Here is a 72,089-nt window from a genome sequence, read left to right as displayed (position 1 = left end):
TAATCCCTTCTTTAATTGAGCCATGCTAACTGTATGGATTTACACGTATCAATACTTGTCCTATTTGTATTTCAGCCAGGAGCCCAGGAATAGCTAAGTCTGGTCTAATCTAATGGCCTTGCATTAGATTACTTTTACTTAAATCCTATTCTTGGACCGTATTTGAATAAGATTTGTTTAGATTATTTTATTTTCTCTTTCTTTCTTTATTCTTTAGTATTCTCTTACTTAGAGTATTTTATCACTAACCCTAATGCATGCCTGGTACTCAAAACACCCATGTGTTTCTTTCTTTATGGTCCATCAAAACACACTATCCTATATATATATATATATATATATATATATATATATACATATACATAGCTCACAGGTCATATTGAGCATCACTTGTTGCATGCATGAGGGTGTATACATGCATGCATGTGTTTCATGTATGCCAATGTATTTAGATACATATGATATATACGGACCCTTGTCTCTTATTTGAGCTAAGTAGTTGTATCGAGTATATTGCTCGTGAGTGTGTTATGCATATAGATTGGCCCATTGTAAACGAGCATAGGATTGTATGCGAGCTTCATATATAGACAACTATCTTCATTGTAAGCGAAAGGTATGTATTCAAGTACCATGTATGCGACCTAGTCAAGATGAAAACATTGTAATAGAGGCACTTTTGTAATCGAATTAACCTTGTAATCGAGTCCCACATGTGTTGTATACGAGTTATTCTTCGTATGCGGTTAACCAGATTGCAAGCGACTAAAATGGTGTGATCAAGTTTTCACACATCAAATATGATTTTTCCAACCAACCAAAACTTGTGATTAAATTACCAAATAATTCACACATATTCTTTCAAGTATTAGGTATAACATATATTTTTCTTATAATTTTCCAATTCACACAAATATACAGAATATTCACACTCTACAACAACCTAATTTCAGTCTCTATTTTAACACAGCAGTACACAAATATTTTCCACAATTTTTATATTTGTCCAATTGATTCAAGACCAATTGTATTAGATTCCTACTTCAATTTATAACATTCCAGAAGTGGAATCACACCCATATCTATTTTCAATCTCAAGTTATACAATTTACAACACAACTTAGAAAATTTCTCTTTCAATCAGGATTGCAACCCGGTTTTGTAAATTAATAAAAACTAGTCAAACACAGTCCCAAAATTATGGTTTTTGACTTTTTGAAAACTAGATTCAAATTACTTAGTCATAGTATCAATAATCAATCAGAAACACCAATGTATCATCAAGTTATTCAATCTACAATCTAAAACACAGAATTTGTCAACAAGCAGATTCAAACCATAAGTCAAAAAAAATCATGATGCTTATATCCTTATGATCTTAAATCATCAAGGAAACATTTTCTATAATAAAATATCATGTATTTAATTATTTTACTTATTTATAAAATAATATTTATTTACAAAAGGTTTCCATATTTTCTTTTATGACAAGACACACAATTTCTTTTAAAAATCAACCTTGATTATTCTTAGTTTATTTTCACAAATTCGATTATTTGGATACTAGGTTTTCATGACCCAAAATCAAAATATGAATAATAATATGTACTAAATCATATTTACCTATTGCTTGGTCCAAGAACTCTACACCCTTGCTTCTAAGAATCACCAAGTTGTTTATGATATTTGAGAGAATTTTTAGAAAATACAAACTGTGTGCGTGTGTGTGAAATGGACGGCCAAATGAAGAAAAAGAGAAGTTTTAACCTTCATTGCTATTTACTCATCATTACACATTCATTTACACCCTCATTAAGTCATCATCAATTTGATTAAACTTTAGATAACTTTATTTAATTTAATTTGTGACATGTTACATTTTATTATAAACATTTTCTAGTAATCATATGTTATGCACTTCTCTTTTGTTACTTATCATGTAATATATTATATGTTATGTTATTTAATTGTTCAATCTCTTACAACATATAGGTATGCAATAACTAATCATGTAACGTCTTAAACATTTAACACAATTACATCTATCACATATAATACATGTAACATATCATATGTGACAAATTTATTATAACATATAGCATGTGTGATAAGTTTATTATTCCAGTTATCAATAACTAGTTACTCTCACTTAGGTCACCAACGACACCACTGACTCAATGTATGCATACATGAAACTATATGCATAGGAGTTCATTAACTTAGTTAACAGAAGTAATTGGTTTTACTGACATAGTCAACAAGATTTAACTAGGTTTAGTTAACGGAATTAACCTGAAAATGCCGGGTGTCACAACATTAAAAGATAGAATAAGGGATGGTGATGGGCCTTAGGTCCATGGGCTTAAGGGTATATAAACCCCTTAAACCTCCCTAAAATCCTAAAACACTCATTCTTATCCTCTAGCCTCCATACACTCTCAAAAACACACACAAACACCCTCCTTTATCTTGGGTCAAGACCCGATGGAAAGACCCGAGCTCATGGGTGTTAGAGCATATTGACAAGAAAGACATACATCGAGACTAGATTGTGTTCGTGAAACCGATTCGTCTAAGGTACGTTTTATAACGAAAAACTTGTTCGTTTATGCTCGGCTCGTTTAGTATTCCTAGATCTATATAAATGGTATAGACGAATAAAATGCAATGATTCTCGTTGAAATTAGTTAAAATTTGATAGGTTAATTAATAAAATAATGAACCATATATACATATAGATCAAATACACCATTAATACGAAATATTTAGGTATTTGGTTGATTGGGGCTCATAGGCGATGTGTATGCGAGCCTACTGATGCAAATTTTTTGTAGTTTCATCGTGTTTCATGGGTTAATTGCAAATCTGGTGTATGGTTGACCGTTTGAGTTATTGACAATTTTGACTTTGACAAATTGAGTCAAATGAGGATACTACTGATGCTTAATCGTTATGATAAGTGAATGGCTGGTCATTCGTTGAACCGTCATAACGAATAAGATACATTCGTGTGCACTTGTAACGAATGAACCCCTCATTCGTCTCATAGAAGTCACGAATGATCTTGCTCATTCGTTATTCATTCATTCTTCTTGATGAGACAGTGAATCAAACAATTCGTTATAAGATACACTCGTGTGCTCTTGTAATGAATGAACTTGCCATTCGTCTTATAGAAGTCACGAATGATCTTATTCATTCGTTATTCATTCATTCGCCTTGAAGAGACAGCGAACCAAACCATTCGTTATAACGACTGGAACAATTCGTCATAACATATGAGATAGTGAATGATGCTTAACTAGAAATAAATTAGCATTTTAAGTATTTAACAGAAATTTGGCTTTGATAAATTATCCGCCCATTGGACCCTGCTAGGGGCTGCTGCCCCTAGACCCCGCTGCCAGGGGCGTTGCCCCCGGACCCCCGTTCGTTGAGGGATATATTAAACTAGAAGTATGATATGGGTAGTGATAGTTAAATGATACGCGTAATTGTTATACAGTTATCCGCGTCCAATTAAGGAAAGGAGTTGCCATCAACTCTGAAAGGATCCGAGCTCAGGTGAGTATCTAGCCCTATTTCCTTGTTATGTCTTCAAGGCTGTGTGCATACTTGATTTGGTTAGTTAATACACTTACCTTAAGTGGTAAGTGTATGATATGTGATTGTTTCATGTATGATGTATGAATGATATATGAATGCTATTGGAATGATTGAGAGTAAGTATGAAAGTTTATAAATATAAATATAAAGAAAGGTATGATATGGTTGTATGGAAAAAAGAGAACCAGACCCTAATAATATCCGAGGCAGAAGGGAACCGGGCCCTAATAATACTCGAGGAAGAAGGGAACCATACCTAATAATATCCATGACAGAAAGGGAACCGGGCCCTAATAATTCCGAGGAAGTAGGGCATAATGATCTTTAAAATGTATAAGTATGTATGTAAAGTAAGATAAAATATGAAAGTATGAAAGTACGAAAGTATGGAAGTAAGAATGAAGGTATATACTTATGTATGTATGAACGAAAGTAAAGAAGGGTAAGTATGTGGTATATGAACGTATTGTATGTTGCCTGATTAACTAAAACTCACTCAACGTAGCTGACTTTTAGTATGCACACAAGTGAATAGGCCGAGGCAGCTGGTTTGATCGAAGACACATTGCATTGGAATGAAGAGGCTGGCATCTTTAGAAGAATGTTGTGATGTTTTAATATGACCTTTTTATATTATATTTAAAGACAAAAGTTTGTTTATTATGGAAGGATTTGAATGATATGTAATATATGGTTGAAGTTTTATATGCCGCGAAAAGTTTTAATTAACACTGATATTTAGAACTGTGTTTATGAGTAAATTCAACGCTAAAGTAGGGCACCGGGACCGGGGCCTTACATGACACGACTATTTAGTTTATATTATATGAGGGGGTATTAACTTATAAATGTAAATCTAATAAATTAATCTAATTTAGAAAAGACAAGTACATAATACAAAAGCCAATTTAATTCAACTAACTTAGATGATGTTGAAAAACCACCTAGACAAGTATCCCCTAAGTTTCAGTTATCAATTATTCAGAAAATACTTGTTATGGAACTGAGATCAAAAAATAGACACTTAAAAGAAAACCCAAACAGGACCCCCGACCTATCTCAAGTTTACACCTATGGGTATTTAATGAGTTTTAAGACACACCTGTTCTATATATTTGACTCCCTTAGGCTTATCTAAATAATTATGAACGAGTACCTTTATAATGAAATCTTACCTTACATCACGGAAATCAAAGCTAGTTTAATAAATTGAATTGACTCGAAACACAATGTTAACCAATCAAACCTAGATGGACTCCTTACGAAGAACTAAATATAGTAATCTTAATCAACAAAGATCTAACTAATAACCTATCACCTTACAACTCTTTAGGTTAACAACACACTTTTATTTGTTTAATTAATTACATTGTTCCTATGATCTTATTCGAATTCAATCATAAAATAGTAAAAAACACATAGTAAATGACCTAACAAAATCATATTCTATGAAACAATCGCCAATGATAATGTGGAACAACAAAACTTATCAATCAAAACCATACGAATCAATTAAATAAAATCAAATTGTTTACTGATTTATAAAACCATAACAAAGTAAATCAAAATAAAAATCAAACATTAACGAAGGTTCATCGATAGCCTTGGCAGTCTATAATAATTAGCCTAGAATCGGAAAATCAAACAAAAACATAATCATAAAGGAACACACGGTGAAAACCAGTAGAAACAAAAGATTAAAGGCGATAAAACTCGTAGTCTTCGATCTTGATCAAATAGCACTTCACCAAATGATTCCTTGCCTACAAAACTGCCAAATTCGGCTCTGGTTCGTAGGGTCTTCTTCAGGTTAAGGTTAAGGGTGTTTATTTATTGCAACTGGGCCTTAAACCTGACAAAAACAGGGAATAATCTGGAATTTTTGCCTCTTGGCGCAGCACGACCAGGATGGGAGGGTCTGGCTGCGCGGCGTGGCATACTCAAGGGGGCCGGACAATGGCCTGTCTGACCGGATATCTCTTTGGTTCCTTCCTGATTCATTTCTGCTTCTCGTATAAGCTTATTTTGACTTATTTTTCGCCCTTTTTAATCACGTTCAACTTCTGAAACCTATAAAACACAAATATGTTAGTAGTATACATATTCTAACAAAAAATGAACAAAAACTAATAAATATACAAGGGAAATATAGATAATTATCAGTATATCAGTCATGCTCACATTCTTCATCATATTGCTATCACGGTGGTCGTCACCACCAAGAGGCATGAGTCCCGAATCATTTAACCATATTTACCTTTTTAAGATTCATTTTTGAATTCTCGTTAACCATGAAGAAGCCGTTTGAAATTTGAATTTGCTTTGAAGAAAGTGAGGAATTATTCTATAAAGCATTTAGATAGAAAACTTGCAGGGGAAGCTTTGTAAGAGCATTCACATTTAATCTATCAAAACATGTGATTGAAGTTTTTATAATGTATGGAGTGGTTTAGGGTGTTGTGAGAGAGAAGAGAGAAATGTAGTGATTTTTATGTATATTTGAAAAGTTATTGTTCATGCCTTATAATCTACCTAAATAATAAATGAAGAACATTTTGGACACTCGTCACCATTTTTAGCCTACTTTCTTGCGTGTAAAGCATTGAGGCTGTCCATATCTCCTTTGCTGATGTGTCAAGCTTATACACATTCTCCTCAACCTACTCACTTTTTACCTAAGTTATGGCATTCTCATCCAAACCCATATCCCCAAATCTAAAATTATATTAAAAATCACTACATTTTCTCTCTTATTTACAATTAAATAATAATTTTTTATATCTTTATCTTTATCATTTCTCTTTCCTTCACGCAAAACCACTTTCAAAATATATTAAAAATTTAAAGAAGAGAAGTTAAAAGAAATGGTAATGATAAAAATAAAAAAAATATTGTTTAATTTAAAAGAAGAGAGAAAATGTAAGTGATTTTTAATGTAATTTTGGAATTAGGGATTAGATGGGAATGCTATAAAGTAGGTAAAAATGAGTAAGTTGAGGAGAATGTATGTAAGCTTGACACATCAGCAAAGGAGATGTGGTCAGCCTCAATGCTTGACACATAAGCAAGTAGGCTAATATGTTGACAAGTGTCCAAAATGTTCTTCATTTATTATAGGTAGATATATATATATGATTGATTTCTTTTGAGAAACGCTTTGAGTTTTAAGAAATCGAAAGAACTCAACTTAACAAATATTTTTTTTGAATTTTTTTTACACATGTGTAATATGTAAGTGTAAGTAATGTACAAAAAATTACAGTATTTTTTTACACACCGAATCGACTTATTACACATGTGTAACTAACATTTAAAATTGTGTAATCATCAAAAATACTTATTTTCTCTCATGATTAATTTTTTTAATCAGATTTATTTTCAGCCACATATTCCATACTCATTTAATTAAATGTGTGGTCCATATTGAGTTCTCAAAGTTCTAACAACTCAAGAGGTTCTCAAATTATCCCTCCCCTATATATATATATATATAGCTAGGATTGATTTCTTTTAAGAACCACTTTGAGTTTTAAGAACTCGAAAGAACTCAACGTAACAATTTTTTTTGAATTTGTACATACACATATGTAATATGTAAGTGTAAGTAACGTAAAAAAAATTACGGTATTTTTACATGCCGAATCGACATTTTACACATGCGTAACTAATATTTAAACTTGTGTAATCATAAAAAAATCTTTATTCTTTCTATTGACTCATTTTTTAATTAAATTTAACCTTAGCCACATATGTTATACTCATTTAATTAAATATGTGGTCTATATTGAGTTTTAAAAATTCTTACAACTTCTCAAATTATCAAAATATTCTTCCATGATATATATATATATATATATATGTGTGTGTGTATATATATATATGAGATCAGGATCATTTGAGAACCATGAGAACTATTTTGGACCACAAAAAACCCAAAAACGAAAAAAAAGTCATCAAACAGAAAAAAAAACGCAAAAATGAAAAAAGTAAAAAAACCAAAATTCTTATTTATCATCACGGTTTCGTAAAAAAACATCTCGGTTTAGCTAATTATACACATATGTATAATATGTACATATATGTACATGCATGTTTTTTTATACACATATGTACAATTTAAGGTAAATGATAATTTACATAAGTGTACATTAAGTAATCAGAGAGTAAATGAAATTATACACATATTTATAATACAAAGTTTTTTTTCCTTTTTTTTATGAAACCAGAATGATATATAAAAAGTTTGGTTTTTTTACTTTTTACAAATTTTTGTTTTATACTTTTTTAAAATATTTTTTTAGTGTTCCAAAATGGTTCTCAAAGTTCTCAATTTACAAATGGTTCTCTTAGGATCCTTACCCTACACACACACACACACATACACACACACATATATATATAGGCAGGTTCAAGAGGGAACTCAAAATAAGTGGGGAACTGAGAACAATACCCTTAATCGTCTTAATTATTCATGAACAGAAAAAGAGCAACTAAAATTTTAAATCTGCTAATTTTGAGGTTTAAGTCAAGTTGGGTGGTCCGGTAAAATCTGAAAATATGCGGCTCTTAATTGTGTAAACCACTTAGTAATATAATTGTTAGATCTTATTTGTCCCGGTAAAGATCAAGGCATGGGTTTAAGTGGATAACAGTATCGGTGATCGCGGTTTTTACGTTCTTCTGAAATTTTAAATTAATCTATATGTTTTTAATACTATAATTTCCGATTCTGATTCCATTGCATTAGACTTTTTCAGGGACGAAAAAAGAGTAAGTGTGGGGATATTTGATATAATGCTAACTATATATATTTCCCTTGTATATTTTATTTAATATCTAATTAGTTTTTATCTGTTTTTAGTTAAGATTTGAATACTACTAACATTATTGTGTTTTGTAGGTTCCGGAGGTTGATTGTGGTCGAAAAGGGTGAAAAACGAGTCAAAATAGCCAAAACGAGAAGCCGGAATGCATCAGGAATTACGCTGGAAGAAGAACCGGTCGGACCGGCCAGTCAGACTGGCTCCCCATATTGATAGCGCCGTGTGGCCAGGAGGCATACCTGGTCGCGGGTGGCGGCCACCATCAGATTCCAGGTAGTTTACTTGTTTTTGTTCAGTACTAGGCCCTGTTTTACTATATATACACCCTTAACCTTAACCTGAAAAATACCCTTCAACCACGAGACAAATTTGGAGTTTCTTTGTAACATCCCATTTCTGAATCTAAATAAAACATTTTAGTTAGTAAGCGAGTGTTTAATAAGATAAACTATCGTTTATGTTTTAATGTGTGTTTAAATAATCCATCATCATTAAAATGTGTAGAGGAATAGACAAAATAATTATTGTTAGCATGTATGTGTATTATTTTTAGGTACGATTAAATAGAGATTTTGTATATATAACAATAATATATATATATATATATATATATATATATATATATATATATATATATATATATATATATATAAAGAGAGAGAGTTAATATATATAAATATATATATATATATGTGTGTGTGTGTGTGTGTCTTGATATGTATCATATGAACGTAGAAATCAATAAGTTATTTTTAATTAATATAGTTATTTTTAGTAGTAAATCAAGATATGGATGAAATCAAATGTGTCTCAATAATTGCCACGTATTCTTGAGAAGAAAGCCACTAACCGGTTACAAATAACTGAGAATGACATCTCGCGGTTTATACCTCAAGTTACTGTGATGATGATCAATATTATGTTACATAATATATATATAGATAGTTATTCTTCAAGAAAGACATACTAGTATACATGCATATAAGTTTAGCAAACCTCTGCCACATAAAAAGAGAGTACCGTTACTCCTTTTAGTATAAAGTATCTTAGCAAATAACAAAAGAATTATACTGGGATAGATGAAAGAGGGCGGGAATGATCAACTATGGTGATGTTGAAGCATAATTACCAATGAACTAAGGCCACACTAATAATCGAATAGTTACAAGTCTTGCGTAGTCGAGTTAACAGTAGCTAAAGGAGATAAAAAGTTGACAAAGGAATCACCAGAGAAATTCTCTAGGCGTCCGGGTGAGTGCATACAACTCTCCATATATTTATATAATTTAGACATAAGATTATTTGTCTGATAAAGCTTGTGTAAACATGATTTTATTTGCATGAGTAATGATAAGTGATCTTACGATAATATACCTGAGAGTATAATTATTGCCACGGGTGTAATGTGATGGGAGTTAATCACCATAGTGTGATAATTATTTCCACGGGTGTAACGTGGTGGGGGTTAAATCACGATAGTGTAAGAAATATTGCCACATATGGAATGTGGTGGGAGTAAAATCACCATAGTGTGATAATTATTGTTACGAGTGTAACGTAGTGGGGGAATAAATCACAATTATGTTATAAGAGTAAATTCACAGTTTAAATACTAAATTGCCATGAGGGAATATGGTGGTGGACTAATGGTTATAATTGTGATGTGAAAAAAATTACTGTATTTCGATAAATGAACTCACTTAGCTTTGCTAATGTTTTCATAAATAATGTTTTTCAGGTAAATCATCGATGCATGAATAGAAAAGTTTGGTCGAGCCTCGGTACGCCGAAAGATCGAACATGATGTATATAAACCATGTTTGGATGTATAAATTATGTGTTAGTTAAATAAGTTTGATTATGTTACTTACTCAACGTATCAGATTTATATAATGTGAAATTTGAATATAGCTATTTTGTCACATTATTATATTATAATGCTTCCATTGTTCGAAAAATCTGGGACATGTTTGGAATATATTATTAAAAAATAATATAAAAAAAGACGTTTCAAAATAGGGTGTCACAAGTTGGTATCAGAGCAATGGTTTAAGTGAACAAAGTATTTAATAAGAATACTTAGACTTAAATTGTATGCTCTTGATATGTTGGGTAAGCAATGTTCAATCTGAGGCTCAGGGTGGGGATGGGAATTAATGTTTGATAAAATTTCCTAAACTACATGCATGTAAAAGGATGCATATTAAGTTGTGTACATACATGAGTGGTTGTTATTTGTACGTTAAGCTGTTAATTAGCATGAGCATGTGCTAAAATGATTATTTGAACCGAAATTTATGATTTATGGATAATATGGTAACGATAAAATTATATTCGTATAGTGTATGGACAATCACACCTAGCTAGTGATGATTGTAAATACATGGTACTAATGTGATCTTAGAGTGGTCATATGGCTGCCAAAATGAACAAAGAGTAGGTAAGGTGCATAAAGTATATAGGTGATAAGAAAGTTTTATGTATGCTTTTAGTGGGGCTAATAGGATATAAATATTATCCTAAATCTTCGTTGTCATTCCAGTAAAGAGAAATGACAAGTTCACGTCATGAGAAAGGAGTAAATGATGGTGATGGAAGTCACCCTCAACATTCGCATACTAGTGCAAGTAGTATTGAGAGACCGATAAGAAATAACTCTCCCCCTTCGCATGTAACGATACCATGGGTTCAAGATGATGAATTTCGAAAATATATTTATGAGGAGATAGCAAAAGCATTGCAAAATTGTAAGGCCCCGTTGCCGGTGCCTCACATCTGACGTTGGATTTACTCATCAACATAGTTCTATTCATCAGAGTTAAATAAAACTTTCGCGGAATAATAAAAACTGTCAACCATTCATTACAAATATTCATAACTTGTCTTTTCAAAACATAATTAAAACATAGTATCAAAACATCATGACAAATCTTCAGATGCCAGCCTCTTCAATCTTGCCATGTGTCCCGCTCAAACCAGCTATCTCAGTCTGTCAACCTGCGTGCATACTAAAAGTCAGCTACGCTGAGTGAGTTCTAGTTAATCAAACGACATACAATACAATAACATACTTACATATGCACCCGAAGGTACATACTTCCATATTTACTTACATACTTACATACACATATACTTTCATTCTTTCTTTCATACTTACATACATACTTTCATTCATACATATACGTTTAAAGAGCATTTCACCCTATAACCTTCGCCGATATTATTAGGGTCGGCTCCCTACGTTCGCCAACATTGTTAGGGCCGGTTCTCTGAATTCGCCGATATTATTAGGGTCGGTTCCCTACATTCGCCGACATTATTAGGAACGGTTCTCTATATTTAGTACATTGTACCATACCTGTCTTTACATACCTTTCTTAATATTACGTGCAATATCCGAAGATCTTTCACGTACCATCATCATAACATACATACATCATTTACATAGCACACACACACACACATATATATACAGTCATATCTTTGACTATCATCTTGCAGCACATGCAATATTCGAAGATCGTTCATGTACTATCATCATAACATACATACTTCTTTCACTTATCATATATATACACCAATCATTCCAATAACTATCACTTGACGGCATATGCAATATCCGAAGATCGTTCATGCATCGTCAAACAATTATCATACATCAATCATACAAGGCATACACTTACCACTTAAGGTAAGTGTATTAACTATCACATCGAGTATGCACACAGCCCTGAAAACATAACAAGGAATGGGGCTAGAAACTCACTTGAATTCAGTTACGCTTGCCGTTAATTGTTATTCCTTTCCTGAGCTGGGCACGACTAACTGTATAATCATACATATATTAAATACGGCTCTAGCTCTTCTTATCATATATTTAATAAATCTCACGTATCTAAATCGGTTTTACTTCATTGGATCATTACCGATTAGTAAATCGTTACTCGTTAACCTTTAAAGGAATCTTTCATACATCATCAAAGTCCAAGGGTTATTGTGTAATTATCTCATTTTTCTTTAAGTTCAAGGGCTGTTCTGTCATAAACTCAAACTTCTAGTTCGTTACTGGTTCATAACGAATTGGCTTATCTTAGCGAACTGGTTTCTGTAATGAATTGAACCCTTAACGAATTAGTTATTAAAAGAATTGGACCCCTTAACGAACTGATTCTTTTGACGAATTGGTCCATATAACGAATCAGTCGCGTAACGAATTGGTCCTTTTAATTCGTTATCTCCTTAAACGAACTGACTATCACGAATCAAGAATGATTCGTTATCTTATCCCCTTAACGAATTGAACACGAATCGTAGCTAGTTCGTTATGCTCCCTTAGACGAACCAGCTAGAGAATCCCCTTTAATTTGTTAAATTCCCGTTAGCGAATTACCTCTAATTCGTTAACTCCACATTAACGAATTAGGGTTAGGTCAGAGAATGTCAGAACATTCTCTAACATCCTTTAACCTCGTATTAACTTTTCCGGCGCTGTCGACCGTTTTTCGCCCCGTTCGATCCAGATCTGAGCTAGGGTGACCCTGTAAGGCCCCGAACCCGGTAGAGCTACTTTAACGTCGGGTTTACTCATAAATAAACATAATTCTTACAAATCCGAGTTAATTAAAACTTTCACGGAATATAACACCTTAACCATTTATTACAAGACATTTAATCTTTTCTTAAAACCATACCATAAACATCGTATTTAAAACATCATTTCTTCCATCTTCAGATGCCAACCGTTCAATCCATTCTATGTGTCATCCTCTTGCCCTCTCAATAAACATATATACCTGCGTACATACTAAAAGTCAGCTACGCTGAGTGAGTTCTAGTTAATCAGGCAGCATACATTACATGCACATATCATACGTACTTACATATCCGAAGATACATATCCATACTTATCCAGTTACCCTTTTATCGTACATACATACATACATACATACATACATACATACATACATACATACATACATACATACATACACTTACCTCAGTTCACCGAGTGTACGTTCATAGTCCACCGTTTATACCTATACTCAAGGTCGTGAACACGTAAAAGGTCTGCAGTCCTTACCTATGCTCACCATTTATGGTACGTGCAAGGTCCGCAGTCATTCCCTAAACCATCCTACATTAACAACACGTACGAGATCCACAGTCCTTCCCTATGTTGCAACCTAATTCTTAGCACGTACGAGGTCCACAGTCCACCCCTATGCTACCACAATGCAATTACAGCACGTGTAAGGTCCGCAGTCCTTTCCTATGTTGGCTCCTATCAGAAGTACGTATAAGGTCCACAGTCTTTAACTACGTTCTCATCTATCATCTATAACACGTATAAGTCCCACAATCCTTAACTACGCCATCACATGTCATGTCTATGTTCAATGAAAGTTAGAGGGATTTGCCATCCTTACTTACTACGTCAGAAGTAGAACTCACATACCATTCCTGTACCTACATACACTTACTTCGCATATACAATAAATACATCATAGCATAAGAACACTCTAGGCGTTCTTCACATCATTCATTTAACAATCATACTCCTTGTCGGTACGTGCAATATCGAAAGATCGTTCATGCCCCAACAAGTATTCATTCATAACGATCATACATCATCCATATATAAAATTCATATCTTTATTTACAACGTGACAGTACGCGCAATATCCAAAGATCGTTCGCGTACCGACAATCAATCATTCATATCTATCACCTATATCATATAAGGCATACACTTACCACTTAAGGTAAGTGTATTAACTAATCACATCGAGTATGCACACAGCCCCGAAAAACATAACAAGGAATGGGGCTAGAAAATCATCTGGATCCTGTTGCGTTCACCGCTAATAGTTATTCCCTTCTTTAACTGAGTCCGGCTAACTGCTAAATATATATATGTTAATTAACCGTGTAACTAATTAAGTTGGTATTTTAGTTAACCAACGTATTTTCTAAGTTGGGCTTGTTTGTTAAACTTAAGATAGTGGGCTAGTTGTTTAGATTAGATGTGGGCTTATCATCTTGTGGACTTAGTAGGTCAGGCCTAACTGTCCATTAAAGCATCTGGGCCAGCTGGTTCAGGCCCAAACCCAACAGAATGGGGTGGTCGAGAACTCCAAGCAGAGTACCCTCATGTTTGACCGAGAACTCGCGTTTTGACCGAGATCACAGGTTTGACCGAGATCCTATGCTTGACCGAAAACCCTCCCGTCACCGAGAACCCCTGGGAACTGGGAACTCTTCGTGACCGAGATCTCAGGTTCAGTGCTGCTAGTTCATATTTTTCTATCTTAGTTTCCTTACTCTGGCTCAGATAACTTTTAACACCCCATAACATGATTTTTAACCATCATTTCTACTCTTCATAACTATTTAATCATGCAATATCATCCCACTACCAAGATTTAACCCGTGCCTAGCATAAAGCTTAAACCTTTATTACTTTCAAAACCCGTTTTAGGTCTAAAGCTTAAAGTTTTATCGGTCTTAAACCCATTTTAGCTAGATCCTTATCTAATGAATAGATTAAGTCCACTTTTATCATCAAGTTTGCAACTTTATGAAACATCTAGACCCGATTTACTCTTGGGCTTAATTCCATGGCTAACCGTTCACAAAAACATAAGCTTTGAATATCAAGAACATACCTTTGAACGTTTTTAGGTCACGGTCTAGGTTAGTTATGAACTCGTAGCTTGTATATAGCTTGCACACCAAAGATCTATCAATAAAAGGCTTGATTTGATCTCGGATCTTCTTTCTCTCTTGCGGCCGCCACTAGAAGAAGGTGTGTGTGTGTTTTTTGGTGTAGGAAGGGTGTGTAATGGATGGAAATGGAAAGATTTAGGGTTTAAGGGGGTATATATACTCACTTAAGCCCATGGACCAAAAGCCCATCTTTCCTTTTTGGTCCATGATTAATCCATCTAATAGCCTACTTATCCTTCCTTCTTTATAATTCTATTCTTTTATTATTTCTCTAGTAATCCGAGTAACTACTACGCCATAAATAAATAATATATTTAAATATTATTCTTTGAAAATTTGGGATGTTAGAAGTCTTCCCTCTTTAAAGAGGTTTCTTCCCCGAAACCTAGCTTATTCCTTGTAAAAGGAACGCTTCCCGTACTCACGTACTCTCTTGGATTGTCCTTGCATTCTGGGTTATCCTTCTTACTCCTGACTTTGCAGTCACCGAGTGATGGTCATGTGTCTTAGGTATTTAAGGTAGCTTGTCCATGAGGCCCTCAATGTTTCAAGTCTCATCTCGTCTTTCCTAGGGACTTTGTTTCGTACTACTTAACACTATTGTCTAAAATGACAATTTATCATAACATAAGTAGTCATTCATTCAATATATTACACGTCATAACAAGCGTAAGCTTTAAACCTTAACACAAAACAAGTTCTTAAGCAAATGTAATTGAAACAAATAAAACTATTGCATAGGCAATTATTTCTTCATCAAGTGCTCCTCTCTGCAGTTTTCCTTAGTATTTACCCTTTCGCACCTCCCGCCTCTGATTCTTTGCAATCCCTAACCATGTGGTCAGCCTTACCGCATTTGAAGCATTCCGGGTGATCAGGGCATTCTCGAGAGTAATGCCCACTCTTTCCACACCTATAGCACTTGTCTGTCTTAGTCTTGCATTCTCCCTGGTGCACTTGCCCACACGTCTTACATGCATCCTTGTTTCCAACCTTAGCCTTCCTCTCATCAGTTTTTGTCACCATATCGCCAGACCGCTTAGCAGAGGTAACCCATTTCTCCTCCTTCTTTTCCTCCACCACCACATCATCCTCAGCCAGGTCATCATAAACCATCTCTGCTAACTCAACTGCAGATTCAAAGGTAGCAGGTTTGTTAGCCCTGACTAACATGCGGACCTTCTGGGGAAGTCCCCTGATGTAGCACTTGATCCGTTTCGCCTCAGTGTTCACCATGTCAGGCACCAGCCTAGACATGTGGTTGAATTCAGTGGTGTACTCGCGGTGTGTCATCTTGCCCGCCTTCAGATTCAGAAATTTCATCTCGGCCCTCTTAACCTCGGAATCAGCACAGAATCTTTTCATCACCAACTCCTTCAGGTCATCCCACCTCATTGCCTTAATCTCTTCTCGAGTCTTCCTTTGTTCCACAGTTTCCCACCAGTACATAGCCTCATCTTCAAATGACTGAGTGGCATAACCCACTGCTTGGTCGGGATGACACTCGCTAATTCGGATAATCTTGTCCATTGTGGTTATCCATTGGAGAGTAGCAATTGCGTCTCCGAAACCAGTTAGCTTCGCCGTATCACAACCTTTGAATGACTTGTAGTTGCACCCACCTCGGCCCCTTCTCCTATCATCAACCTTCACTGACCTTACCACACTCAAGGCCTCCCTCTCCCCTTCATCATTTTTCTTACCATTTCCTCCTGACCCATTAGCAGTTCTCCCATGACTTCTAGCAGATCTTTTAGGATTCTAGTTCTTCACAGCGGCGGCTACAGCTTGAACAATGGCTGCTTGAACCGCAGGGTCAAGTTGAACCCCCTCGTTGTTGCTCGGTTTTTCTTCCAGCTGCGCTTCCTTCGTTTCCGGTGTTGGAAGCGGCTTCTACCGAAAGTTGTCGGACAAGACGAGGCCTACCACAACGTTCAGTGCGACCTCCAGTTCCAGAAATTTCTCTAGCTCCGGCCATTCGTATTCTGGAAGAGGAAAACACAAACGTTATCACTCGAGGAATTATTTAGCACATGATTCATAAGGTAAGTAGTTAATGACATTGATCAAGTGTAATTAACTATTTGCATTACTCCTCAGGTCCTACACACTTCCATTATGATTTCACTTGTGCTAGTTTATACTTCTAAACAATTAATTAACCAAACAATCAATAAACCCTATCCCTATCGTTCACATGTTCTTTCTTTACAAGTAAGCTAACGTTATCATACACTATTTAATCGTACACTCAACCTTTACCGAGCTTGCTTGAGTGACACATGGCTATATTGAACTGGCATCTTCTTTCTTTTATTACTTAAATCCAATCCTCCGTTCGAGTCTAAGCATGTAGGATGCTTAAATCTCTCGAACTTTGCTCTGATAACAACTTGTAAAGCCCCGAACCCGGTAGCCCTACTTTAACGTCAGATTTACTCATAAACATAATTCTTACAAATCAGAGTTAATTAAAACTTTCACGGAATATAACACCTTAACCATTTATTACAAGACATTTAATCTTTCTTTAAAACCATAACATAAACATCGTATTTAAAACATCATTTCTTCCATCTTCAGATGCCAGCCATTCAATCCATGCCATGTGTCATCCTCATGCCCTCTCAATAAACATATATACCTACGTGCATACTAAAAGTCAGCTACACTGAGTGAGTTCTAGTTAATCAGGCAACATACATTACATGCACATATCATACGTACTTACAATATCCGAAGATACATATCCATACTTAACTAGTTACCCTTCTATCGTACATACATACATACATACATACATACATACATACATACATACATACATACATACATACATACATACATACATACATACATACATACATACATACATACATACATACATACATACATACTATCACTTACTCAGTCCACCGACAGTACGTTCATAGTCCGTCGTCTATACGTATACTCAAGGTCGTGAACATGTAAAAGGTCCGCAGTCCTTCCCTATACCATCCTACATTAACAACACGTACAAGGTCTACAGTCCTTCCCTATGTTGCAACCTAATTCTTAGCATGTCCGAGGTCCACAGTCCTCCCCTATGCTACCACAATGCAATTGCACCACGTGTAAGGTCCGCAGTCATTTCCTATGCTGGCTCCTATCTGAAGTACGTATAAGGTTCGCAGTCCTTAACTACGTTCTCATCTATCATCTATAACACGTATAAGTCCCACGGTCCTTAACCTGCATACACTTATGAACACTCTAGGCGTTCTTCACATCATTCATTTAACAATCATACTCCTTGTCGGTACGTGCAATATCCGAAGATCGTTCACGCACCGACAAGCATTCGTTCATAACGATCATACATCATCCATATATAAAATTCATATCTTTATTTACAACGTGACAATACGCGCAATATCCGAAGATCGTTCGCGTACCGACAATCAATCATTCATATCTATCAGCTATATCATATAAGGCATACACTTACCACTTAAGGTAAGTGTATTAACTAATCACATCGAGTATGCACACAGCCCCGAAAAACATAACAAGGAATGGGGCTAGAAACTCACCTGGATCCTGTTGCGTTCACCGTTAATAATTATTCCCTTCTTTAACTGAGCCCGGCTAACTGTTAATTATATATATGTTAATTAACCGTCTAACTAATTAAGTTGGTATTTTAGTTAACCAACGTATTTTCTAAGTTGGGCTTGTTTGTTAAACTTAAGATAATGGGCTAGTTGTTTTTATTAGATGTGGGCTTATCATCTTGTGGACTTAGTAGGTCAGGCCTAACTGTCCATTTAAGCATCTGGGCCAGCTGGTTCTGGCCCAAACACAACAGAATGGGGTGGCCGAGAACTCCTAGCAGAGTACCCTCATGTTTGAACGAGAACTCGCGTTTTGACCGAGATCCCATGCTTGACCGAAAACCCTCCCGTTACCGAGAACCCCTGGGAACCGGGAACTCTTCATGACCGAGATCCCAAGTTAGCCAAGAACTCAGGTTCAGTGCTGCTAGTTCATATTTTTCTATCTTATTTTCCTTTTTCTGGCTCAGGTAACTTTTAACACCCCATAACATGATTTTTAACCATCATTCCTACTCTCCATAACCGTTTAATTATGCAATATCATCCCACTACCAAGATTTAACCCGTGCCTAGCATAAAGCTTAAACCTTTATTACTTTCAAAACCCGTTTTAGGTCTAAAGCTTAAAGCTTTATCGGTTTTAAACCCATATTAGCTAGATCCTTAGCTAATGAATAGATTAAGTCCACTTTTATCATCAAGTTTGCAACTTTATGAAACATCTAGACCCGATCTACTCTTGGGCTTAATTCCATGGCTAACCGTGTAACGATTCCGACGAAACCAGTTATACCCTAACCGGTAGACAATAGTTACGTCATACCTAATGTCGGGTACATGAATTACCCCAGTAATTATACGAGAATACATGGTTCACTGTATTGATTGTACGTGAATATATAATTCATCGTATTGAATATGCGATCAATCGATCGATAGTTATTGAAACCCGAACGAATCGAGGGTTCAATTATAGACGATATCTATAATATTTAGTGATGTTTACGAAGTATTAAAGCTTCGGGATAAGTGAATTAAAGCACAGAAAAAGAATTTTCGATTTAATGTACGTCGGTACGTTAAACGAAACCTTTAATACCAAACCGAGCAAGAGACAATCGATCAAGCAGAAAAAGATGCGCAATTATTTATAATATGATGTTTTAAGTTAATAAATGTCATGGTTTAAGTTTTTAAAGTTCGTAAATCGGTTTTATATAAATTTCATTTTTAAGCCGAAAAACGACCGTTTTAGCCTCGTTTTAAGCCGAATTAAACATTTAACCGAAAAACAAACTGAACCAGATTATCCAAAACATTATCCGGATTACGAGAATCCAAATGTGTGGACAAGAATGGAGAGGTGGGTCCCACCCCACCCCCCACATAGACCGATCGGAATGGGGTGTTACCCCCTTGGCTTTCATTTCTTTTTTTTACATCAAAACACTCAAGATCATCAATTCTCTCCACTTCATCATCAAAAAACCCGAGTTTTTATCAAGAAAACCGAGGTAAAAACCGAGTTATTTACGTGTACATCTTCGTTTCTTGAGTTTATTTGCAAGAAAATGAGGTTTCAAAGATGAAAACCGATTCTTGCATGATCAAGTGATGTATACGGGTTATACAAGGGATCTTGGTCCAAGAAAGGAGTTAAACGGACCAAAAACGAATTTTTACGGTTCAAACTTTAGTTTTGAAACAATAACCGAAACTATAGTGTAAGAGGCTTGATCGTGAGTGTAACTTGCTTGGTATTGTGGTATGTTGGTTGTAGGTTCTGTATTTAGTGGTAGATATGGCGGAAAGACGAGTTTGTAGCTTGTAGTGGCGGAAAACGAAAGGTATATTCGGTTTATGTTCGGTTTTGGAGATTTGGACAGATTGTTGATGGTTTGGAGTTAGGTCATAAAATTTTACAGAGGTGTTAAATACATGAAAATATGAGTTCTGTGAATTTTTGGTAATTTTTGGACAAAGGATGAATATTTTGTGAATTTAATGCTCGGTTTTGGCCAAAAATGGTGAAAAATAGTTAAATATCATGAAAAATTCTGGAAAATTCCAGATAAACTTTTTATAACATGTATAAGTTACACACAAAAGTTTAGGTCCGTTGGAGAAGTCTAAGTAGGCTTTTCGGTTAAACGAGTTCTAGGTTTTTCTAGCACGGTTTTAGTGAAAATGGCATGTAAAAAAATGATTTTGGTTCTGTGAAAATTACAGGGGACTATGTGGATGTCAGGGGACATCCAGGAAAAATTTGGGAATTTTCTAAGATCGTTTGGTATTTACGACATATTTAGTGTTTAAATGGTGTTTAAAAATAGATAAATAAATTATAAATATAGAAATTAATTCTTGAAATATTTTTATAAAATTCCCCACTGTCAAAAAGTGATTTGTGCAAAATTTCAAGATCCGAGATTAAACGGATAATTATTTGTGCAAAAACAAACTTTTAAAGTTTAAAACGCGTAAACCGGTAAAGTTCGCTTAAGCGAGCTGACTGGTGTATAAAAACCCTAAAAATGAACTATTTTCATATAATTGAGTTAAACAAGTAAAAATAAATCATCCGAAAATAATTCGGATGATTTGGGTAATTTTAAACGATTTAACAGTTTCCGGTGCACTAAAGACGGAAACGGGTCCCGCGGCCAATCGGGGCGTCTAAACCGAGCTCTAATTTCACAACTTTAATTAAATTATCAGTCAACGACTATTTTCGGGTCGTGTGTGACCAAACTCAATTTTTGGAACGTAAAAACGGATAATCGTGCTAGGCACGCAAAACGGGGAAAAACAAACTAATAGTAATTGTTACCATGGAACTCTAAACGATATCACAATCTGAGTCCAGAGAATTGTTTCTGGGTTAACATTGCCCCCGGAATGGGTACAGTACTGGGTTAACAGTGTCCCCAGATGTTCCTAGATGTGTGTCTGGGTTAACATTGCCCCCGGAATGGGTACAGTACTGTGTTAACAGTGTCCCCAGATGTACCGGTTAACACGGTTAAAGCTATAAACAATAATTGTATAATAACGATCATAGGGATCATATTACAGATTGGACGTGTTAACTGATAATGAATGTTGTTACCTGCTTGCATGTGCTAAGGTGAGTTTCACGAGCCCCTTTTTCTGAATTGTTTTTAAATATTTTTCCGGGGCGGAAGCATGTTTCTACTGAAATGTTTAAGTACATACTAAACGCATGGATTTGCGTGGATTTATATATATTTTATTGTACGGGAATCGTACGGAAATGTACTAAGATGGTAATTGTCTGAGTTGCTAACATTCTAAGTGTAACGATTCCGACGAAACCAGGTATACCCTAACCGGTAGACGTTAGTTACGTCATATACAATGTCGGGTACACGGGTTACCATGGTAATTATACGAGAATACATGGTTTATTGTATTGATTGTACGTGAATATATAATTCACCGTATTGATTATGCGATCAAACGATCGATAGTTATTGAAATCCGAATGAATCGAGGGTTCAATTATAGACGAGATATATGATATTTAGTGATGTTACGAAGTATTAAAGCTTCGGGATAAGTGGATTATAGCGCAGAAAAAGGATTTTGATTTAATAGTACGTCGGTACGTTAAACGAAACCTTTAATACCAAACCGAGCAAGAGACGATCGATCAAGCCGAAAAAGATGCGTAATAACTAATAATATGACGTTTTAAGTTAATAAATGTCATGGTTTAAGTTTTTAAATCGGTTTTATATAAATTTTATTTTTAGCCGAAAAACAACCGTTTTGGCCTCGTTTTAAGCCGAATTAAACGTTTAACCGAGAAACGAACTGAACCAGATTATCCAAAACATTATCCAGATCATGGAAATCCAAATGAGTGGACTAGATTGAACAAGTGGGTCCCACCCCACCCATCCAAAAGTTCCGATCGGAACACACACACTCACAAACCAATTCATTTTCTTTTTTCTCATTCAACCAAGTCCAAATCCTCTCAACCTTTCAAACCTTCATACAAATACCCAAGTCTTTAATCAAGAAACCAAGGTAAAGATCGAGATATAATCATTTTCATAGTTCTTTCTTTCAAGAAAATGAGGTTTCAAATGAAAAATGGGTGGAAACCCGAGATGAAACCGATTCTTGCATGATCAAGTGATGTATACAAGTTATACAAGGGATCTTGGTCCAAGAAATGAGTTAAACGAGTCAAAAACGAATTTTTACGGTTAAATCTTTGTTTTTAGTATCATAACCGTAACCATGAAAGAAATGGCTTGATCGTGGGTGTAACTTGCTTGGTATTGTGGTATGTTGTTTGTAGATTCTGTATTTAGTGGTAGACAAGGCGGAAAGATGAGTTTGTAGCTTGTAGTGGCGGAAAACGAAAGGTATATTCTGTTATGTTCGGTTATGAGTTTTTGGGACAGATTGTTGATGGTTTAGAGTTGGGTCATGAAATTTTACAGGGATGTTCTACACATGAAAATAAGAGTTCTGTGAATTTTTGGTAATATTTGGATAAAGGATGAGTATTTGGTGAATTTAATGCTCGGTTTTGGCCAAAAATGGTGAAAAATAGCTAAACATCATGAACAATTCTGGAAAATTTAAGATAAGCTTTTTATATCATGTATAAGTCACACACAAAATTTGAGGTCCATTAGAGAAGTCTAAGTAGGCTTTTCGGTTAAACGAGTTCTAGGGATTTCTAGCTCGGTTTTGGTAAAAAGGGGATGTAAAAGAAGATTTTGGTTCTGGAAAAATTACAGGGGACTATGTGGATGTCAGGGGACATCCAGGTAAAATTTGGGATTTTTCTAAGATCGTTTGGTATTTACGACATATTTAGTGTTTAAATGGTGTTTAAAAATAGATAAATAAATTTTAAATATAAGAATTAATTCTGGAAATATTTTTATAAAATTACCCACTGTTAAAAAGTGATTTGGGCAAAATTTCAAGATCCGAGAATAAACGGATAGTTAATCGTGCTAATTATCAAACTTTTAAAGTTAAAACGCGTAAACCGGTAAAGTTCGCATAAGCGAGCTGACTGGTGTATAAAAACCTTAAAAATGGACTAATTTCATATAATTGAGTTAAACAAGTAAAAATGAATCATCCGAAAATAAGTCGGATGATTTGGGTATTTTTAACCGATTTTACGGTTGCCGGTACGCCAAAGACGGAAACGAGTCCCGCGGCCAATCGGGACGTCTAAACCGAGCTGTAATTACACATTTTAAATCAAATTATCAGACAACCACTATTTTCGGGTCGTGTGTGACCAAACTCATTTTTGAAACATAAAAACGGATAACAGTGCTAGGCACGCAAAACGAGAAAAACGACTAATAGTAGTTGTGACCTTGGAACTCTAAACGACATCACAATCTGAGTCCGGAGAAGTGTTTCTGGGTTAACCTTGCCCCCAGAACGGGTACACTGCTGGGTTGACAGTGTCCCCAGGTGTACCGATTGATAAGATTAAAGATTATATAAACATTAATTGTATAATAATGATCGTAGGGATCATATTACAGATTGGACGAGTTAACTGATATTGATTGTTGTTACCTACTTGCATGTGCTAAGGTGAGTTTTCACGAGCCCCTTTTACTGAACTGTTTTAAATATTTTCCCGGGGCGGAAAGCATGTTTTTATCAAAGTGTTTAAGTACATGCTGATCGCATGGAAATGAACGTATTTATATAATGTTTATTGTACGGGAATCGTACAGTAATGAATTAAGATGGTAATTGTCTGAGTTGCTAACAGTGTAAGGCCCGAAACAGTGTTCTGGGGTAACAGAGTTCCCAGAGGTTATTAAGTGTGTTTCTGGGGTAACAGAGTTCCCAGAGGTTATTAAGTGTGTTTCTGGGGTAACAGAGTTCCCAGAGGTTATTAAATGTGTTCCTGGGGTAACAGAGTTCCCAGAGGTTATTAAATGTGTTTCTGGGGTAACAGAGTTCCCAGAGGTTATTGGAAGTATTCTGGGGTAACAGAGTTCCCGGAGGTTAATCGATATGTTTTTGGGGTTAACAGAGTTTCCACTTGTAGGCTCAGCATAATTACATCGATAATAATATTATTTTATGATAATGATTTATCATGGTTTACTCGAATTGTGAAACTCACCAACTATTCGTAGTTGACCCGTTTTCTCACATGCTTTTCAGGTACAACTAAGATAAAGCGATTGATTACGTGCTAAGTGCTTGATGTGTGTAAGGTTTGCGTGCTGGACGTTAGGATTCATTATAGCAGATAGAATTGTGAACCGTATTGTATGATGTGTGTATCACCTAGACGGTAATGAAAGATGAGATAATGTAATTTTGAAGTATATTAATGCATTCGGTTTTCTTTATAAACAATGTGGTTGATATCAGAGGCGTCTGTTGCATCCCGTGTACGTTTCCGCTGCGGTTACGGGGTGTTACACTAAGGCCCCGGAACACGAGTGATTAACTGAAAGCCGGTAGAGTGTGGATAGTACTATTGGTCTGACAAACCCAACTGGTCCGGCATGGATTTGCTGATGTTTCCCAGCCAGTTGCACATGTCTATTTTATTGTTGATATATATTTTGCTATGCAATGTTAGGCATAGCGGTTTGGGGCAGGTCCGTGGGCAGGGGATATGCCACGGGGGTTGTGTGTGATAGTCAGAGGTTTCACTTGTGGGCTTAGCATAATTACATCGATAATAATATTATTTTATGATAATGATTTATCATGGTTTACTCGAATTGTGAAACTCACCAACTATTCGTAGTTGACCCGTTTTCTCACATGCTTTTCAGGTACAATTAAGATGAAGTGATTGCTTACGTGCTAAGTGCTTGATGTGTGTAAGATTTGCGTGCGGGATGTTAGGATACATTATAATAAATAGAATTATGTATCGTATTGTATGATGTGTGTATCACCTAGACGGTAATGAAATACAAGATAATGTAATTTGAAGTATATTAATGCATTCAGTTTTCTTTATATACAATGTGGTTGATATCAGAGGTGTCTGTTGCATCCCGTTTACGTTTCCGCTGCGGTTACGGGGTGTTACAGAAGTTGGTATCAGAGCCATTGGTTATAAAGAATTAGGATGTCTTTAAAAGATACCTAAAATATAACCAGTAGCTCAAGTATTATAGGATCTGAATATCAACTAATAATATATAGTGACGGGATCTGGATGAACTTGAATGGACAAGTGAGTTATTATGGTCCGGAACATAATAACAGACTAGTCTGCACGAGGGAATTCAGGGGAAGTCACTGGGTACATTAATAGGTAAAAATGGCAACATATGTGTAAAGTATATAATATTATTTATGCGTGCTAATGTGTATATATATATATGTACATATCTTGTGGGTACATGTATTGAGAAATAGGACCCGGATAAGGAACCGGGGGATGAAATAATAAAAGTACCGAGTATGCTGATATTTCTAGAGCATTGGTTGATGATAAGTCTGACTTATCGGGCCATAGTTATGATAGTACCAAGTTAGATCTTCTGTTTGACATTAACCAGAAATATCTGGTAACCGTCACTCCCAACCAAAATTGATAAATCCCTTACCCTACCAACACCGGTACCGTATATCTCAATAACCCCCTATGTTCACCCGAACCGCCGACCCTCACGTACAGACGGACCTGTACCTGAACCCATTCTTATTCCATTAAGGCAAATAAATAAATGAATAAATAAATAAAATAAAAATAATAATAATAATAATAAATTCGATAATAAATCAGCAGATAAAAATAATATATGGAAATATATATATATGTATTTCTCACTCTCAAACATACGACTCATACCACCTCCAGATCGAGAATCACCGATTTTAGCGAACCTAGAACGCCTGAGGACATTGACTGATCAAGTGATAGAGTTTCCCATAATAGTAATTGATAATATTTGAAGGAAACATGGGTCGCGCGATTACCTTGAACCTTACAACTCCCTATGTTAACCTTACATCCGTTAGATGCCTATACCCATGTATACTCGAATAGAATGATTACCCATACACAAAGAGGTGTTGGAATCATTATAGCATAGTTGGTTATTCGTTCGTAGGTGGTATACCGTGTATGCCAGATATACGAATAAACACGGATATTATAACTCCGTGGTACGTAATCGTTTGGTGCTCAAGGTGAGCATGTATCGGTTATGCTGACATGCAGAAGGATATTGAAATCAAGCATATTAAACATTAATCTTTGTTGAGAAAGGTCTATATGTCAGTTGGTGACAAGAGTTATGAAACATATTTAAACGTTAACCGACGTCAGGTTAAGTCCATATGTTATTATAATTGTGGGACATATATACTAGATACCGGTATGTGTAATATATATGATATTATTTGGTGTGTATGTGTACCTGCTGTTATGATTGAGCTGGTAATGAGTTATACGGTGAGATTAGTATTGATTACTGCGTACGGGATGAGTACGGCAGAATGACATAAAAAGAGTAACTCCAACGAAGGAGATTGATATGATTCAGTTGATTGCTCAAAGATAGCAGATGATGATACCGAATGTCGTATCACAGATCACTGCTAGTGTTGATGCAAATGTGATCGCAGAATTATAGATTGAGCAATCACATGAATATGAATATTTCAATTCTTAGTGGTATTAGTAAGAGTGATAATGTCCCACCGAATACTATTATGACTACAAGTATTAGTTATAAACTAAACATGAATAGTAGTCGTAATGAATTAGATCCGGTGTGAAGGATATTTTGTTGGTTGTGTTAAGGAAATTATTAATAGTTTACTGATGGTAAAGGGAGGAATAGATTAGCGAGTGGATAGAAAAGATCGAAATGGTTAAGGATGTTGGTAAGAGTCTAGAACATTGTGTAGTGAAATATGCTACAGATATGTTGGTAGATTATGTTGTATCGTGATGGAACACGATGGTACAAAAATTATAGTTAGAAAATTATTACTCAGATGATATGGTCGGAATTTAAAATTCTTGTGCTAGAGCACTTTTATTCGAGTAATTAAGTTCAGAGATTGGAAACTGAGCTATGAAAGATAGAAATGTTGGGTGCTGATCACTTAGAACACGCTAATCGTTTGAAAGAATTGTCATGTCTGGTAACATGGCTAATTACTCCTGAAACTAAGCGAAGTGAGCGCTATATTGGGGACTAACTCCATCGATAAGGAGTATAGTCAACCCTGTAAAATATACAACCTTTGGAAGGGTTGTGTCACAAGCCAGCGTTGATATATTTAACTCTATGGGAAGCGGACTGGAAGGACGTTAGGTGAGACGTCGAGTGTTAAAGAAGAGAAATGATAAAGGTATAGTGCAAGATAGGCTTTTGAATAAGTAGGTATGTCCTACAACCCAGAAATATACTAAGACTAGTTCTGGTGTGAAAACATGAACCGCATGAAGGGTCCTTCCCTAAATGTGGAAAATATGGTTATCGGCAGGAAGAAGAATGTCGAGTGACAGTAGGCCACAGGTGTGGTAAAGATGGACGTAATGCCCCGATTGTAGAACCAATTGAAGCCATGCGAACCGGCGACCGCAACCCATTCGTGTACAACCACCCCGAACCCAACAGCTTCAATAACAATCCATCCAAAGAAATCAAATTATGCCAAACAGTTGTACTTGCTATGAATGTGGCAGTACAGAACGTTTCAAGAGAAATTGCCCAAAGTTGAACCAAGGTGTCATTGGAAGACAAACCTCATGACAAGCATCAACCTCTGATCAAGCAAGGAGCCGAGAATTCGAATAAAGCACGTCATGATCCAAAGGTGGTATTAAGTGTGTTGTAGTTTTAAATCAATAGGCTTCAGTGGTATTTTTATGGTCGCCGATGGAAATTAGTTCATGTTAACCTCCTACCATTTAGAAAGATACCGATTAGTGAAACTATAGAACCCCATACTGTAGAATCGCTAACGGTAAATCCCTAATGGTTAACTAAATTGTTCGGAATTGTCCTATTATTCTGAACGATTAACCTTTCCTTATTGACCTACGACCCGTAAAGTTAAGAAGTTTTGACGTAATAGTTAACATGGAATGGTTAACTCAACATGAAGCTGAAATCAAATATGAAAAGAAGATGATTAGAAGCTCTCTTTCGGACAATGAAGCGATTAGATACAGAGAAAAGTGTACGGTATTATGTTACCACTCTAATCTCATCTTGAGATGTTATAATATTTACGACAAGAAAACGTGGTGTATTTAACAAGCGCGATTGCCAAAGTATTTAAAAGAAAACATATAGAAGATATCCCGATGGTATGCGAATTTCCACAACTTTTCCCAGAAGAACTTCCTGGATTACCGCCAACCGACAGGTCGAATTCAGAATCGATTTAATGCCTCAAGCTGGTCCTGTTGCTAAAGCACCCTACCGACTTGCACCGTCCGAGATGCAAGAATTATCCAATCAGTTGCAAGAATTATTGGATAAGGTTTTATACGACCTAGTTAGTCACCATGGGGTGCACCAGTGTTATTTGGGAAATGAAGGACTGAAGTGTTAGGATATGTATCGATTAGGGAGAATTGGATAAAGTGACGATCAAGAATAGGTATTCACTTCTTCGAAGTAAATGATCTGTTTAACCAACTGCAAGGGGCGATTTATTTTTAGAAAATTGATCTTAGATATAGTTATCACCAAATGAAAAATCCAAGAGGTGGACGTTGCAACAACAGTGTTTCGGACTCGTTACGGCCATTATGAATTCTTAGTTATGCCTTTTCGGCTAACAAATGCGCCGGCAGCATTCATGGAACTCATGAACCGAGTCTGTAAACTTTATTTTGACAAATTTGTCATAACATTCATTGATGATATTTTGATATATTCACAACGTAAAGAAGAGCACGAATGACGGTTAAGGAAAAATTGTGGAAATGTTAAAGCAAGAGTAGTTGTACGCGAAGTTTTCGAAATGTGATTTTGAATAAAGAAGGCATAATCCCTTGGTCATGTTGTAAAGCAACAAGGATTTCACATAGATCCAAATAAGATAGAAACCATTAAAATTGTGCCAAGTGCCGATTTTAAGTCTCCCCGATGGAGACGATGGTTTTGTCGCGTATTGTGACGCATCGCGTAGAGGGTTAGGATGCGTGTTGATGCAGAATAATAAGGTTATAGCCTGTGCTTCCCGACAGTTAAAAGTACACGAGAAAAATTACACTACTCATGACTTAGAACTGGGAGCGGTTATCTTCGCACTTGAAATCTGGAGACATTATCTCTACGGTACGAAGTGCACCATCTTCACCGATCATAAAGGTTTGCAGCACATATTTGATCAGAAGGAAATGAATATGAGGCAACGAAGATGGGTCGAGTTGTTAAACGATTATGACTGTGACATCCGTTATCACCCTGGCAAGGCTAACGTCGTAGCCGATGCCTTGAGTAGGAAAGATCGGGTTAAGCCATTGCGAGTGAAAGCGCTAGGGATGATAGTCCAGTCGAACCTTTCGGACCTGATTCGAGTCGCTCAACGTGAGGCGTAGAAAGAGGAACATTTGGAAAAGGAAGGACTTTACGGCAATGAGAAGAATTTCGAACAGCGCGTGGACGAAATTCTCTATTTCAAAAATTGGGTTTGGATCCCGACCCTCCATGACCTTCGTGAATTAATCATGGAAGAAACGCATAGATCGAAATATTCCATACATCCGGGATCGGATTAGACTATTGATGATACGAATATCTGAAAGGATTTTGTTAATGGCCGAGTTTGGAGAAAGATATGGTTACGTATGTTGGTGAATATTCAAGTTATGCAAGAGATAAGGCTGCATACCGAAAACCCTAGGGAATGCCACAACGACAGAAAATTCGCCAATGGTAGTGGGAATAAATTACAATGGATTTCGGGACGCCAATTCCCAAGATATATCAAAGGCATGAGGTAAATTGGGTAATCGCGGCGCATTTCATTCCAATCCATGACGATTACCCCAATAAATTCTCGCCCAAATTCATGATGGTGAAATGGTATCTCGTCGTGGAGTACCATTTTCAATTATCTCAGATCGAAATAGTCATCCTACATCCAATATTGGAAGGCGGGGAAGGAAACATCGAGAGCTTGAAGCTTTCTATGGGTGAAGTAATTATCACCAATTTGTTAAATTGAAAATGGGCGTCAATCAAGCCATAAGATTTGAATTGATTCGAGAAACAACCAATCGGATTTATAATATTTAAGATAAGTTGAAAGCAGCGCGAGATTGGCAAAGGATTTATGCCAACATTCATAGGAAACCATTGTCACTGGAAAGAGGTGACAAGGCATTTTTAAGGCATCACCTTAGAGAGGTGATATGAGGTTTGGCAAAACCGAAAATAGCTCCTTAATATATTGGACCTCATGAGACTATCTCCATGATTGATCATTTAGTTTATCGATTAAAGTACTCCAGGGGCTAAGTACTATACATGATGTTTTGCCATGTATACGGATTGAAAAGTACCTAAGCGACGAGGCAACGAAAGTACCAGTAATGGTGGTACTCATAGAAGACATGCCTGATATCATAAATAATTCCGTAGAGATAGTAGACGGGAAAACTAAACAGTTTGGACACACCAAGCTTTATTGATTAAGATTAAGTGGAATTCACAGGGAGGACCAGATTATACCGGGTAACGCGAGGGTGAATTCTGAAGGAAAACCCCCCCACCTTTCTCTCGGAAGGGGATAGTGGGCGTGTAAAATTTCGTGGACGAAATTTCTTAACGGGGGGAGAATGTAACGATTCCGACGAAACCAGTTATACCCTAACCGGTAGACAATAGTTACGTCATACCTAATGCGGGTACATGAATTACCCCAGTAATTATACGAGAATACATGGTTCACTGTATTGATTGTACGTGAATATATAATTCATCGTATTGAATATGCGATCAATCGATCGATAGGTATTGAAACCCGAACGAATCGAGGGTTCAATTATAGACGATATCTATAATATTTAGTGATGTTTACGAAGTATTAAAGCTTCGGGATAAGTGAATTAAAGCACAGAAAAAGAATTTTCGATTTAATGTACGTCGGTACGTTAAACGAAACCTTTAATACCAAACCGAGCAAGAGACGATCGATCAAGCCGAAAAAGATGCGCAATTATTAATAATATGATGTTTTAAGTTAATAAATGTCATGGTTTAAGTTTTTAAAGTTCGTAAATCGGTTTTATATAAATTTCATTTTTAAGCCGAAAAAAGACCGTTTTAGCCTCGTTTTAAGCCGAATTAAACATTTAACCGAAAAACGAACTGAACCAGATTATCCAAAACATTATCCGGATTACGAGAATCCAAATGTGTGGACATGAATGGAGAGGTGGGTCCCACCCCACCCCCCACATAGACCGATCGGAATGGGGTGTTACCCCCTTGGCTTTCATTTCTTTTTTTTACATCAAAACACTCAAGATCATCAATTCTCTCCACTTCATCATCTAAAAAGCCGAGTTTTTAGCAAGAAAACCGAGGTAAAAACCGAGTTATTTACGTGTTCATCTTCGTTTCATGAGTTAATTTGCAAGAAAATGAGGTTTCAAAGATGAAAACCGATTCTTGCATGATCAAGTGATGTATACGGGCTATACAAGGGATCTTGGTCCAAAAAAGGAGTTAAACGGACCAAAAACGAATTTTTACGGTTCAAACTTTAGTTTTAAAACAATAACCGAAACTATAGTGTAAGAGGCTTGATCGTGAGTGTAACTTTCTTGGTATTGTGGTATGTTGGTTGTAGGTTCTGTATTTAGTGGTAGATAAGGCGGAAAGACGAGTTTGTAGCTTGTAGTGGCGGAAAACGAAAGGTATATTCGGTTTATGTTCGGTTTTGGAGATTTGGACAGATTGTTGATGGTTTGGAGTTAGGTCATAAAATTTTACAGAGGTGTTAAATACATGAAAATATGAGTTCTGTGAATTTTTGGTAATTTTTGGACAAAGGATGAATATTTTGTGAATTTAATGCTCGGTTTTGGCCAAAAATGGTGAAAAATAGTTAAATATCATGAAAAATTCTGGAAAATTCCAGATAAGCTGTTTATAACATGTATAAGTCACACACAATTTTTAGGTCCGTTGGAGAAGTCTAAGTAGGCTTTTCGGTTAAACGAGTTCTAGTTTTTTCTAGCTCGGTTTTAGTGAAAATGGCATGTAAAGGATAATTTGGGTTCTTGGAAAATTACAGGGGACTATGTGGATGGCAGGGGACATCCAGGAAAAATTTGGGATTTTTCTAAGATCGTTTGGTATTTACGACATATTTAGTGTTTAAATGGTGTTTAAAAATAGATAAATAAATTTTAAATATAGAAATTAATTCTGGAAATATTTTTATAAAATTCCCCACTGTCAAAAAGTGATTTGTGCAAAATTTCAAGATCCGAGATTAAACGGATAATTATTTGTGCAAAAACAAACTTTTAAAGTTTAAAACGCGTAAACCGGTAAAGTTCGCTTAAGCGAGCTGACTGGTGTATAAAAACCCTAAAAATGAACTATTTTCATATAATTGAGTTAAACAAGTAAAAATAAATCATCCGAAAATAATTCGGATGATTTGGGTAATTTTAAACGATTTAACAGTTTCCGGTGCACTAAAGACGGAAACGGGTCCCGCGGCCAATCGGGGCGTCTAAACCGAGCTCTAATTTCACAACTTTAATTAAATTATCAGTCAACGACTATTTTCGGGTCGTGTGTGACCAAACTCAATTTTTGGAACGTAAAAACGGATAACAGTGCTAGGCATGCAAAACGGGGAAAAACAAACTAATAGTAATTGTGACCATGGAACTCTAAACGATATCATAATCTGAGTCCAGAGAATTGTTTCTGGGTTAACATTGCCCCCGGAATGGGTACAGTACTGGGTTAACAGTGTCCCCAGATGTTCCTAGATGTGTTTCTGGGTTAACATTGCCCCCGGAATGGGTACAGTACTGGGTTAACAGTGTTCCCAGATGTACCGGTTAACACGGTTTAAGCTATAAACAATAATTGTATAATAACGATCATAGGGATCATATTACAGATTGGACGTGTTAACTGATAATGAATGTTGTTACCTGCTTGCATGTGCTAAGGTGAGTTTCACGAGCCCCTTTTTCTGAATTGTTTTTAAATATTTTCCCGGGGCGGAAGCATGTTTCTACTGAAATGTTTAAGTACATACTGAACGCATGGATTTACGTGGATTTATATATATTTAATTGTACGGGAATCGTACGGAAATGTACTAAGATGGTAATTGTCTGAGTTGTTAACATTCTAAGGCCCCGGAACACGAGTGATTAACTGAAAGCCGGTAGAGTGTGGATAGTACTATTGGTCTGACAAACCCAACTGGTCCGGCATGGATTTGCTGATGTTTCCCAGCCAGTTGCACATGTCTATTTTGTTGTTGATATATATTTTGCTTTGCAATGTTAGGCATAGCGGTTTGGGGCAGGTCCGTGGGCGGGGGATATGCCACGGGGGTTGTGTGTGATAGTCAGAGGTTTCACTTGTGGGCTCAGCATAATTACATCGATAATAATATTATTTTATGATAATGATTTATCATGGTTTACTCGAATTGTGAAACTCACCAACTATTCGTAGTTGACCCGTTTTCTCACATGCTTTTCAAGTACAATTAAGATGAAGTGATTGCTTACGTGCTAAGTGCTTGATGTGTGTAAGATTTGCGTGCGGGATGTTAGGATACATTATAATGAATAGAATTATGTATCGTATTGTATGATGTGTGTATCACCTAGACGGTAATGAAATACAAGATAATGTAATTTGAAGTATATTAATGCATTCAGTTTTCTTTACATACAATGTGGTTGATATCAGAGGTGTCTGTTGCATCCCGTTTACGTTTCTGCTGCGGTTACGGGGTGTTACAAACCGTTCACAAAAAAATAAGCTTCGAATATCAAGAACATACCTTTGAACGTTTTTAGATCGCGGTCTAGGTTAGTTATGAACTCATAGCTTGTATATAGCTTGCACACCAAAGATCTATCAATAAAAGGCTTGATTTGATCTCAGATCTTCTTTTCTCTCTTGCGGCCGCCACTAGAAGAAGGTGTGTGTGTGTTTTAAGGTGTAGGCAAGGTGTGTAATGGATGGAAATGGAAAGATTTAGGGTTTAAGGGGGTATTTATACTCACTTAAGCCCATGGACCTAAAGCCCATCTTTCCTTTTTGGTCCATGATTAATCATTCTAATAGCCTACTTATCCTTCCTTCTTTATAATTCTATTCTTTTATTATTTCTCTAGTAATCCGAGTAACTACTACGCCATAAATAAATAATATGTTTAAATATTATTCTTTTAAAATTTGGGATGTTACGGACCCCTAAGCTCATCTTAGGTTCAGTTTATACCCGATTCCACCCGGATCTCCAAACTTAAATAGTTTAACGATGTTGGCTCGTCGTTTCATGACCATATCTAACGGGTTTATGATCATACAACATAATACTATCATTACCTGGGATCGGGATCATTTTTCCTTGGTGATTTCAGCTAGAGAGAGAAACTAGAGAGAGAGAGAGCTTAAGTGTGTGTTTTGGTGGTGTATGGAATATGTGTGAAATGAGTGATTAATGGGTATTTATGACTTATATAATTATGGATCATGGGCTTAAGCCCATGGTCTCTTCCTCTTTCTTTCATAACCCAAGTCCAAAACCCATATCCAATTAACCCTGCACTAGCCCGACTCATAATAGCTCGTGTTTCATTTACTAACCGAAACACCTAAAAACGGGATGTTACAAGTCTTCCCTCCTTAAAGAGGTTTCGTCCCCGAAACCTAACTATTACATAAACAAATTTGCGCATCTCTTCTTCAACTTCCCATGTAGCATCCAATCCCTTGCGATGCTTCCATATCACTTTCACTAGTGGGGTAACTTTATGACGAAGCTGCTTTTCCTTGCGGTCAACTACCTCGATTGGTTGCTCAATGTAGTTCAACTGTTCATCAACCTTGATGTCCATTAATGGCACGTGAGACGTGTTGTCGGCCAGACATTTTCTCAGATGAGAATTATGGAAGGTTGAGTGAATTCCTTATAGCTCTTCAGGCAATTCCAGCTTGTAAGCCACTTCACCTACACGATCCATAATCTTAAACGGTCCAATGTACCTCAGACTCAACTTTCCTTCTTTCTAAAACGAATAATTCCTTTCCAAGGCGAGACCTTGAGCATCACATTGTCACCAACATGAAACTCAATCGGTTGTCGCCGCTACTTCTGTCGATCTTGAGCAGCCTTCATCCTTGCTTTAATTTGATCAAATTTTGAAGAAGTTTCTTTAACAACTTCCAAACTTCCCATCTCTTTTTGACCAATCTCTCCCCAACATACCAAAGTTCTACAACGTCTTCCATACAACATCTCGAATGGTGGCATACCAATACTTGAATGGTAGCTGTTGTTATAAGAGAACTCTGCCAGATGTAGATGATCATCCCAACTCCCTTCAAAGTCTAAAACACAAGCACGTAGCATATCCTCAAGGGTTTGGATCGTCCTTTCAGACTGTCCATCTGTTTGAGGATGATACGCCGTAGTGATGTTTAATCTTGTTCCCATAGCTTCATGGAACTTCTTCCAAAACCTCGAAGTAAAACGAGTATCTCTATCTGACACGATCGATAACGGTACTCCATGCTTTAGAACCTCTTTAATGGACAAGCTGGCTAACGTTTCTGACGAGATAGCCTCTCGTATAGGCAGAAAGTGAGCACTCTTGGTCAAACGGTCCACAATCACCCAGATAGTATCATGATGCTTAGCTGTACGAGGTAGCTTAGTTATGAAATCCATGGTGATGTGTTCCCATTTCCATTCTGGTACCTACAAAGGTTGCATCTTTCCATAAGTCTTCTGATGCTCTGCCTTGACTTGTAAACAAGTTAAGCACAGACTGACATACTCTACCACATCATTCTTCATTCCTGGCCACCAGTAGCCTCTTTTCAAATCTTGGTACATCTTTGTAGTTCCTGGATGAATCGAATACCTTGACATATGAGCTTCATCTAATATTCGACCCCTGAGATCTCCATGGCGTGGAATACATATAATGTCAAACCTAGTCTTAACACCATGCGTGTTTTCTATCAACTCATCTTGCTAACCGAAAATCCTTTCTTTCTTTACTAGCCTCTCGTCTAGCAGCACCTCTGACTGCACTTTGATGATTTCTTCAAAGAGATTAGAATTCATAATCAACTGGTATGACTTAACTGTTGCGATGACTTCTTCATTCTTACGACTTAGCGCATCGGCGACCACATTAGCTTTACCAGGGTAGTACTTAATATCACAGTCGTAATCTTTTATCAATTCTAACCACCTCCTCTGCCTCATGTTCAATTCTTTTTGCTCGAAGAATTACTTTAAACTCTTATGATATGTGTAAATGGTACACTTAGTACCATACAGGTAATGCCTCCATATCTTAAGAGTTTGCACTACTGCCACTAGTTCTAAATCATGTGTCGGATAAGTACTCTCATGGATTTTCAACTGTCTAGACGCGTAGGCTATTACTTTTCCTCATTGCATCAACACTCAACCTAACCCACGATGCGAAGCATCAGTACAAACAATCAAATCCTCGTCACAATCGGGTAAAGCAAGGATTGGAGCTTGCGTGAGTCTCTTCTTTAACTTCTGAAAAGCCTCTTCTTGAAACTTACCCCAACTGAATACTATCGACTTTCGGGTCAAACCGGTCAACGGTGCAGCTATCTTGGAGAAACCTTTGATGAATCTTCTCTAGTAGCCAGCTAACCCTAAGAAGCTCCCTATATCAGTCGGATTCTGCGGAGTCTTCCAATTTGTTATCGCCTCGATCTTAGCTGGGTACACGGTAATCCCTTCAGGATTAATCACGTGACCTAGAAATTGCACTTCTCGCAACCAAAACGTGCATTTCGAAAAGTTAGCATACAACTTCTCTTTCTTCAGAGTCTCCAATACTTCTCTCAGATGCTCGGCATGATCAGACTCGCTTTTTGAATAAATCAATAAATCATCGATGAATACGATAACTGACTTATCCAACATCGGTCGACACACCCTATTCATCATATCCATAAATGCCGCAGGAGCATTTGTTAGACCGAATGACATCACGAGGAACTCGTAGTCTCCATACCACGTCCGAAATGCTGTTTTAGGGATGTCTGCCTCTTTCACTTTCAACTGATGATAGCCTGATCTGGGATCTATTCGTGAGAACCAACTTGAACCTTGCAATTGGTCAAACAAATCATCAATCCTTGGCAACAGATATCTATTCTCAACGTAAGCTTGTTCAACTCACAATAGTCTATGCACATCCTCATACTTCCATATTTATTCTTCACGAACAACACTGGCGCGCCCCAAGGGGAAACACTTGGTCTTATGAAACCTTTGTTGAGGAGTTCTTGCATTGGGACATCAATTCTTTCATCTCGGATGGTGCTAGACGGTAAGGTGCTTTCTTGACGGGCCGGGCTCCTGGTATTAAGTCTATCTGGAATTCTATCTCACGCTCCGGTGGCAACCCCGAAAGATCCTTAGGGAATAATTATGGATAGTCGCACACAATAGTAACATCTTTCATTTCTTTCGTCTCGGCCGTAGAGTTGACAACTTACGCCAGGTAGGCGCCACACCCTGGTCTTAATAACCCTCGGCCTTTATCATCGAAATGACGTTAGGTCCTGAACTTTCCTTATCACCATAAACCATCACCGCACTACCATCCAAGGACCTTAGTTTTATTATCCTACTCTTACACACTATCTGAGCTTCATACTCGGACAACCAATCCATTCCCAAAACTACATCGAACCTTCCTATGGTCATAACATATAATGTAACAAGGAACTCTTGTCCCTCTAGCTCTACCTTACAGTCCTTAACCATTTTCGTTATTTTCACCGAGGTGTCACTAGCGGTTTCAACTATGAAGGTTTCAGGCACTCGGAAACATTTCATTTTAGTTAGTTTACTAAATGTCGTAGCTACAAAACTTCTATTCGCACCCGAATCAAATAATACTGAAGCAGAAATACCGTTTAATAAGAACGTACCATTCACAACATCAGGAATCTGTCTGGCTTGTTCTTGAGTCAGCATATAGGCCCTAGTCCTTGGCCTTCCTTGTTCAACATCTTTCTTCTCACCCCCACCAGCTTCACCACTCGTACAAGTCCTCGCTAGGTGACCTGTCTGTCCACACTTATAACACGTGGGCTTCGCATAGCAATCTTGAGCAAAGCGCCCCTCCTTACAACACTTGTAACAAGCATTCGATCCTGACCTACATTCCCCACCATGGGACTTCCCACACTTATGGCACACACCAGACCCAGTGCCCCACTTGCATTCTCCAGCGTGCATCTTCCCGCACGTCCTACACGACCTCTTCTCCCACACTCTCGGCTGCTTGTTCTTAGGGTTCCACAACTGAGTACCAGGTCGTTTAGTAGAAGAGACCCACTTCTTATCCTTCTTCTCTTCCACCACCACGTCATCTGTCGACAAATCATCGTGCACCATCTCATCCAGCCCTACAGCGGAGTCAAACGTACCTAGTCTACCAGCCTTGACTAAGACGTGAACATTTTGCGGCAGCCCCTAAGGTAACACTTGATCCACTTGGCCTCAGTGTTCACCATGTTTGGCACCAACCTTGACAGACGGTTGAATTCGGTGGTGTATTCACTGTGTGTCATCTTACCCGCCTTCAGACTCAAAAACTTCATTTCAACCCTCTCAACCTCCACATCAGCACGAAACCTCTTCATTACCAACTCCTTCAGATCATCCCACCGCATAGCTTTGATCTCCTCCCGGTCATTCCTCTGTTCCACAGTTTCCCACCAGTACATGGATTCATCAAGAAACAATTGGGTGGCAAAACCCACAGCTTGGCTGGAACGACATTCGCTAATTCGGATAACCTTGTCCATCGTGGTTATCCATTGGAGAGTAGCTATTGCATCTCCCAAGCCAGTTAGCTTCGGCGGATCACAACCTTTGAACGACTTGTAGTTGCACCCACCTCGGCCTCTCTTCCCGTCATCGACCTTCACTGACTTACGCACACTTGATCCTTCCTTCTCCTCTTCATCATCCTTCTTACTCTTTTCCCCCAACTTCTCAGCAGACTTTTTAGGATTCCACTTCTTCGCAGCAGCTGCTACCGCCTGGGTAATGGCAGCTTGAATAGCAGGGTCAAGTTGATACCCTTTGTTGTTGCTTGGATTTCCACCGGCTGCACTTCCTTCTCCCTCAGCGTTAGTAGCCGCTTCTACTGACGGTTCTCGGACAACGCGTGGCCTACCTGGACGTCCCGCACGTCCAGCAACTTTCGTAGCTCCAGCCATTTGTATTCTATAAGGAAACACAAACATCATCACTTAAGGAACCATTTAGTACAAGGATAGTAAGGCTAACAGGTAATAATAGTGGCCAGCTGTGATTAGCTACTCACGTTACTTTCCGTGTCCTATACACTTCCTCTTATGAGTCTATTTGTGCTAGTTCTATTTCTAACAGTTAGACAATCAAACAGTTCATATCATCATATACTCCTATCCCTAGCAATTAAGCTAGCATTCATACATTATTTATTTAGCTATTACGCAAACATTCATTCATCATTCTACTTTACATGTGAATTTAATCATATACTTTACCTTTACTCAGCTTGCTTGAGTGACACATGGCATTCTCGTACTGGCATCTTCTTTCTTTTCTTGCTTTATCCCATTCTCTGTTTGAGTCTAAGCATGTAGGATGCTTAAATCTCTCGAACTTTGCTCTGATACCAACTTGTAAGGCCCCGTTGCCGGTGCCTCACATCTAACGTTGGATTTACTCATCAACATAGTTATAATCATCAGAGTTAAATAAAACTTTCGTGGAATAATAATAACTGTCAACCATTCATTACAAATATTCATAACTTGTCTTTTCAAAACATAATTAAAACATAGTATCAAAACATCATGACAAATCCTCAGATGCCAGCCTTTTCAATCTTTCCATGTGTCCCGCTCAAACCAGCTGTCTCAGTCTGTCAACCTGTGTGCATATTAAAAGTCAGCTACGCTGAGTGAGTTCTAGTTAATCCGACGACATACAATACATTCACATAATTAAATATGCACCCGAAGGTACATACTTCCATATTTAAATACATACTTACATACACATATACTTTCATTCTTTCTTTCATACTTACATACATGCATTCATTCATACATATACGTTTAAAGAGCATTTCACCCTATAACCTTCGCTGATATTATAAGGGTCGGTTCCCTACGTTCGCCGACATTATTAGGGTTGGTTCCCTGCATTCGCCGACATTATTAGGGTCGGTTCCCTACATTCGCCGACATTATTAGGAACGGTTCTCTATATTTAGTACATTGTACCATACCTGTCTTTACATGCCTTTCTTAATATTACGTGCAATATCCGAAGATCGTTCACGTACCATCATCATAACATACATACCTCATTTACATAGCATATATATATATATATATATATAGTCATATATTTGACTATCATCTTGCAGCACATGCAATATTCGAAGATCGTTCATGTACTATCATCATAACATACATACATCTTTCACTATCATATAGATACACCAATCATGCCTATAACTATTGTAACATCTGGCAAAAATTTTCGCTAATGTAATCATGATTATTCATCCTAATATCGTTTTATTAATAAAATCTCTCTTTACTAAGGTTCATTGTCTTATAAAGTAAAAAAAAAGTCCAAATTTCGGCACGAAACGAGAAAAACGTGTAAAAACCTCGGGTAACGAACCAGAAAGTAAATAAATCATTAGATTGATTAAACAATCTCAAAAATTCAAAATATATATGAAAACATGTGAGACAACATAAAAATATAATATAGGAAGGCTCAAATCACAAAAATTAGAAAATAAGCAAGCACGGGCCAGTAAAAGACCCGGAAAGGACCCCACGTGAATTATTTTCAAAAAAATAATTTTTATGGTCCATACTGTCAGGAATTTGATTCCGTTCAAAGTCTTACAAAAATTATTAAAAACGGAGTTCGTTTGAATATTTAAAACACGGAATACGTTAAACGGATAATCGGAAATCACCTAGTTATTAGTTAAAACCCCTGATATACCCACCCAACCCCCACCTAGGCCGCCCCCACCCCACCTTCGACACATCAACACCCAAGTGTTCCAATCACACATTCCCAAGTACCCCCTAATCATTATTTTCTAGGAACTTGTGAGTTGTTAACCATCTAAGCACTCTACATATCCACCCTAACCCACCAAATAACCACTCTAACCTTCCAACTCATCACTCCACACCTCTCCCTCTTCCTCCCTTAAAACCCACGGCCCAACCCACCCATAACCATCAACTCAATTTCAAACTTAACAATAAACACACACACACACACACACAATAATCAAGATCAAGATCAATGGAGGTTCAGAGATTATTAGAATCAAGTATACTAAGAAGGATTAAGGCTAGGAAGCATAATACACCACTCACACCATTATCACCATTTTCATCTTTAACAATCTCAAGTAAACAAGTAAGTAATGAATGATTGATTATTTGATATGAATGTATGTTCTTGAGTTGGTTGGAAGATTAAATGATTGTTAATGTATGTTCTTGTGTGGTATATGTGTATGTATGTGTGCCGTGAGTGTATGTATATATGTATTAGAGGATAAAACTCAATAATACATACATGCATACACCCTAAAGACTCTATATTGATTGATAGATTTGATGAATGAGCGTTAATAATCTCTTGAGCTTTTAATAAATTTGAAAGAGTTTGATTCTAGGGTTTATATTAGATTAAAGATTGGAATGGATTATTGATATTTAACTTGTTAGTATGGGTCTAGATTGTTAAAGATTGTTGCTAGAAATGAGTAAAACATGAATATGTTCATAATGGTGAAAATTGGGGATTTTTAATATAAAGTTAATTAGGAGGTTTTGAATGGATTTTTGAATTAAAAGATGTTGTGGGATGAATTAAATGTAATAAGATAGGTTGCATGTTAGATCTAGTAGTTGAAACTTGAAAAGTGTTGAAACTACTAAATAAGGAAACTTTAATTTTAATAAAAGATGAAAATGAGATTTTGATTTAAATACTTGTAACAGATGGAAACAACAAGTGATTAACAACAACTTAAACAAGAGAGGATGTATAGTTTGAAACTTAGATTAGTTAAAAACATTGTTGAAATAAACAATGACTTACTTATAATAGAAACTTTGTTGAATAGTGAATTTAAAAGAATAAAATGAAATAGATTATCTAGGATGTATGAAACCCTAACAACTTAAATGAATAAATTAAAAATAGAATTGTATTAATCAAAGAGAAAGAATTAGATTAATTAGAATTACAAACATTAAAAGTTACTAAAATAAGAAACTTTGTTAAAACACACTTAGATAATTTATAAAAATATATGATCCTTTGACTTGAATGATTGATTAACGTTTGATAAAGATAGAAATGATATAAAAGTGACTAGTCACAAAGGTATAGAAACTTCTAAAAAGCTAAAACATAATGATATTAAAAAGAATAAAACTTGGATCATGAACACATGGATTTTTTTAAAAAGAAATTGAGAATCTTGTTTAAAAGTGAAATTTTGGATTATTAGAAACTTATAAAATAAATTAAAATCTGGATTTTTAGGATATTTAAACAAAAATGTACATAAATAAATAACAAGTTAAACTAGTAACATTGTTAAGCTAAATTAACAGACGAACTAGGAACCGAAAAACTCGATTAACGTGTCTTATGAACGTACATGGTCAAAACTGCTATTTATGGTGAATTATATGTTATTATATGTGTTTAGTTCATAGGATGATTAGTATAGACTTATGTAATTTATTTGACCCGTCGGTAACTTAAACGGTTGAAAAATCAGCTTTTTAAGCAAAACCAACACAACTATTAGGGACTGTTAGAACAACCCCTAAAGTGTTAAAATACCCATGTATAACATAAGTTAATACATGAGAAAAGAACAAGATGATAAAACTTAGTCCTAAATGGTTCGTGTCGCGAAAGCCGACACGAAAACGTTAAAAAGTTGCTATTTTAAGAAAATATTAACAAAAATTGAAAATAATATATTTTCACAAGTAAACTTATAAAATTTGATTAATATTTATGTAACAAGTATTTTTCATAAGTTATAAGTTACATTTTAAACGGAAAACCGAATTTACGCATTTTAAGCATAAAACCGACAAAACCGACGAAACCGTCAAGTTTTGTGAAAAATAAAAGATTAATATTTTCTTAAAAATTCCAACAACTAAAACTCAAAAATATTTTATTATTTTATTTAGTTAATTAAATAATAACTAACGGAAAACCAAACTATGTGTAATCGCTTATGTGCTATGTGCTTATATGTACATTAGAATAGGATTAATAAATTTAAAAGGATTTTTGTATTAAAACTAAAATCAAGTTTTTATTAACAAAACATGTTCTAATATAGGACACGGGAATTTTGGAAAAGCTACAAGACAGTGAGTTTCTCTATCGAACCCCCCCCCCCCCCTCGATTTTTAACTGGAAATGTTTTTAAAACGATATTTAATTGTGTTTTAGGGGAAAAGCATGTTCTTCATTTCATATTATTTTCATTGATGTTTTCTTTAAAAGACATTTTATTTTACAAATTGGTGTATAATGCGGGATGAGTCTAGTTGGCTAAATAACTGTTAACCGAATTAGTAAGGGCATAGAAATATGGGTAGATCTATCGGGATGACGTCCCCCACTTCCATTCGCGTTGGGTTAAAAGTGGGTATATTTTGAGTACGGCATGTCTCGAGTTATCAACTGAGATGTCATACACAATGTTGTATTCTTTGCTCGTCTACAATAGCTCAATTTGTTTAAGAAATGAAATGCCTATTGATTTGTGATGTAATGACGGTGGATCATTAAACACGAAGCCATTATACACGGATATCTTGAATATAATTAGGGGTGTAGTGACGATTACACACGAATTGATATCGGACTTGTTAATTATTTGGATTATGTTTTTGATTCATATATATATATATGTATGGACTATTTTTGATATAAAGGGAATATATATATATATATATATATATATATATGGACTATTTTTGATATAAAGGGAAACTCACCAATACATTGTGTTGATCGATATTTTAATATGCTTTTCAGGTAAGTGAAGATTTCGAGGTAGCATGGAAACAAGAGCGTGGGGTGTTTGAACAAAAATTGAAGTATTGTAAACCGTGCATTAGCACGTGTAATAAACTCTGATTTTGTAAAATATTTTCTTATAATAAAAGACTAGTAAAAGTGCCCGCGCGTTGCGGCGGGGACTCAACGGGAATTTGGTCGATAGTTGTTCGGTTCGTTATGGTACCCTATTTGCTATAGTTAAACTTAGATTTGATGGATTTTATGCGGAAATGCGTAGACACACCCGATTATATATCATTAGAAAAAAATGAATTAAACGCAATTATGTACGTATTTAAGCTTTTTTTTTAAATCAACGAACGTAACTGAGGTAGTTGACATAAAATGCATAGACACACAAGATTGTATTGATGAATCAAAATACAAAGGTGTTCATGTTTTGGGTCAACCCAACTATAATCCGTATAACAAGTTTTCCTTTTTGACTCATGACTCGAATCTTAGCTCGATTAGTCATTCTCATTTCTTCAATATTGCACATGACATAGTTGTTAAAAAAATATGTATGAACACTTAGAAATGTAAAGGAAATATGAAACCTAAATATGTTGTAATCATCAAACAAGTACCACTGTCTAATTTGGTAAAGCTTGCAATTTGTTTGGTCAAAGGTTATGTTGATGTCCAAGGTGCACAGTTACAGGCCGGGGTTTATATCAGGGATTCAATAGTATCCATTTTATACGAAACTAAGTTTCAACATTTCCGAAACATTTGTGTAGGTCCTACAAAAGTTTTCACGTCAAATGGGTTTAGTTAAGAGGTCAACACGGTCTTGTAAAATAGATTTACTGCCGATGTCCCAACCAGGTCAGCCTGTTTACGGACATCATTTCGTGGTCTTAAACGTTTTATATTTGTCTGGTTTTTGGACAGAAGGTGGATATCATAATTGATTTTGTGTAATTTTTCTAGAATTATCTAAATTCGTTTGATGTGGTTTTATGGATTTTTTATCAATAAAATAGTACAAAAGCCCGCGCGTTGCGGCGGAACACAACACGAATTCGGTTCATCATGGCACTGGTGCTTTATATAGTAAAATTTATATATTGTATAGTTTACAATAAAAAAATAAGAAATTATCTTAATATAATAAACTAAACAAAATTATTGTTTTAACATGGCTAAAGCAATTTGAGATTGTTGTAAAATGCCTAAAGCAAATTGAGATTGTTGCTGCTTTCATGGAACTACTATTACCTATTTGACTTAAATATACCTAAAGCAAAGAAACCCAATTAAGACAAAAGAGCTCAATTACAACTCCTATTGAGACGGTAATAAGACCCGATGACCTCTCTTTCATCTCCTATTTTAGCAGAAATGTTTCCAATTTAAGTCGCCATCAAAACACATGTTAAGTTGTCACCATTGTTTATAACCATAATATAGAGGTAGTTGACAACAAAGTTCAAGTATAACTTGTTTGTTTATCCGTTTTTATTTTAGTCTGGTACCATTTGTACGGGTCTGTTTCAAATGTATTCGGGTGTTCAGTAATCGAGTTCCCGTCGATTTCAATAACCGATTATGGTTACAAATGTTGTTGAGCTGCTACGCGATGATGTCAAAATATTATATTAAACAAAGATGACTGTTAAGTGCATTTCTAAAAGTGAGTACGACCAGAAGAAAGAACTCTATATTTTTAATTATGCACAAACATCCTTAATCGATATTGCAGTTTTCATCTGTAATAATAGAGAATGAAATTAATAAGTAAACACTTACAAGGTAACATATATACTTGTATAAAATGGGTTTACTTTATGTTTAAATGACAACATGTTTATAGCTCTACCACCCCCAATATGTTATTTACGCAAATAAATGCTAAATAAATTAAAACCAATGTTCCAAATAATCATTACTTAAAAGTAAAATTACAAATAATGTACTATGAGAAATTACTTACACATGTATTAGCTGCATTATAAAAATGAAATATTAATTATCCACATTTTAATAAATCAGAAGAATGTTAGAACTAAAATATGTGTTAATTTTACCTCAAAACCAGAAGTAGCACGACAGTTAAGAGCTGCCAGCCGGCGATGATTTTTGGCCCCGACGTCTTTTGACTCATCCAATACAGTTACATCACCTACTTCAAGTATCTACAGTTGGAATATTAAAAATAACATCATAGGCATATAAATTAATAGATCGTTTAGCATTCTTCATTTTTGACAAAGTTATGACAGATGAAGTTGGTTACCTTGATAGGTTCGGATGATCTGTTTTATGTGCAAGTGTCGTCAGTATACCAGCCATGAGACTGCTTCTTACAACCTATACCATTCAACTACTATATTATATACTTTCTTAAACAAAATGGTAAAAGTGGAAATAAACAAACCTCAAAATCTGCAGAACGAGGATTTCCAATAATAACCGCAGTTTTGTTATCATCTTTTCGGCTCAACATGGAGAAATTCTCCTTGTAAGAGCATAAGATCCATGTTAACACTTCCGTGTAACCACACAGTGCGATCTAAACAGAAAAACAAACCATAAAACATATCAAGCACATCATCATCATCATCATCATCGTACTCAGTATATCCCACCAATAGCAATGCTATGGTAGGGTCTGAGGAGGGTAAGATGTAGACAGCCTTACCTCTATCCCATAGGGATAGAGACGCTGCTTCCGGTGAGACCCCCGGCTCGATAGTAGTTTTGCATCAAGCCTTGGACATAAGGCACATAGCACTCAATCATCGGGACACCGGCTGATCGGTGCATGTGCCCTTGTCTTTCGGCTATCAACGCCACCACATGATGCCTGATTAACCTTCCGCCACTTTTAACGTTATTTTCACGAGATTAGTAAAATAACGTCAAAATTAGTGCAATTTTACTTTTGCCCACCCGAGGGTTCACACATATATACATTATATGCGCGCACCGCAAGCAGGGCGTTATATCAAGCACATACAGCAAACAATTATTATTGGTTTATAAGTAAATGAGTCAAAACTATAAACTGAAATGATTTAAAATATGTACCTTTCTTCTAAGTAAGTCGCTGAACTGATTCAGAGGCAAGGGCTTCAAAGATGCACGCATCTTCTTTTCAATATTAAAACCGTAAGCAATAGCCACGTCATTTGTTACAAAAAAACAGAAAACTCATATCACATACAACAACAACAACAACAACAACAACAACAATAATAATAATAATAATAACAACAACAACAACACCAGTTACTATCATTTATACCTCTGCCACGTCACATGCATGAAGAGCGTCACTTCTGGTTGGTGGAACCGACACAATAAAACTGCAGTCGTTTTCTGAGACAGACTGTTTCACATGCCATTGCATTTTTTTCAACAACCCAGCAAACTTATATGCCTCTAATGAGATGCCAGCTATACAATTAATGCGTGATAGAGACACCTTCATATCATACGGTGATAACTCGGGGCAAATATAGGATTTTCCAACATTACATTGAAGAAATGAGCTGGCGAAATCAAGTTTCAGGTGATAGATGCGTCCTTCATGAACGGTCTTGGAACCGTATGACCCCGAGTATCTTACATAACACTTCTCCAAGTACATATCACCCCAAGCGGCCGTCCCACAGTCTGACTTCAACCGTCCACCCGCCTCTGAAAGACAATCTTGACACTCAAAAAAAAAACTTCAAGATATAGTTAGTTTTCACAAGCCATTACTAAGGCAACAACAAACTCAAATCTTGCATGCACTGCGCCACACCCTGCACACTGCCCGACCCGCCCACTCGAAAATACTGCCTGTTTCCAGCCGCCATGTACGCCAACACCCCATCTCGACGACTAATAATATTCGAATTATAACCCACTGACGGCCCGCACTTCTTAAACACCTCGGTTTTGTCCTCAACTCCTAAAAATGATACATATTAACTTAACGGTGAGCAACCTTATATGCCTATAAAGAGACGCCAGCTATACAATTAATGTGTGATAGAGACACCTTCATATCACACGGTGATAACTCGGGGCAAATATAGGATTTTCCATCTGGATATGTTACTTCTACTGGGTCAACTTCAAACTTCTGTTCACTGTAAACCGAAAACATTGTAACCATTATGTTCAAAACAATGTTCGGTTTGGTCAAATCAGTTGATTTGCATTCAATGAACACGTTTTTGGTCTTCAAAGAGAAAGCCGAGAGGGCTCCATTAATTATTGGAGGAAGAGACAACACGGTTCTGCACATATCAATCAGTAGTTTGTAAATTAAATGACAAAAAATACTAAAAAATCAAAATAGAATATCTGTTTCGGTCATAAATAACAGGTTAAACATGAGTCTTTAATTATGTGTAAGAATTTCTTCAATTTCAAATCAGACTGCAAGTTCATAAAGCAAACACAGATTATATGCATAAAGTATAAACACACATTCACAATTTCACGCACTTAAAATGAAAATATACGCGTGACTTACCTTGTAAAACTCCATCAATTTATCAGCTTTGAAAGTTTCTACCTATAAACGAAGACATATAAGAGTTGTAACTTTCTAACATTACATGAGTTTAATTTAATGTATGCACAAATCAAGTAATGCAGACGCTCCTTTTTACCTGTTTAAGCGACTTAAACTCTATTTCTGATGGTGGCAAACCCAATCCAAAACATCAACTTTCTTGCATAAATTACCAAATTAAATAACCTAACAAAATTTAACCTAATTATCCACCAATATGCCACAATTAAACCGAATTTAAAAGTGAATAGGCTGCAAATACAATACTAAACAAATCCATAACATCAGATTTGTTGTATAGATTACCAAATCAAAGAACCTAAGAAAATTAAGCCACAACTAAACCGAATTTAAAAGTGAATTAGGTTAAAACCCGGGTTAAATCAAGAGAATATGAATGATGAAGAATCAAATTATAATTCAAAGGAAGAGATTGTTGGGTTTCTATGGAAATTTTAAACTTAGTTAACCATTTAACTAGTCATTAATTAAGGCGGAAGCGTGATTATCTATAAACTTTATGTACATATATCCATATATATATTACAAGTTCATATGTGTGTTAATCTATGAATAACCCTTTATTCTTGTTTCAAGATTACCATTAATCTTAAGATTAGAAACCCGAGACTAAGGATCAAATAATACGGAAAAACTAAACTATCAAAGCTTGTAAAACTTACATTCTTAACTCCTTAAGAGATGTAGTTGATGGTTGAAGAAGATGATGATGTTGATGCTAGACTTTCAAAGGGAAAATCCTCAAACGGAAGATACCCCGAGCCTCCAACACACACCGAGCTATGTTAGGGAGCTTGAACACGAGAAAAAACGAGACCCGAACCTCTTCTTTTCTTGTGTTCTGCCAAACCAAAAAGCAAGAGAGAAAAGGTGTTGTATATATCTTCTTACTTGAAAGTATGTTGATGCTATTTAAAAATGAGATCATATCTCAATCAAATCCTTGGTTAGGTCTTGGTCAAGTAAGTCTTACTCAACCTACATCAACTCTTTACCAACTTTGACCAAGTGTATGGAGTGTATGTGACTCATGTTTTAAATGATATATATATTTTATACCTTATAAAATATATAAACACCCCTTCTTTTATAAACCATTTTATAAAAGAACACATGTTTAAATAATCATTCCAATAATAATTATTTGAATAAATAAATTAACCAATTAATTTATTTAACACTTTCAAGTAATTATTCAGAAACCCGATTTCTGAATGTGTCGTGTTCTGTATTTGTTTTATAGATCATATCTCAACAAATACATAATTCGTGTGTGTCTAACTCGTTATTGGGTATGACCCGACTTGGATCAAACACAACTAGCCACATTAACCTAATTATGTGTCTCGGGCATACGGTATTCCAACAATCTCCCACTTGCACGTGACTCATAAGAAGTTAATGCTAATGGTGAATACCGCCTAACAACAGGTCACCACCCCTAGTGTGTTTGACTAAGTGCCATTCAATAACATCATCCCCTTCAAGTCCATACTTGATATGATATAGGTAAGTCTTATCACTACATCCCTTTGTTACCAGATGTCCTGTCAAATCGAAGAGACACAGAGTGATCATTCTCTCATTGATTTAACTTAACAGGCCTTAGACATCTAAACTCTCAACACATAAGAGGAACAAATCCCATCTTGACTGCATACACCCTTGTTGAGATCTCGTATGATATCTGAGCTCTTTCTTACACGTTATCGTGTTACCGAAATAACAAAGAAGAGAGTCAAGTTATCAGACTTGATGAAAAACCAGATCCAATATGCATCTCAGGTCAAAGGATACAATGATACTCGCCTTTACTCAAGGATTACTTATGATCCGTTACACTAACTCCATGCAGTGATTCTTGAGAGCGGGTCAGTCCAATATTTGTATCCCACAAATATCTATGAACTTTGGTGGCAAACCTATGCCCTATATTCATCACATGAATATCAACCAATCCGGGTTCATAATAGTCTTACCTTCATACTTGTTCCCACAAGTATGATCGACTACGGACGTTTAGAACAACATAAGTCATTCATGGATTAAACATGCAAATATAGAACATAACTCATTGAATAATTAAAACATAATTAATTTTCATGAGATACCCATTACATTCGTTCTTATACAAACACTAAACACAGATTAAATCCACTCACTAGAATACCGAAGTCCTAATGCACAAACATGACCCTCATGCTTTGGCCTATCGAGGAGCTTCGTGAGTGGGTCCGCAATATTTTGATCGGTATGAACTTTATGAATACATATCTTTCCCTTTTCAACTTCATCCCTTATGTAGTTGAATCTGCGCTCAATGTGCCTCGTTTTCTGATGAGCACGAGGCTCCTTGATCTGTGCAATAGCACCCTCATTGTCACAGAATATCTCTAGGGGCTCCTGAATGGTAGAGATAATCCCTAAATCCATGATGAACTTTTTCATCCATGCAGCCTCTTGGGCTGCCATTGAAGCGGCGATGTACTCAGATTCTGTAGTGGATAACGCGACAACATCCTGCTTCGAACTCTTCCAAGAGACAGCGCCTCCATTCAAAATGAAGACATATCCCGACTGTGACCGAGAATCATCTCGGTCAGTTTGGAAACTCGCATCCACGTAACCCTTTACGACGAGTTCCTCCTCACCAGACCCATACATTAAAAACATATCCTTAGTCCTTCTAAGGTATTTTAATATATTCTTGACAGCCATCCAATGACTGTCACCTGGGTTGTGCTGGTATCTACTCGTTATGCTTAAAGCATACGAGACGTCCGGTCTGGTGCACATCATTGCATACATAATAGATCCTATTGCCGAAGCATAAGGAACATGCTTCATCCTATCCTGCTCTTCCTTAGAGCTAGGACTTTGAAATGAGCTTAACACGGTTCCTCTAGGAATAGGTACCAAACCTTTCTTAGAGTTTTCCATCCTGAACCTTTTCAGGATTTTATCAATGTACGCACTTTGATTGAGTCCGATCAATTTCCTTTGTCTATCCCTATAGACTTTTATTCCCAAGATATATGTCGTTTCTCCAAGATCCTTAATTGAGAAACGACTACTTAACCACGCTTTAACGTTTTCCATACTTGGTATATCATTTCCAAATAAAAGTATATCATCGACATACAAAATAAGGAACATGACTATACTCCCACTAGCCCATTTATACACACACGCCTCATCACCGTTTTGGACGAAACCAAACGCTTTGATTTCTTCATTAAAACAATGATTCCACATCCGTGATGCTTGTTTCAACCCGTAGATTGATTTCCTTAACTTACATACTTTGTCAGGATTAGATGGATCGACAAAACCTTCAGGCTGAACCATATGGACATCTTCCTCAAGATATCCATTAAGAAAAGCGGTCTTGACATCCATCTGCCATATCTCATAATCAAAATGAGCTGCAATGGCAAATAATATCCTGATCGACTTAAGCATCGCGACCGGCGAGAAGGTTTCATCATAATCAATCCCTTGAGTTTGTGTGAAACCTTTTGCTACAAGTCGTGCTTTGTAAGTATCTAGATTTCCATGCATATCGGTCTTCTTCTTGAAGACCCACTTACATCCAACCAGTTTGGAGTTAAGTGGACGATCAACCAATTCCCAAACTTGGTTATCGTGCATGGATTGCATCTCGGCGCTCATGGCTTCAAGCCACTTGTCACAATCAGGTTGTGACATAGCATCTTTGTAGGAAATCGGTTCATCCGAATCGACCAAGTAGCAATCATCCACGAGAAATCCATATTTCTTGGGAGGTCGACTAATCCTACTAGATCTGCGAGCAACGTGTGTATGATCAACCATTTGATCACCTTCAACATCCTCGTGTTGAAAACTAGTATCGACCAACTGTGTATCATCCAGTGATTCTTGAACCTCTTCAAGTTCCACTCTCTTTTCACTAGGTCCTTCCATAAGGAACTTAGTTTCTAAGAAGTATCCTTTGCGTGAAATAAACACTTTTTGTTCACTAGGATCATAGAATATATATCCTATATCATCCTTTGGGTATCCTATGAAGATACACCTGATGGATCGAGCCTCAAGCTTATTTGGGGTGTCACGTTTAACATAAACTATGCATCCCCATACCCTTAAATATGAAAAGGATGGAACCTTTCCATGCCACACTTCATAGGGTATTCGATCCACCTTTTTGGTCGGGGCCATATTCAAAATACGAGCCGCTGTAAGTAGCGCATATCCCCAAAATGATGGCGGTAGTGAGCTTCGTGCCATCATTGATCGAACCATGTCCAACAGTGTTCTATTCCTCCTCTCGGATACTCCGTTATGTTGAGGAGTTCCAGGAGGAGTGAACTGTGAAATAATTCCACAATCTCTAAGATGACATTGAAAAGCATCACTTAGGTATTCGCCTCCTCTATCGGAGCGGAGTACCTTGATTGTTCGGTCGAGCTGATTTTGTACTTCATTTTGAAATTCCTTGAACATTTCAAAGGCTTCATATTTGTGTTTCATTAGATACACATACCCATACCGACTAAAATCGTCGGTAAAGGTAATGAAGTACCTTTCACTATTCCTACTATTGGGCTTGAGAGGTCCGCATACATCTGTATGTATGATACCTAACAAGTCCTTAGCCCTCTCATTTGTACCTTTAAAAGGTTCTTTGGTCATCTTGCCTTGAATACAAGATTCACACTCATCAAACGAACCTAACTCATTTGTTTTCAAAAGACCATTCTTTTGGAGAGTATTTACACGATTCTTGTTTATGTGTCCAAGACGACAATGCCAAATGTAGGAATCACTCAAATCCTTTTTGAGTCTTTTAGTGGAAGTTTGATATAATGAGCTATTTGAGGTATTGTCATGAACCAATTCATAAATACCGTTGTTTGGTACAGCTTTAAAATAAAAGATACCATTAGATGATACATGCATTTCTGATTTTACAAATTTAAAGTCAAAGTTACATTGTCTAAGAAGGTGCACGGAAATAATGTTCCTAGTCAAACTAGGAGCATACAAAACATTTCTCAAAACAACTTCCAAACCACTTGGAAGCGATAAAGTGAAGTCTCCTCTAGCGACCACGTGCACCCTTGCACCGTTGCCCATGAAAAGACTCACTTCGCCCTTCTTTAAGTCTTCATTCCTTTTGAACCCCTGCAACCAATTGCAAATATGAGTTCCACATCCGGTATCCAATACCCATGTGTTAGAAGAAATAAGATTTAGCTCAATATTAATCATAAAGACATTACCCGAGGCATGCCCCGCATTCCTCTTGTCTCTTAGCTCTTTTAGGTAGACCGGGCAATTGCGTTTCCAATGTCCGGTCTCCCCACAACCAAAACAAGGATCATCCCCCCCTCGGTTCCACAACCTTTTGTTTCTTTGCCATAACCGGTGATTTGCCCTTACCCTTAAGATGCACAGGAGGACCCTTTCTTTTTGCTACCTTAGCCTTAGAATTGGGTTGAGATCGATTCTTGGATTTACCTTCATTGATCGCAAACACGGGTAAAACCCTTTTACCCATGCTCGCCTCGGCTGTTTTAAGCATTCAGTGAAGTTCTCCAATGTTTTTGTCCCACCCATTCATGTTATAATTTAACACGAAAGTGTCGAACCTTTTCGACAGGGAGTTAAGGATCAAATCCGTTGCTAACTCTTTTGAGATGGGACAATTGAGCTTGGCGAGGCGATCAATGTAACTTTTCATCTTAAGTACATAAGTTGAAACTGGTTGATTATCATCCATTCTACATGCATGCAAGGCTCGAACCGTTTCGAACCTTTCAATTCTTGATTGCTTAAGGAACATTTCCTTAAGTTGAGTAATAATGTCGTACGCATTATGGTTTTCGAAATCCTTTTGGATTTCGGGAACCATAGTCGCCAACATGAGGCATGACACTTGAATGGAATCTTCCGTGTGTTGGACCCAATTCATATATTCGACCTCACTTCCCTCTTCCGGTTCGTTGGGGATAGGTGTTTCCAAAACATGATATAATTTTTCTTGTTTTAGAACAATCCTTAAATTTCGGAACCAATCCGAAAAGTTATTGTGGTTAAGACGGTCTTTAGCGAGAATAGATCGGAGAGATACATTTTGGACGTTAGGGATTATGTTGTCGTCGACGTTTGCGGCCATCTGCAGAATTTTAATTAAGTTCATTTTAGTGTTTTACCTTTTTAATTATTAATACCCTTTTATATATGCCAAATATAATTAATAATTAAAATCTAGAATCCAACGATAAACCCGACTCCGGTTAGGTGACCTTTTTCCCATTGTCGGTTTATCAAGGTAGTTATTCATAACAATTGCAAACCCTTTTGCAACTTCTAGAGTTTATAGGACCGGTTCGAAATCATATTTCTTGTCGGCATGTTTATCCCATCAACACCTATTAGACCCCATGCTTGGGTGACCCTCTTCACATGGTTCTAATTTAAGTCGTCCTACTTGTATCAACTTGTAATATCAACATACAAACGGTTAGGTGACCTTTTTCCCATTTATATGCCAATATTACCTCAACATATTAATTTACTCTACGCGGTTAGGTGACCTTTTTCCCACTAAGAGCTTACTAATATGTTAAGCGTTATACAAAAGGATGGTGTTTAACTTATTATCCTTAATTTTAAAAGGGATTTTTTAGTTTTAATAATTCTAGTTGTAAAACTTTAAATCATGTTCTAACATGCATTTAGTAACATGATAATTTTGAAACCATTTTCAAAATTCTAATTTATAATAAAACCATTTTATTATGGGCGTGAGACGGCTAGTTAATAAATCCATTTTATTAAACTATGTGTCACGTAATTACCGATAATTATTAGAACCCGTTTTATGCTTTGTTAATTAATTCTATGTGACGAAGTTGATATCCTAATATCTAGCAACCACATAATCAAACAATCAATTTACAAGCATACACAATTATACTAGACACGAGCCACTAAGTTAGACCACACTTGTTAGCCGAAACAAGTGTGTGTCTTAGGTCTGATCCTACGGGACACACGACACATGGATGTTGTAGCTCCCACTTGATCCCGCATCCAAATGCGTCAAGCATCTTCTTCAACCCCGTTGTAATCCATTGGGCTTGAACTTGGGCCTTAGCTTCCATAAGCTTCCATTTGGGCTCAATTGGTGGGCTTAGGTCCTTTTGGGCTTGAATCCCCTTAATGGGCTTGTGAGACCCATTATCACCATACCCGGCCCAATAAGGCCCAAACTTCCAATTTTGCAATCTTCTTTAAATTTACAAAACAAATGTCCTAATACATTTTTTCTATAAAATAAAGATATTACAAATAATCTATTTATTACATACCCATATGAATAAATAATTACAAAACTGCCCCTAATTAATTATTACAAACCGAAACTTGAATAATTAATTACAATTATCAACCACAAATAAACATCCATTTTGGTCTACGGCTCGGTCTAGTTTTAATAATTAATAAACATAACCCGTTATGTTTTAGGATCCCGTTTCAAAACCCCTTGACTTTATCGAGCCTAGCCCAACCCATTTTGGGCTTGACCCAATAACTTGATTATGAGCTTCGGCCCACATGTCCAAAACACATGGGCTTCGGCCCAATGAAAGGTCTCATGGGCTTCGGCCCATTTAACCAAAATGGGCTTCGGCCCATTTCACTTTCTCCCCTTTTTTTTCGGTTAGCCCATTAACCAAAACAAGTGGGCTTCGGCCCAATTTCACCCGAATTGGGCTTCGGCCCATTTACTCGGTTTTATATTTTTATTTTTATTTTATTATTTTTTTTTTTTGAACAAAGCCAAAAATAATAACAAGATTAAATACAAAAAATCATGCATGTTAGTTTTTGTATAAAATCTTTCAAGGGGAAAAATATAAAACCGAAAACCCGAAGCTTAGTTTCCCGTATCCCGGCTCTTGATGCCATTTGTTGGGTTTCTATGGAAATTTTAAACTTAGTTAACCATTTAACTAGTCATTAATTAAGGCGGAAGCGTGATTATCTATAAACTTTATGTACATATATCCATATATATATTACAAGTTCATATGTGTGTTAATCTATGAATAACCCTTTATTCTTGTTTCAAGATTACCATTAATCTTAAGATTAGAAACCCGAGACTAAGGATCAAATAATACGGAAAAACTAAACTATCAAAGCTTGTAAAACTTACATTCTTAACTCCTTAAGAGATGTAGTTGATGGTTGAAGAAGATGATGATGTTGATGCTAGACTTTCAAAGGGAAAATCCTCAAACGGAAGATACCCCGAGCCTCCAACACACACCGAGCTATGTTAGGGAGCTTGAACACGAGAAAAAACAAGACCCGAACCTCTTCTTTTCTTGTGTTCGGCCGAACCAAAAAGCAAGAGAGAAAAGGTGTTGTATATATCTTCTTACTTGAAAGTATGTTGATGCTATTTAAAAATGAGATCATATCTCAATCAAATCCTTGGTTAGGTCTTGGTCAAGTAAGTCTTACTCAACCTACATCAACTCTTTACCAACTTTGACCAAGTGTATGGAGTGTATGTGACTCATGTTTTAAATGATATATATATTTTATACCTTATAAAATATATAAACACCCCTTCTTTTATAAACCATTTTATAAAAGAACACATGTTTAAATAATCATTCCAATAATAATTATTTGAATAAATAAATTAACCAATTAATTTATTTAACACTTTCAAGTAATTATTCAGAAACCCGATTTCTGAATGTCTCGTGTTCTGTATTTGTTTTATAGATCATATCTCAACAAATACATAATTCGTGTGTGTCTAACTCGTTATTGGGTATGACCCGACTTGGATCAAACACAACTAGCCACATTAACCTAATTATGTGTCTCGGGCATACGGTATTCCAACAGAGATAACATACCTGGTGTAGAGAGTCTGGTAAGGAGGAATCTACTGTCAATGTTTGCATTATATTACATACAAATTAACATATATTAATAGAAACTGATTGAAAAATTGATTGGTTGTTGAATAATAAATTGATTGAGAAATTGATGAGGCTGCAACGTATGGAGAGAGAAGGATAGGAATTAGAAGATAGAATTGAAGTGTTCGCTGGATTGATTGAAGTGGCCGCCGGATTTGGAGGTGGCCGGCAGAGTTGGAAGGAAGAGGAGGTTAGGGTAATTAATTTTCTGGCGTCTCATGAGAGAGTAGAGGAAAGTAAAAGGCTGGATTATAATCTAGTATAGATAATGCTTTTATTATTAATTGTGTATTATTGTTGGCTATCGGCATCTGTCATAACCCGAACGGCTCAAGTTAAGACTTCTGCTGTGTTAAGTTAAGATTTTTGGGGTGTGACAACTATCACTTGACGGCACATGCAATATCTGAAGATCGTTCATGCATCGTAAAACAATCATCATACATAAATCATACAAGACATACATTTACCACTTAAGGTAAGTGTATTAACTATCACATCGAGTATGCACACAGCCCCGAAAACATAACAAGGAATGGGGCTAGAAACTCACCTGAATTCGTTTACACTTGCCGTTAATTGTTATTCCTTTCCCGAGATGGGCACGACTAACTGTATAATCACATATATTAAATATGGCTCTAGCTCTTCTTATCATCTATTTATTAAATCTCACGTATCAAAGTCGGTTTTACTTCATTGGATCATTACCGGTTAGTAAATCGTTACTAGTAAACCTTTAAAGGTATCTTTCATACATCATCAAAGTCTAATGGTTATTGTGTAATTATCTCGTTCTTCTTTAAGTTCAAGGGCAATTCTGTCATAAACTCAAACTTCTAGTTCGTTACTGGTTCATAACGAATTGGTTTATCTTAGCGAACTAGTTTCTGTAACGAATTGAACCCTTAACGAACTGGTTATTAAACGAATTGGACCCCTTAACGAACTGATTCTTTTGATGAATCGGTCCATATAACGAATTAGTCGTGTAACGAATTGGTCCTTTTAATTTGTTATCTCCTTAAACGAACTGACTATCACGAATCAAGAGTGATTCGTTATCTTATCCCCTTAACGAATTAAACACGAACCATAGCTAGTTCGTTATGCTCCCTTAGACGAACCAGCTAGCGAATCCCCTTTAATTCGTTAAATTTCCGTTAGCGAATTACCTCTAATTCGTTAACTCCCCGTTAACGAATTAGGGTTAGGTCAGAGAATGTCAGAACATTCTCTGACATCCTTTAACCTCGTATTAACTTTTCCGGCGTCGTCGCCGGAAAAACGAGTTTTAACTCGTTTTTCACCGTTTTCTCCCCGTTCGATCCAGATCTGAGCTAGGGTGACCTCTAAGCTCATCTTAGGTTTGGTTTATACCCGATTCCACCCGGATCTTGTGACTTAAACGGTTTAACGATGTCGGCTCGTCGTTTAGTTACCATATCTAACGGGTTTAAGCTCATACAACATAATACTATCATTACCTAGGATCGGAATCGTTTTTCCTTGGTGATTTCGGCTAGAGAGAGAAACTAGAGAGAGAGAGCTTAAGTGTGTTTTGGTGGTGTATAGAATATGTGTGAAATGAGTGATTAATGGTATTTATGACTTATATAATTATGGATCATGGGCTTGAGCCCATGGTCTCTTCCTCTTTCTTTCATAACCGAATTCCATAACCCATGTCCATTTAACCCAACACTAGCCCGACTTACAATAGCTCGTATTTCATTTACTAACCGAAACACCTAAAAACGGGATGTTACAAAAATACTCTTCCTTTTATCATTGCTGAAGTAAGCTCTAATATTTGATCCGTCATTAAAGAAGAGTTAGAAGCAGAGAAGAAATCGAATAAGGATGATCCTAAAGATCAATCCACGGGTGAAGGGCATATTGCTCAGTTGCCAGATCTTGGGACGGAAAAAGTCAGATGTTCGTACAAGGATTTTTCAGCATGCAAGCCACATCCATTTCTAGGAGCTGCTAATCCAATTGTAAGTCAAAGGTGGATAAAAGAAATGGAAGGTGTGTTCGACACAAATCACTGTGCTCCGAAAGATAAAGTTATCTATGCATCAAATTTACTACGAGGTCGAGCAAGAGACTGGTGGGAAGTATTAAAAAAGGAAAGAGGGCATGAAGGGATCATGAAAATGACATGGCAAGAGTTTAACGTAATCTTCCTAAAACATTTATGTCCACAAGTATCAATTGAAAGGATTGCTGATGAATTTCTCCGTATGAATCAAACTCACCAAATTGTGGAAGAAATTACTGGAGAGTATTTCGATAGACTCCAATTTTATCCTTTTATGGCAGATGAAAAGATGAGAATTAATAGATATCATCGTAAGTTAAAACGGATATTCGTGAATTGATTAATCCGTCGAAGTGTGAAACTTTAGAAGAAATTATAAATTGGGCACAAGAAAGAGAAATAGAATTAAACCGACAAAAAGCTAGGGGTGAAAAGAGAAAGATAGAAACTTTTAGTACTCCTTCAAAAAAATTAAAGAAATTTTTCAAAGAAAACGGAGTCACACGTGGGAACTCATCATTGCAACACTTGTGGGAAGAATCATCCAGGTGAATGTCATCTGAAGTAGAACATCTGCTATAGATGTGGTAGGGTAGGTCATACTAGTCCACAATGTTCAAGCCTGATAAATGTATGTTATCATTGTAATATGCCCGGACACATCAAAAGCGAATGTCCAAAATTACGCGTGGGTGAAGGGAAGGGAGTGGATACAAGGCAGGCACGTGAAACAGTGGTGACAAGAAGGGAGAAACATCTAGATGTAGTGATAGGTATTTTCTTAATCAATTTTATTCCCGCGCATGTATTAATTGATTCCGGAGCTAGATATTCGTTTGTCTCTATGAAATTTAGGAAATCTTTTACTCACCCTACTACTAAACTAGTAAATCCTTTGGAGATAGAAATAGCTGATAGCAAAAGCTTTCTAGTGTTAGATGTGCATCCAAATTGTCTTCTTGTGGTTGAAGGAGAATTTTATTCTATTAACATTATTCCTATGATTCTTGGAGTATTCGATGTTGTAATAGGAAAGGATTGGTTATCTCGCCATCATGCTATAATCATATGTCATCGAAAGATTATCAATCTTTCTGCCCCTAGTGGTATGCAAATTTCAATTTATGGTGAGAAAAAGGGGAGCCTCTCTATTTGCTCAGTAATGAAAGCAAAGAAATATCTAGATCATGGGTGTGAGGCATTCTTAGCTTATGTTGTTGATATGAGTCAAGTAGAGATGAAGATTGAAAATGTTCCTATATTAAATGAATTTCCCGATGTATTTCCAGACGGTCTTCCAGGTATACCACCCGAAAGAGAAGTTGAATTTCGAATTGATCTTGTTGCGGATTCCAAACCAATTGCAAAGGCTCCTTATCGTTTAGCCCCCCACTAAAATGCAAGATCTTATGTCTCAATTGTAGGATCTTCTTGACAAGGGCTTTATTCATCCTAGCATATCGCCATGGGGTGCACCAATTTTATTTGTTAAGAAGAAAGATGGGAGTATGCGTATGTGTATTGATTATCGTGAGTTGAATAAAGTTACCATAAAAAATAGGTATCCATTACCTAGGATTGATGAATTATTTGACCAGTTCCAAGGGGCTAGTTGGTTTTCAAAAATCGATTTAAGGTCCGGCTATCATCAGTTAAAGGTAAGGGATGAAGATATTCCTAAGACCACCTTTCGTACAAGGTATGGTCATTACAAATTTGTAGTGATGTCATTTGGCCTTACCAATGCACCAACTGCATTTATGGATCTCATGAATCGGGTATGTCGAACCATGTTAGATCGATCTGTTATCGTCATCATTGACGATAGTTTGGTATATTCACGAAACGAAGTAGATCATGCTCGTTCTCTTCGCGAAGTTCTTGAAGTTTTAAGAAAGGAGAGGCTTTATGCCAAATTTTCAAATGTGCCTTTTGGCTTTGAGAGGTACAAATTTTGTCCCATATAATAAATTTAAATGTTATTTTAGTTGATCCGGCTAAAGTAGAAGCGGTGATGAAATGGTCTCCACTAAAGACTCCAACAGCAGTTCGTAGTTTTCTCGGCTTAGCTGGATACTATAGACGTTTTATTAAAGATTTCTCTAAAATAGCTGTACCGTTGACGAAACTAACTCGAAAAGATATTAAATTTAATTGGGGAAGTGACCATGATGAATCATTTCAAACCTTTAAGAACAAATTGACACAAGCACCGGTATTGGTGTTACAAGAAGGAACAAAAGATCTAGTGGTTTGTTGTGATGCTTCATATTCAGGTTTGGGGTGTGTAATTATGCAGAGAGGTAAAGTTATTGCATATGCCTCTAGACAATTAAAACCCATTGAATTAAATTATCCGACTCATGACCTGGAATTAGCGGCAGTGGTATTCGCTTTGAAAATATGGAGGCATTATTTATATGGGGTGAAATGTACTATCTACACCGACCATAAAAGTCTCAAGTATTTCTTTGATCAGAAAGATTTAAACATGAGGAAAAGGAGATGGTTGGAATTGGTTAAAGATTATGATTGTGAAATCATTTACCAGCCAGGAAAGGCAAATGTTGTTGCAGATGCTCTTAGTCGAAATGTGGGGCATCCATCTACTCAGACTAATAATTTGAATATGGCGGTAACTTCGAACTTATTTGAAAGAATCAAGGCAGCTCAAATAGAAGCCTTGAAGGAAGAAAATCATAAACGAGAAAGAATAATTGGGCATGTAAAAGATTTAAATGAAAATGAAAATGAAAATGATGTGAAGACTCGATATGGTTGAGTATGGATTCCAAACACATGTGACGTAAATATATTACTTCTTAATGAAGCTCATAAATCAAAATATTCTATTCATCCCGGAGTAACCAAAATGTATCATGATTTACATGTCGACTATTGGTGGCCCGGTATGAAATGTAATATTGTTATATATGTTGGGATGAGAAAAATGTTTAAGGTAGATTTTAATCCTCTCAACCTCTCAAGAATAGGCTAAGTATGGACTCCAAGAACACTTGGATCTCCGAGCAAGCTTTTTACTTAACCCAGCAAGGTATTTTTCCTTTCGGGCAAGGTTATCTTCTTAAAGTCTTCTTAAGTGATAATCCGAGCAGGGTTCACTTTGTCTAGCAAAGGTGTTCTTCAAGTTGTGCATGATTTGCTTACTTGCAAACTCCTGAGAAGCCAAGTACTTTGGAATATCTAGCAGGGTTTGATTAATAAACAGTGGTCCGAGCATGCTTGAAGAAAGTTGATCAAGAATTATTTTAAGGACTTTCTCTAGCATGGTTCAACTACTAGTATGCTACAATGCTACTAGCACAAGTCAAACAGTGTTACCAACACACTTTGGTTTGCTTAATAAGTTATCTATTAACAAAGACTTGAAGTGATTCAAGAAGAACAGTTTGATCGTAGGACCATATCGAGCAAAGTTTGCTATGATCAAGAAGATTGAAGTCTGCTAGGTGAATATTTTCTAAGGAAAATATTCTAAGTAAAGACTACCCGGAGACCCCAGCACACTTTGGTTACCAGGTCTGCTCGAAGAAGACAAAAGCTGCAAAGCTTACTCGAAGACCTGTTTTACACTTAAATCTTTGTAATATGATTTTCTGATTATGTATCAATCATTAGAGTTTCTATAAGGAATGAAAACTGTTAGGAGGCTGGTCTATAAATAGAATGATCTAGGACACGCCTCCTACGATCGACACAGAGAGAGAATAAACAACCTGAAATATTCCTAACCTTGAGTGTGACGGCTGATCTTTAATTTGTACGGACAAACATTCCTTACAAAAACCCTAATCGATTTGCATTTTTATGAATCTTTCTATAAATGGAAATCTTTTGAGTTAATGTTTGTGTGTGTTACCTTAGCATTTATTGTGCAACATATAGCGTGTTAGTGATTCCGCCGTTAACATACTATTGTTCTTACTTTATATAGTAGGTCATTAACCTTCTTGTCAACACTTTAATAGCGTAGGTTGCGACATATCCGTGAGTGATATATCCTATTGAGAGGGACCGACAAGTGGTATCAGAGCTGATTGCTGCTATAAAGGTCAAGAACTGTTGTAGATCTGAAGAAGAAGAATGACTTGAGCAGACTACTGTTACATTGAAATATGACTTCAGCTCCTTTGTTCTTCCAGATCTATAATATTTGGGTATTTTTCTTTCTCTCATTTGAATTAAAGTTTTAATTTTTACTCTAGATCTTGCTCTAATCTGACTAGATTCATTAGATTTGAAGATTTTATCTACAAATTTGATTAATTTTTAAGAAAATCTTAAAATTTGTTTAAATTTATCAACTATTTATCTCTGTTTTTCAAAACCTTTTTAAAATCTCAAAATGTCTGGACACGACGAGCAAGAGGTCTCAATTAACAAGATTCCAAGGTTATATGGACAGCAAAACTTCATAAAGTTGAAAGTTGTCTTTGAAGCTGCAGTGTGCTATAATGATGTTGACATGTGGAATTCCATCAAGAATGGACCATCTACACTTGATGGAACAAATGCCAACCAAGCTGTTGAAGTGAGAATGAGGAAGGTAGATGACAGAGCTCTTGCTATGTTGAAATTGGGACTGCCTTGGGAAATCCTGACTAAGGTGGCTCACCATGCCACTGCTAAAGCCATGTATGATGCCATTCTAGAAATGTTTGAAGGCAACTCTAAATTAATAAATTATAGATAATCAAGAGGGAGAGGCTTAAGTAGCAGCTTGATAGGTTCAAATACAAGGATGGTGAGAGGCTGAAGTCAGTTTTGGAGAGGTACCTTGCCATAGTCAATGAGATAAGGACAACTGACTATGTTGTTATTGATTTGGACTTAACCTCAAAGTTATTGTTATCTCTGTCAAAAGAATGGTACACAGCAAGAAAGTTCATCAGACAGAAACCAAATTATGAAGAATTGAAGCTTGACGATGTGGTTTGCTTTCTCCAAGTTGCTGAAATTGAAATGATAGAAAATGAGATGATAAAAGAAGACAAACCTTGTTTCCAAGTGTCAAATGCACGCATTGCTCCTATGGGAAACATGTCTGTGAAAAATCAACAACAAATCCCAATTATTGAGGAACCAAATGAGCATGGTGTTGATATACCAAAAGATTTTGTTGGTGGTAGCTCAAGTAGTCAAGGAAGGTTCAATGTCCAACTCCTTGATGATAATGATTCTGCCTCTACGACTAGTGGACATTCACCTTATTTTGGTGGAAATGGTGGTCAAGGAAGTGAATATCTAGCCCTGTTTTCTATGTTCACAGATTCCTATAATGCTTTTGTAGCCAAGAACATGATCCACACCAGTGTCATTCAAGATGATTTAGAACAGATTAATGCTGATGATCTTGAAGATATAGACTTGAAGTGGCAGGCTGCAATGTTGGCTCTTAGAAGTAAGAGGTTGTTTAACAGGACTGAGAGGTCTCTTGTGTCAGGTCCTAATGAGAGAATTGGTTTTGACAAGTCTAAAGCAATATGCTATAACTGCCAACAACCAGGACACTTTGCAAGAGAATTCAATCAACCAAGAAACTTCCAAGGTAATCAATATCAGAATCAATAGCCAAGAAACCAATACCAAAATCAGCAAGGCCAGCCAAGAAACTGCAACAACAACTTCAACAATAACCCCAACTACCAGCAGCCACAACATAACAATCATCAAGTAATACCTCAGAATCAGAGAAACAACAACCAAAAGCTTCCAAATGCTCCCAACAACACCAACAGAAACAATCAAAACCAACCTAGAAACCAAGGAAATGTGGCACTTGCTGCTCAACAAGAAGGTGGTTTTGATTGGAGTGATCATGCTGATGATATAAGCAAGGCCAATGTTGCATTTATGGCTAAAGTTAAAAGTGAAGCAGGATCATCTTCTTCACAGGTACATTCACACTCAATATCTGACTTGCTTGAAACTCTTGAATCCTTGAATTTGAAAATAGGCAAGCTTGAGAGTGATTGCTTCAAAAAGCAAAGTATGTTGAATGTATATGAAGCTAGTGTGGTCACTTATGAAGAGAAAATTCAAAGCCTTGAGCAAGATTGTATGGACAGTTACAGAATATAGTCAAGGTATGTGACAGAAATTGAAGACATAAAGAAGATAGTGGTAGAAGAGAAGGTGAAGTACACAACACTCCAAGTTGAAAATGAATTTCTAAAAAATATTGTATCAATTGGAAACATTTGTGGAAATGTGAGCAAAATAAAAGAAGAAGATAAAGTTCAAGATCAAGTTCATGATCAAGAACAAAATCAAAATCTAGAACAAGAACAAGATAATGGTAATCAAGACAATCAGATAGTTCAAGGTGATCAAGTCCTGAATGAAGAAGATCCTAGCAACCAAGATGAAGTGCAAAGACAAGCTGCAAGGGAAACAAGATTTGAAGATTTATTTAAAAGCTTGAATATGGGAAACAATGATGCATCTACCTCACAACAGGATAATGAAGAAGCACCAGAGTTTCATGATGCAACAACTGATTTGATCATTGATGAACCAGATCTCAATGTATCAAATTTTGACTCTACTATGTCAACTGATGTGGTTGTTCAAACCTCTTATGTTGAAAGAAATCATCCACCTGAGAACATCAATGGAGATATCAATGAAAGAGTTGCAAGAAGTGATTCTGAATCTGCAAACATTTGTTTGTACTCCTGCTTTCTATCCCGAATTAAACCCAAGAACATTGTTCTTGCATTAAAAGAAAACTGTTGGGTATAGGCAATGCAAGAGGAGTTGGCCCAATTCAGAGATTTACAAGTGTGGGAACTTGTAGATAGACAAAGAAACAGATATGCCATTAGAATAAAATGGGTTTTCAGGAACAAAAGGGATGAAAGATGACTTGTGATTAAGAACAATGCAAGACTTGTTGCATTGGGATGCCTACAAGCAGAAGGAATAGACTTTGAGGATGTTTTTGCTCATGTGGCAAGACTTGAGATAATAAGAATCTTCTTAGCCTATGCTACCTCAAAGAATATAAGGGTATTATAGTTAGATGTCAAATATGCTTTCATAAATGGAAAAATAGAAGAGGAAGTGTATGTGTCTCAACCACGAGGATTTGAGGACCCTGATTATCCTAACAAAGTGTATAAGTTAAACAAAGCTTTGTATGGACTACATTAAGCTCCAAGAGCTTGGTATTATGAGTTATCTAATCACTTAATTGATAATGGTTTCTCAAGAGGAACTATTGACAAGACTCTCTTTTACAAGAAAAGAGGAAGAGATTTGCATCTATTACAAGTCTATGTTAATGATATCATTTTTGGCACAACCAATGAACAAATGTGTCTGGAATTTGAAGAAGTGATGAAATCCAAGTATTCAATGAGCTCAATGGGAGAAATGAACTTCTTTCTTGGACTGCAAGTTCAACAAAAGGCTGATGGTATCTTCATATGGCAGTCTAGTATGTGCAGGACATTTTGAACAAGTTCAAATGTCAGGAATTCAAAATTGCTTCAACTCCAATGGACACTCATGAGAAAATGATAGCACATGACAAAGGGGAGCCTGTTGATGAACATGAATATAAAGCCAAAATTGGATCCTTGATGTATCTTACTGCTTCTAGACCAGATATCATGTTTGCAGTATGTGTATATGCAAGATTTCTGTCAAGTCCTAAGGTCTCTCATATGACTGCTGTCAAGAGGATTTTTAGATACTTGAAGGGAAAAACCAGATTTGGGGATATGTTACCCAAAGAACCATTCCTTTGATCTTATTGCCTACACTAACAATGATTATGATGGGTGCAACATGAGTAGAAAGTCAACTTCTGGTGGATGTCAATTTTTGGGAGACAAGCTAGTGTCTTGGTAGTGCAAGAAACTAACTACAGTGTCCATCTCAACTGCTGAAGCTAATTACATTGCTGCATCTGCCTGCTGTGCACAAGTTCTATGGATTCAGAATCAAATGCTGGATTATGGTTTGGATTTTTTGAACACTCCTATTTTCATTGATAATACTGCTACATTTTTCATTGTTAAGGAATCCAGTTCAACATTCCAAGACCAAGCATATTGAAATCAGATATCATTTCATTAGGGATTGTAATGAAAAAGGTCTAATCGAGATGAAAAGAGTTAACACAAGTGATAATTTGGCTGACCTATTCACCAAACCACTTGATAGAACCAGATTCCACTTTCTTCTAAAAGCTTTGGTAATGTTCAACTTAGATGAGGTCTGATTAATGATGTGTGCTTTATGTGCTAATTGACTATCTTGATAAAGGGTCTAGTTGATTGTTGTGTATGTTTGAATATGTTACCATTTGATGTTCATTGATGTGTGCTTAATTGATTACCTGTATAACTTAGGTATATTTGATGCTTAGGTTAATGATCAGTGATTATGTGTGATGTCATGATAAGTGTTCAAAATGACTAATTTGCATGTGTGCTTATCTGATATCTTGATTATGCTCTTAAATATGTTTAATCTAATATGATGATGTTATTAGGATATGTTAGACTAGGCGTTATGTGAAGTCTGTCTGTTTTGATGATGTCATGATTGTGATTTGAATATGTTATTTTCTATTAGTGTCAAAATATGCTTTTGGTCAAAATTGCATGCTCAAATGAAATTTTCAAATGAATTTTGCTTATAACATTTTTGACAAAAACAGAGCAAGTTGATTAATGGTGATGAGATATGATAAGATTATTCAGTTCAAGCTTTATAGAGGCTTAAGAAAAGGTTTTCAATGAAAATTGATCTAACCTTTTGGGAAATGGTAGTACATTGACTATTTGGCCAATCATATGGATTTAATAGGCTAAAAAGACACTTAGTGCAGTCATTAACATGTATGGTTGCTTTCCCATGATGTGTAAAATCTAAGGTGATATAAACATAAAGAAACTACTGAACTTAATGTGGAGTTACATTGTTGTCTATGCATGTTCCAATATACATCTTTCTGAATGATAGGCAGAAAAATGAATATCCAGTCATACACGAGCCCGTTGGTATTCGGTCCCCAAAATGAAGTATTTATTTGAGAATGACAAAGAACAAGAGTGAACAAAATGTACTGATTATACAACACAATGTTGATATACATGTTCACAATCATATGTTACAAAAAAAAATCATAAGTTGTGTCATTAAAAGTTTTACCAAATATCAGGGGGTCGGAGTAATTTGGGGTGATCTGGGGAAAACCAAATAAGCCTTGAAAATAGATATGGAGCACCAGAAAGCAATATGTGTTATCGATTTAGTATTATGCATCTTAAATAAACCTTAATCATATCACCAAAGAAATGAAATTCATGCTAAGTCTCGACCTGCTGTTAACCTATCTAATCTGTCATAATAATGTTGAGAATGAAGTATTGAGAAGCAACTTAGTTAATATGATCCCATGTTGAGATCTTTTCATAATAAGTAAGAAAATGATTTGAAAGGAAAGATAACTGAAATTTGATCTCATTATGTACCATTTTCTCTTAAACAATGATCTTTAATGATAATAATGTTAGAAATGTGGTTTAAGACAAAAGAGAGTTGCATTTTACCATTAAATATGGTTGAATATGTACTTTTGAGTAAGGTTTGATGATTTTCAACTTTTTCGAGCAAACTTAGATGGTTTTGTCTAAGTTTATCTTATTCCAGCATGCTTTGATGTTTGACAAACTTTCGAGTAGACTTTCCTGTTTTATTTGAGGTTTAACTCTTTCAAGTAAGCTTGATGATTGAATATGTTTGATTATGTTGATTTTAGCAAGGTTTGATGATTTCTGAACTTTCTAGCAAACTTAATTGTTTTATAAGTTGTTTAGGTCATTATAGCAAGCTTTGTGATTGAATATGTTATTTAGCAAGCATTAGTGCCTTTGAACTTTCTAGAAAACTTAGGTGTTTTGAGTTTTGGTTGACTGTTTAAACTCATTCTAGCAAGCTTTGTGATGTTCAGTACTTAAATGATTTATTCATATATTATCGAGTACACTTTGATACTTCTTAGCTTTCGAGTAAACTTAGATGTTCTGAAGGTTAGTTTTGTCAAGCATACTTGATAATTCTGTGACATCTGCTTGAATATGCTTTATATGTCTATTTAGAGTAAACTTTGTTGTCTTAATTGAAATATGTCTTTATCTTGCATAATCTATGATTGTGAATGTGATTCTTTGAAATTACAAGTGTTTTTGGGCAAACCTCATTTTCCGGGCACACTTTATATTTCGAGCACACTTTGAATAATTTTCAAGTGTTCTCTAAATATACTTGGTAATTTTAAAACTTTACTTTTCGAGTACACTTTGTGTTTAGAATCCCTCTCCAGCCACTTTGCGTTCTTAAACTGTGTCAAGCATACTCTGCTTCAAAGTATACTTGACTGCATATTTGTGAACTGTTAAAGTACGTTCGACCACAATTTGTGTATTCATAAATTCGAGCAAGGTTGACATATAGAAATGTTTCTAAGTTATTTATTTAGGATTCTTTATTGACTCCTAGTAAGGTTGCCTGTTTGATGATTTATACTTGATTATTTGTCTTGTGATTTATTTCTCGAGCAATCTTGTATTTCGAGTAAGCTTCCTTCATTTTATTTACTAAGGTTTATTTCTATCTACTTAATTATTTCTGAATAAATTCTGGAACGAGCAAACTTTGATAAGTGGAATTCATACTAGTACACTTAAATGAATAAACTTTCCGAGTAAGGTTTACATTAATATGCTTTAACGAGAAAGGTTTTAAATGGGAAAACTTTATCAAGCAAGGTTTTGTAAAGAAAGATATTTCCTTAAAAACATTTTTCCTTAAAACATTTTAAATTTTTGACAGTTATTTCTCACTAAATGACAAAAAAAACATTTAAAACCCAGTTTCAAAAAGGTATAGGAGAGGGAGTTAGAGAAAGTTTTCATATTATTCACTTCTCTCTCCTTCCACTACAGTACACTTGCTCTCGTTCCAGAAAAACCAAACGTTTCATCAAAATTTTCCTAACCCTAATTAACCAGCCCTCATATTTCGACTCGGTAAGAATCCATTGATTGTTATCCGAGAGTGATTATATGAGATTGGGCAGTTAATTTTCATATTAACTAACTCTCTATTTTATGTGTAGGTTATTAATTTGTTGAAGCACAGGTTCATAAAGACATTTCTTCTCTTTAATTCTTCAAATTATAACTTAAAACTATTCAAATTTATGAACTTTATGACTAATTTTTACTTTGAATGTGTTTTTGTTTATGTTTGTATAGATATGGCGGACGAACCGACATATCCGTTTGAGCAAAAGCACAATATGTGCGCTCTGTTACA

At 36.1% G+C, this 72,089-nt stretch overlaps 1 pseudogene; it reads right to left on the bottom strand.

Annotated features, from left to right (window-relative positions):
* Positions 1-47,092: 47,092 nt before the first annotated feature.
* Positions 47,093-49,824, bottom strand: LOC143558135 (phenylalanine--tRNA ligase beta subunit, cytoplasmic-like; annotated as a pseudogene).
* Positions 49,825-72,089: the final 22,265 nt, after the last annotated feature.

This window comes from Bidens hawaiensis, unplaced genomic scaffold (genome assembly GCF_021521415.1).
Source record: "Bidens hawaiensis isolate Kalapana, Puna unplaced genomic scaffold, B.hawaiensis_p1.1 tig00019329_1, whole genome shotgun sequence".
In the NCBI taxonomy this organism is placed as follows: domain Eukaryota; kingdom Viridiplantae; phylum Streptophyta; class Magnoliopsida; order Asterales; family Asteraceae; genus Bidens; species Bidens hawaiensis.
The sequence above is the reverse complement of the archived record's forward strand: the minus strand, read 5'-3'. Positions and strand labels throughout refer to the sequence as shown.